This window comes from Vulpes vulpes, chromosome 3 (assembly GCF_048418805.1).
Source record: "Vulpes vulpes isolate BD-2025 chromosome 3, VulVul3, whole genome shotgun sequence".
Taxonomy (NCBI): Eukaryota; Metazoa; Chordata; class Mammalia; order Carnivora; family Canidae; genus Vulpes; species Vulpes vulpes.
The window spans coordinates 25725559-25797647 of NC_132782.1; the positions used below are offsets into that span (position 1 = coordinate 25725559).

A 72089-nucleotide genomic window follows, 5' to 3' on the forward strand; every position below is an offset into this window, starting at 1 on the left:
CACTGAGTATTGGCGCTGCCCAGCCCTGCGGCCACCAGTCACGGCGCTGAGGACTCCCTGAAATGTGGCCACTGTGACCGAGGAAGCGCGCTTGTACTTTTATTTGATTTTAGTTAATATAAATGATGACAAGTAGCTGGCGAGGGGCCATCGTATTAGCATCACCCAGAGAGTGGTTAAGTTGTGTTTTGTTATTCATAAGAAATTGTTCAGAAACCATCCTAATGATTTTCTCTATTAGGGACAGAGGTGAATCAGGTATGTTATACGGCTGAGTGTTAATTAAAACCGATGTTAAGCCGAAGCCGAGTCACAGCCGAATATTCACCAGCCTCCTAGCAACTTCGGGGCCATGACAATGAACCTGAAGTTCTACCATTTGTTATAAAAAAAAAAAAAGTGCCATGAAAATTTAGTGGTCACATTTCTCCTAGTACTGAATAGTATAGTGACTGTACTATCTGAGCCGCTCTAGGGCGTATTGATGATTCCAAAGGAGTGAGGATTGGATTGGGGTTGGTGGAGGGGCGGGCAAGATATTTTGGGGTAGGTGATTTTTCTTTATAATCTTTTTGTCCATTTCTTATTATACCTCATGTTAGTATTTAAATTTCTTTTTTTTTTTTAGTATTTAAATTTCTATAAACACTTATGGATCCAAAACCTATATGACATACTTTACAAAGTAACCTAGCAGATACGTTCTGTCTTAAAAATCAGGTTAATTATGATCTATTTTCCCCTCTATTTGAAAGTGTTTAATCATTGCTTCTGTGCATAATTATCCATTTTTATTGCTGCACTTCACTCTGACAGTTTGCTCTGCGTTCACATGTCCGTGTGTTTCCGCAGCGTGACCCAGCTCATGTATAACTGAGATCAGGGAATGATTCTGTCCTGGAGGTCACGCTGGTTCACATGTGATTTTTCCCAGCACGTTACTGTTTTGCTCCACTGTGTGACAGCAGCTGAATGCAAAATGCACCATGACGGCTGAACATCTCGGGCTGGGTTGCACGGCACCAGGTCTTCCACGCTCCCCCTCCTGGCTCCCTCCTGGCTCCCTCCTGGCTCCCTCCTGGCTGGGGGGTGTCTGTGGACAGTTCTCTCCACACTTGGCACCCTTTGCCCTCGTCTCCACAACTCAGTACCTCCGGCCCTTCCATAAGCTGCTTTAGTTGATTTTTTTATTTTCATGCAAGTGTTTTTCCAACACAAGATCCTATTTACACAGTAGTATTTCTTTAGTTATTAGTCACACAATTTTTTTTTAAACGTGCTGGTTTTTTTTATTAGGAATCTTATGACTTTTGTTAACACATCGTTATACAGTTTTATATGTTTTGAGGGGAAATTGAATATGATTTGAGTGGCTTGACCCTGATACTATTTTGCCCATAAACCCTATCATTTTTACTATGTGATTTTATAGATTTGAGTCGGCTTTTCTTTTTCTTTTGGAAACACACATGTTGCATTAAGGCAAAAACACCTGTACAACACTGACTCTTCAACTGAATGAGAGGACAGCAAGAGCAACAAGAACACAAACTCATAGAGTCCAGGCTGCATCTAGAATAACGACCCCATTGGAGAGTGAATATTCACACATATGAGCAACATACCAAGCAATATGCTTTGTTGCTTTGTTTGTATTACTGATTTTGCTAAGCCAATGATATAGGATGGTAACATCATGACAACCACTGACCCCATCCAGTCCTGGGATGTCAGAAATGACAGGGAAGGTAGTTACTTGATCTCCCAAAGATCGAGGCCAAAGACAAAGGAAAGTGTAGATTTTAGCTGAACACCTAGACCCAAGATAACATCCTATGTCTCTATTAGGGTGAAGAAATCTGTACTGGCCTCTAGAAACCATAACTATCATTTCTTTGAGATTTTTGGTATGTGTGTTCTTCGGGTCCTAAAAAAGCTGAAGTGTTTTTCAAAGAAAGCAATCATAAATTACATCTCTTAAAATACATGTGCATTAATCTGGGTTCTGTACTTTTAGCTGTGGGGTGTCTCACTGCCGGCGTAACTCCAGAGCGCTGCCCAGCACAGACAGGAAAGGCCAAGACACACTCACAGTCTGATGCAAAATGTTTTCCAGGTCAGCGTCCGCTGGCTTGGGTGCCAGTGGCCCCGCGTGCCTCCTGCAGGTCAGTGTTGGAGATTCTGTTCTGTGTTAGCCTGGGGCTACGAAGGCCAACTCTGGTGCCAGAGGATCTGAGGTCAAAGACAGGTTCCATTATGCCCTTGCTGTGCGACCTTGGGACATCACTTAGTAACTTCGCCTCAATTGTCTCATTTTAGAAGTAAGGATATCGTATGGGGTTCCTGGGAGGACTAAATGCAATATAGGTGAAGTAATCAGCTTAGTGCTTGGTATGTAGTAAGTGATTGAGGCCCGTCCGCCTTCATGGTGTTTTCTGAGTGCTTTTTTCCCCCTAAATTATAAGTGAAATCATGACAGTTCAATAGCTAATGGTGAAAGAAGCTCCCAGCTGAAAAAGCATAGGATGCTATCACCACTGGGGTCAGAACTAGGTACTCTGACACGGGCAAACTGATCAGAACTGGCTGGCTAACTTCTCGGGAGCAGAGCGTCTGGCCTTGCAGACAAGAGGATGTTATATTTTACTGAGCGAGGATTTCTGCCGAAGAGAACATAAGGAACGATGCAATTAATGCAGTAGACTAATGTCAAATATGCACTGGATATTGCCAGTGACTTTTGGTCTATCTCATGAACAAGCATTTTTTTCTTTTTTTCATAAGCTATTTTCTGTGCACACTCATGCAGTACACATAAAAGACATGGTGTCTATGGCCACATGCTGAGAGGCTGTGGACAGGATAGCCAGGAGCACAGGCTCTGGCTTCAGATTTTCTGGTTCTCCCATGAACCAGTAGGTTGCCAGATGCCCTGGCTTTTGGCTTTCTCATCTCTACCACAGAGATAATGATACCTAGCACAGGTTTGCGATGAGACCTACAGAATTCAATCAACATAAGATTCGTGTATAACAAGTATTTGATAGGTGAGAGCTATTAATTATTATAAACTTTCATTTATTTTGACCATTTAAAAACAGTCCACATTTTACAGAAAAGCAGACATTACCTATATGCAGAGACCCTCCTATGGGTGTCAGGTCACATGTTAAAAAATGAATGAAAAAGGCAATAAAGAAGGAGAAAAAAAAGACCAAGTTTCTATTTCCACTTTGTTGCAGGAGGCTCATTGGGAGGAACCTCTACCGCTCTTAAGGAGAGAAGGTATATAACTACTTTGGTTGAGACGAAGTGGAGGGAGAAGAATGTGCAAATGACCAGGGAGATAATGAATGAAACCAAAGGTGAGTAGGTTTCCTTCTCTGGAGAACAAAGATGGATAGTGTGGGAAGAAAAATGAGAAGCTAGATGGCGGGCTACCATCAGAACACTGTTAGTTGTAATAACACGAGCACTGGGATGCAAAAATCCTGAACTATCAGTGGCTTAATACAAAACAAGTATTTCTTGCTCGTGTCACAGTCCAGTGAGAAGCGATTCGTGGGTAGCAGCTCGGACAGCAGCTCGTCTAGCTGTGCTTTGGGATCCGAGCCCCTCCCAGCCGTGGCACTGCTTTCAACACACAGGTCCGATGGGTCACTCTGTGGGGACTTACGTTCCAGTATATAGGAAGAGGAAATCATCTGGAATTTTGGAGGTAGAAAGTTTCTATGGGCCAGGCCTGGAGGTGGGGCTTATTTCGCCCACATTCCACTAGACAGTGTTCAGTGCCATGGCCATACCTCCCTCTAACTGTACGCTCGGAAGGAAAGGACGTGGATTTTGTTTTTTTGGTTTTTTTTTAGGACGTGGCTTTTGAAACTCCCCTCGTCACAGCCCCTGCCTCAGATGCTTTAATGCAAAAGGACTGTTGCCATCTTTCTGAATACAAACCAATACAAATTCATAATCTAACTGGCAACGACATCAAAAAAACAGAATCGGTTGGTCCCTGGAAATTCAGGGGCAAATAAACTGAATCTATCTCCTTTCTACAAAATAAAAATGTATAGATTAATTTTTATACAGATTAAATATATCTCTTCCAGACAGCCCTTCCATGATGCTTTATAAGAACAAGGGGTAGTATTGAGTTCCTAATCCATGTGAGGCACTGTGCTAAGAGTTTTGCACATACTATCCATTTTATTTACCTTTATTGTATTACTGGGAAGTAGGAATTATTATTTTTTTATAGAGCAATAAACCGAATCCCAAGAAAGGTACTGATTTGCCCAAGATTATAAAGATAGGAAGTGGTGGGGTCGAGGTTCAAATAGGTTTCACTACCAGAATGGTCAGACCCTACTGCCCTCTGTGACCTCCGACCACTCCCCAGTTCAGAATTCCCTGCGTATACTCATTTGATGCTCCCCTATGGCTCTCTGCAAATTTTGGCGTGTATATTGATTTGCAAGCTGCATCAGTTAATCATTTCTGAGTAACAAACACTCCCCATATGCAGAGGCTTACAACAAGAACAACTTATTTCTTATGATTCTGTAGGGTGACTGGATGGTTCTTCTGCTCCACATGGTATTAGCTGGAGTCACTCAGGAAGCTGCACCCAGCTGGTGGTAGCTCTGGCAGCAGGGCCAAGAAGGCCTCTCTTGTACGCCTGGTGCCCCGGTGCTGTGCTGGCAGCCATTGTACCTCAGTTCTCCTTCATGTGGCCTCACTCTCCCTGGCTTTTCCTCCTCCAGAACCTCTCCACATGGCCTCATTCTACAAAAATGGCCTGGACTTCCTAACAGGATGGTAGATGTCTTCCAAAAGGGAGAGAGCAGAGGCTCTCAGTCATCTTAAGATCTAGCCTTGACCAGCCCAGCATCGTTTCCGCCACATTCTGTGGGTCCAAGGAGCCATGAGGCCACTCCAGATTAAAGGAGTGAGGAAAGAGACTTCACTAGTTGGTAGGATGAACAACAAGGAACTTGTGGCCATCTTTAATCCACCACACAGCATTCCTTGCGTGAGTATCTGGCACCATCACCCCAACTGAACTCCTAAAGGTAAGACATAGGTCTTCCTGGTTTTGCAATTCGTTTTCAGCACCTAAGGCTAATGGGTCTCAATAAAGTCAATTAAAAAAAAAAATAAATAAATAAATAAAGTCAATTAAACTACTGTGGAAAAACCATGACGTATACAATTTAGGTGGAAGAAAGAGAAATCTGGAATACACAACAGAACACAGACCCTCAGTACATCTTAGACTCCTCACTTGTGAAATCTGGGAGGAACTCTTTCCAACTACTTTTTTACCAGAGAAACTGTGGCAATGCACTGACATCTCTTTATAAGTGCTCTGCTTCTTTGCTCACCTAATCGCTCACCTACCTATATGAGCTGAAACATGGAGTCTTTCTCTTGATTTGAGTCTGAAAGTCATGAAAAATGGTACATTTGGAATTTAGGCCAAATGATGAAACACTGCCCAACGAATTAACAACTGTATAAGAAGATTCTGCTAAAATAAGAACTCTATCCATTTTCACTGGCTTTCTCTTAGAGAAAAATGAAATTTTCTAACATATACATTAAAAAGCATGGCTCTCACACTAGCATTTCGAAGCCTAAGTGGCTATAGGTCTCACCCTCGGCATTCAATGGGGCAGCACTCTGCACCTGTTCACTACTTCGAAGTGTTTTCTGCTAGGTATAGAGCATGCATGCATGCACAAACACACACTCCTATACTAGCCAACAAATAAGATGAAAAATAAAAGAAGACAAAATTGTACAAGCAAAAAAAAAAAATGAGACTAAGTATAAATCAGCTGTGAGGTGATCTTATCAGTAAGACACAGGATGGCTCTAGGGAAAGTGAGATAGTCCAGTTAGATTTGCCCTGCCTTTCTTTGTATTAGAGATCCTGAAACAAACACTCGTAGACGGTTTGCTGTGCTAAAAGCATCACCTCTTTCTTCCACTCAGGCCTCTTTCTTTGCCAAGATCCCTGTAAGTAGAAAAATGACAAAAATGCATGAGGGTTACATCCAAAAGCAAAGGCCTGGGGCATATTGTTGGAAAGATAAAGACTGTTCATTTGGGAGTTCTCTGTTCCTTTATTACCTGAGAAAAGATGGAGTAGTAATTGACATGTGGTTCTTGACAGATGTTGACAAGGGAAAAACATGTAACTGAGCCCCTTGGAGTTTTTGCAAAGGATGATTATGATGCTTGTCTCCATGTTCCACAACCTCAGGAGTGCAATCAAATCTCGCCCCTTACCCTAAGTGCCAAGCAGACATCCATGCAGATGTTATAGGACTATATCAGCAGCTGGCCGAAGAATAGAACTCTCTCGTCTCACATAAAGGGCACACACATAGAGACCACTGAACGTGGAGTGAGGGCTCTGCTACGTTCTGTTGTTAATCTCTCTTGAAATAGATTGATTGCCGTGGAGAAAGAATTCACCAAAAATTTTCCCTTTTAACTGTCAGGGCTTGCATGTGGGCATGCACCGTGACATTAAACAATTCATTGTTTTGCTCCGAAATTATATCCATATTTTATTTGATAAAAGAGTAGGATGATGGTAATATTAACAAATGTGTCATTAAATTGCACTGCGTAAGGATAACAATTAGATTTATAAAGGAAATGTTTTCTCCATATTTGCCAAACATCCAGATGAAAAGTTGAAAGATTGTCAGTTGTGCAGATGTTCCAAATATCCAGATGTTATGCAGAGAAGATATTTGGCAACAAATGAAACTTTCTTTTCATCCATATGTTCCATTCTAGTTCCATTTTATATAAAATTATAGAATAATGGAAATTACCAGCATATTTTAGTTTTTAAATATAAAAGCAGAGCAGAATGTAAGAATACGATTTTGTGGTTCCTTTTCAATGCCTGCAGTAGTAAACCGAGAATTCGGAGGATTTTAAGGAAAGGGAATTGTTCATGATTAACAAAATATCACATTGATCTGATTTCAGTACCTCTAATTCTTTTCTCACTTTATATTTCTCTGTACTTTGGTAGAATGGCTGAATAATAATTTGAGATTGTTTGTCTCTATTTCTCTCCCTACGTCTTCTAGTCGCTCCTTCCCATATTTACTCCACCAGCAGGCTCTGGGTGTCATTAGCAGACAGTGGATATGTATGAGAGTGAAAAGCACAAATAGCCCGAAGGCTTCCTAAACTTTTGGTTTCCCAAAGTTTGAGCTTCAAAGAAAGGAGTAGGTCAATATACAGAAAAGGAAGACGTGCACTCTTCCTTGCACACTTAAGTTTGTGGAATAACACAGATACTGAAGTTGAACGTGCACTTAGATATGCTGTCACGATTGTACCTGCCAGCTTGGGTGGGCTCCAGTGTGCTTCAGGAACAATCACGTACACAATCCCCTGGCAACAACAAAGGGTTCTTTCTATCTTACACTGTACGTCTGCCATGGGTCCTCCTTACTGGATATCCAAGTCGAAGGAGAGGCCCCTATCTGGAATATTGGCTGGCTGGCTTCCTTGCTTTCTTTCTTTTTCTTTTTTTTTTTTTTTTTTTAAGATTTTATTTATTTATTCACGAGAGACACACAGAGAGAGGCAGAGACACAGGCAGAGGGAGAAGCAGGCCCCCTGCAGGGAGCCCGATGTGGGACTCAATCCCAGGACCCCGGGATCACGACCTGAGCCAAAGGTAGACACTCAACACTGAGCCACCCAGGTGTCCCTAGAATATTGGTTTTTACCTCACTCTGACTTCTCACAATTATCATTTTAACCCTGTATTATGTGCTTCATTGTGCAGATTACTGGGTTAGATGTGTTGAAGTAGTTATTTGTTTAGGGTATTTTCCCTTTTGGAGATTATAAAATATGGAAGAAAACACTATTTCAGACAAATAGAAAACAGAATGAGAATAATCACAGTGCCCGACTCCAATGGGAGTCCATGCTAGTGGGCTCACGTACAGCTCCCATCACTGCCATGGTGGCCCCTCCATTCATGGACCCACATGTTGATTGATGGAGTGGCTGATGACAAGTGATGGTCTAATACCAACCAGACAGCTCATTATTTTATTCACGTGGTTGTTCAATGCCTCTTCCCTGGTAGGTATTTTCTGGTGACCATTAACATGTAATACGGAATTTTTATGCTTTTGCCCACTTTTATATGTCCATTCATGTGCCACTCCTCACACCTCCTTGCCTCTAATTTTATAGTCCTTTTCCTTGTAAGCCACTGACAATTGGCAGCAATCTAATGATCCATACCTTGGGCCACTTCCTCCTGTACCTTAAAAGAAGAGTAAGGTGCACTGGTTTCAGTTCTACCCATTGGGAAAATTTTTCTCCTCACTATCTCTTAAGGACCCTTGTCATTGTCCATTTTCAGCTTGCCCCGTCATATCAAACTATGCCATAATTTGGCCTCAGGCTAAATGGTTTCCTCAGTCCCCGGCCTATGTACAACATTTGCCCTAAATATGAAATAAGTCTTAAAAAGTTTTTTTCAAAATGATGTTGCTCATGCTGTACCATACAGGCTATGTATTTTCTGTTCTTATCCTCATCTTTTACGTTAGTTTGATGCCTCAACAACCAGAATCATATATTATAATCAATAAACAGGACAAACACATATCTTATTCCAAGATACCCAACTTGGAAGCATTCAGAATTATCTTATTTGCATGCACATTTACATTTTTATTAAATGCTTAAAAAAGTAAAAGTATACAAGCCCAATTCTTACTTGTATGAATATCTTTCTCACTGTTTTCCTACAAAATGCTTCCGTCCAGAAAAGCAGGTAACTGAAATATTCCCCAGTTAATAAAGGGACATCATTGTCATGTCTTTTATTATATAACAAATCATGACTGGAAAATTAACAATTTATGTGATTCAGAAATGTTTTTAAGAATTAGGGATGTTGGGCAGCCCAGGTGGCTCAGCGGTTTAGCGCCGCCTTCAGCCCAGGGCCTGATTCTGGAGATCCGGGATCGAGTCCCACGTCAGGCTCCCTGCATGGAGCCTGCTTCTCCCTCTGCCTGTGTCTCTGCCTCTCTCTCTCCCTCTCTGTGTCTCTCATGAATAAATAAATAAATAAAAATCTTTTAAAAAATAAATTAAAAAAAGAATTAGGGATGTCGGTGGTGCCTAGATGGCTCAGGGGGGTCAAACACCTGCTTTCAGCTCAGGTCATGATCTCAGGGTCCTGCGATGGAGCCCCTCATCAGACTTCCTGCTCAGCGAAAAGCCTGCTTCTCCCCCTCCCTCTGCCTGCCACTCTGCCTATTTATGCACTCACTCTCTTTCTGTCGATTAAATAAATAAAATCTTAAAAAAAAAATAGATATGTTGAAGCATGATAAAACAGTTACCTTAATATATTTCAAAGGCTACTATATGCATGTGCAATTAGACTTGTTCTGAGTTGTTTCAGCGTGCAGAAACAGGAAGTAGAAATTACAGGGAGGCAGATTTGGATTCAACAGAAATAAAACCTTTATAATAAAATTATACAATATTGGAAGAATGGGTTGTATCTACAGGTAGTGAGTGTTCAGTGGAAGGATACATGTTAATGTGTCTAACTAGGGGTGACTTGACTAAAGTTTAGGAATATTTTAGAATTTATGTGCTAGTTAAGGAGAAGTAGAAAGATCAACTCTGAAATAATCTAAGTAAAAAAGCACTGCACAATGAGAGGGACATAGGTTTAAACCACAACCTAATGGCAATGTCAACTTTGTTAAATTACATCATTTTATCCTCTATAAATAGGAATAATAAACTACTTACCCTCCAGGGTTTTGTGAAGCTCCAATATAATAAAAATATGTGTCAAATAAAATGTCTAGGACATGGCTGTGTTCAGTGAAATTTTTTATTATGCTCTGATTTTATATAGTCACACCTTCTGAAGCTGCCAACATTTGACCTTTTTTAATCTATAAAAATGGTAATATATGTGATTTAAACTGATATTATTAAGAAACCCAGATAGAATTACACCCTAACTCTTGAAAATTCTAGGATTCAGATTTAGGTTTGATATTTACAGATTAAAACATCCTTATTGCTTTATGTATATAAAAAAGCATAGCATGATGATTTAGATGGAGAAGTTTTTCTCTCTGGAAGATTTCATATTGTAATGATACAAAATGTACTTGAATAGATCTATCCATTTCATGAATAAAAATAAAAATTACATCTTTGTTTTGGTAGAAATTTTTTTTTAAGATTTTATTTTATTTATTCATGAGAGAGAGAGAGAGAGAGAGAGGCAGAGACACAGGCAGAGGGAGAAGCAGGCTCCAAGCAGGGAGCCTGATGTGGACTTGATCCCAGGACCCCGGGATCACACCCCGGGGTTAAGGCGGCTCTAAACCCCTGAGCCACCCCGGGGATCCCAGTTTTGGTGGAAATTGACAAACGGAATTTAAATCAAATACAGACAGGCAAAAGACCAAGAACAGAATAACGACCTTGAAAAAGAATAATGTGGGGAATCTTACATTGCCAAATACCTAGACTTCTAAAACATCAGTAACTCAGTAATCGTTTAGTACTTATCGCAGTTAAGAATAGATAAATAAAGCTACAACCACAACGACAAACGCATAGTATGGTGATTTAGAGAAGTCTCCTTTCTGGTTTTATGCAGTTCCAAATGATTAGCTCGACCTCTGATCTACGGCCTACACCTTGGGTGCAAACTTGCTAGATTGGATAGAATTCTAAAACTCATGCGACCTGGAAGCCCCCAACAGACACTTAGGGACAGGAAAGCAAGTATGAGTAGAGAAGTCATTTTATCTTCCATAGCCCGGCCAAATACTCTGAGAATCGAAGCAGATGACCGAGGAGAAACTAGGCGACTTTGTTAACCAATGCGGTTACTGTCCACTTACTCTCTGAAAACAGCCGAGAAGAAGGGTGGAATTCGTTGATGTTTCTGTAAATCAGAGAATCTCTGCAAATTGTAGCATAGTTTTAGCAACTGTTGGGGTTTAAAATTTAAATCATTCCAGCATAGTTTAGAATTGCAGTTTTCTAACATAAGTACTTTCTGCTACTGAAGTCACGTGGGTCCAGTACATGGGAGAGACATATGCATCGGTGTATTTTAAGGCACTCTATTTCCCGACATAAGTAAGTGTTTGGTACTTTAATTATAACTCATCAAGAAAGACCGTCTATTTACCTGTTGATCAAAATTTCTAAATTATGGAGGGAGGAAACATGTGAATGTCAGCTGTACTTAAAAGAAATAACAATAATTTACCTATGCAAGAAAATTACAGAGTACACATACTAAGCTATGGTGGATAGAGCATTACTCTAGTAAACCAATTGGATATATCAGTTATATGATTATTCTAGAACTTATATTTCCAACCACTCCTATTAAAACAAATAAACCCCAAAAAACCCACTGCCTCAATTCCTTGTGGAAAAAAAAAAACATAAGTAGTTAAAAGAAAACCCTTAATAAAAGTGATTAATAATCACTAATAGCTTATAGCTTAAATGATCATTTAAACTATATTCTATTACTTCAGGAGATATATCACTGTTATTGTACTGACTCCTTTATACTTGGAAAGAAAAAAGAAAAATGGCTTTGTTTTTACAGGACAAGTACTTAAGCACAGGTCTGAAAACTAGAAAGAGTTTCTGTCCCAGAAGACTGAGCAGATTAATCCTGAAGCACTTTTCTAAATTACCCCATAAATCAAAGCAAAGATTAGGATGAAGTTCTATGAATCAACATCAGGGTCATAGCCTAGGTCTAGAGGAGGGGGAAAAAATGCCAGGAAACCAGAAACAGTGAGCCAGTTGTCAGCCTAGGAACATGGCAGATGGTTAAAGTCAGAAGTCACGCAAGTAGCTTAAGAGCCAAGGTCCAAACCACAAGGCAGAAGTTAGGAGAGAAACACAACTGGGCGCCATCCCCCAAGCAGGGAACCGAAGCCAAGCAGAGGTGCCTGGTCACAGAACCCAAGGGCAGTTGCTGAAACAACAGAGCTTCCTTGTCTCCTGCCCTTTTAAGAAGGCAATAGAAGATAATTAATGTCTGTGCCTCTTTGGCTTATGATCAAATTAGAGGCAAGTATGGTCTGATTGAGAGTTTGCACCTGTCCAACAAGATCTGGAGACATTCGGATTCCCTGGAACGGGAGCGTGTAGGCGGGTCCGAAGAAATCAGACAGACTGAATGCTCTTGAACCAACTCACCTTGGCCGGGTCACTTTCCCTGCGTGATTTCCTTATTTTCAGGACAGGAGAAAGACAACCAGGAATTCGAATTGTTATGCATGGCAAGTGCTGACTTCTTTTAAATAACATTTCCTGTATTATGTCTAGTTAGTGGCATTAAGGACGGTGATCCAGTTCTCTCCTCGGGGAAGTAGACTAATGGGCCTGCTTACTCCTTTGATTCAAACCAATAAGAGAAACAACAGGTGAAGGGAAAAATGGTTTAAAAGGGCGGTTTTAATGCATGTCCGTATGACCCTAAAAACACACTTGCTTTTCCTTGGCCCCTCCCTCTTCCTGATTTTCTACTCCTAACTTTAGCGTTTGCAGAGAGAAGTCATGCCCACCCTTTGTTCTCCTGGGATCCTAAGGAGAGACAAGCCCCAGAGCTCCAGAGGGTGGGCTCCCAGCAGATCAACAAGTGGAACTTCTACATGCCCCCTGGGTGATGGTATTAAGCTAATGATCTTCTCTGACAGGAAGCTTCCCCCCCCCCATACGGTCTAAATTTTCCACTTCCTAACTCCTTTTATTGTTCACTCCCATGGTTATCACTTTGTGCACTGGAAAACAATACCATCCCCCTTATTAATTTTCTATTTTTAGACTTGGTTTAGTCAGTCTATATAGTCAGATGGTTTATATTTAGCTCCTCTCAAGTGGCTTCCATTAGTCACTAAAACTCGTCATTCCCTTAGTCATTTTGGTTGGTTGGGTGGTTGGTTGGTTGGTTGGTTGGTTTTCAAAATCATTGGCCTAAGAAATAAAACAACATTTCCAGGGATAGCTCATAAGGGTGGGATCAGATACTTTAGTCTATACTCTAAAAAGAGTCTACTTATTCTTCGGACACTAATCTAATTTTTCATTCTTTTTCAAGCCATTATGTCCTTTAGTCTTGTGTAGTTAGTTTTGAGTTCCTTGTATCCATGATACTTTCCTATCTGGGAGAAGAGTTTCTGGGCTCTGTTGTTATCCCTGAAACTTAGCACCATGCCTGGCACATTGCTGGAAATCAAGATACACTTGACAAATAAATGAGTAAATAAATGTTTTAAACCTTGCTGGTAAGAATTATTTCTGAAGGCAGTGGAAATTTCTGAGTTAATTTTTTTCTTGATTCATAAACTGCTTCTATTTTCTCCTGTTTTTCCTCCTTTAACACCTCCTAGTGTTTTTGCTTCAATTTATATGTTATTAGACTATTAGAGAAGAATTTCATCCTGTACAAGAATTTATGTGCATATTTTTGCATAATGTTTCTTGAGCCACATGCCTTGAAGTGATTCTTGCCATAGGATTTCTTGCCTGGTAAGTGACTTGGAAATCATCTAGTCTCATTCCAACACTTTATAGACGTGAAACCTGATACCTAGAGAAGATAACAGACTTCTCAGATTGCAGGAGATATGGTTATGATTCAAAAGCTTTGTACTATAATTTTTCCTTTTGTTCACACTTTATTCTTGTACTGAAAGATGCCCCCATGTTGTGTGTAATGGCCAACTTTCTCACATCACTCAAGTACACATTTTTCTCTTACATTTGGAAATGTAGCTCCTGTTTAATGGGCTAATCTCTACCTGGGACTCAAACTCTACAAATTGCAGACTCTCTGGGAACTCACTGCTGATTGCTGAGTTCTCCCAGAAGCCTGAAGCTTATAATTTCAGAGAGATTGAAGTTGACTTCTTAGAGTTTTGACACCCACTGTAGGTCCATAACCAGCATCCAGCTGAAGTTCTTACTGTGGTCTCTTTTCTGCACAAAACTATTTTCCTCGGTGCATTTGGCTTCTGCATGGAATTTTGAGGTTGGTCACATGGTGGCGCTGTAGCTAGCAGCTTTTCTTGTGTATTTTTCCATTGCCTTAGCTTTGTTTTTAAATTACAGATTTGAATATGTGCATCTTTTAAATTCAGCTGCAGGTGAAATGATTTAATGGCTCTTGACTTCTAGATTAATTTTAAACATTAGAAACATTGTAAAAACAGGCTCTTGCTAATAATGATCATTATCGTAATGGCTGGGGGCATAATCATTTACCAACATTAACCAAGTGATTAAAATCCGTCATGAGTTTAATTTGAAAAGATTTAAGTTCCTTTGCAATAAATGGCTAATGATATTAGCTTCATCTTTGTGAGGCCAAAATTTATCATTATATGACTTTGTATTTCCACTGCTTGATAGAAACCCACTCTTGTTAACACAGGTCATATTATACCTATTGTTTACCAAGCACATGGCGTTCCCTATATTGGTACTGAATTGGGCCATATGGTGCATCGCGTACAGGCAATCATCACTCTTTTATGGCCCTGCTATTTGATAATTTATTATTTCACAAGGCAAGTGACCTTAGCAGATGTTAAGATTAATTACCATGGTCAGTAAAACCTGTAGGGAAGGGTTTATGACTCATTTTTATTAAAACTAGATAGGATATTTGTAATACCTACATCATTTTTTTTAAGATTTTTTTTTAATTTTTATTTATTTATGATAGTCACACAGAGAGAGAGAGAGAGGCAGAGACACAGGGAGAGGGAGAAGCAGGCTCCATACACCAGGAGCCCGATGTGGGATTCGATCCCGGGTCTCCAGGATCGTGCCCTGGGCCAAAGGCAGGCGCTAAACCGCTGCGCCACCCAGGGATCCCCCTACATCATTTTTTGATACGATATTTTCCTAGCTTTGTAGTGATGCCTTTAAAAAGTGTCTAATCTAAAATTTTGCAGTAACTATTAAGAAATATTTTGTGTCTACTGACAAAAGAAAAAGAAAAAAAGAAAGGTTCAGTGTTAAATATGTTTCCAAAAAGAACCTGCCTCTGGACTTTAAGTTTACTCACCTCCTCATTTTTTCCTTTGATGAATCATGAACAAAATCTTGACGTTGAAGAGTATACTATCCAGAAGATACCCCACAAGGGTATCTTGAAGGATGATAATCTTCCACAACAACAACAACAAAAATTAGAGAAGGAAAAAAAGAAAACCAAAAAACCACAGCAAACAACAACTACCCTAAACAAACAAACTTTGGTAACATGGAAGGAAAAAAAAATACTTCTTAATGGTTATTATTTCATTTCCAGAAGTTTTCCCCAAAGGAAGCAACCAAGTAAATATCTCTCACTGATTAATATTAGAAATTAGCCTTCCCCAGGCTCACTGGAGGTGTTAGCAACCTCTTCCTCAAAACCCATCAATGTTGTTGCTATTTCTATTTTTCAAAGAGGTAGAGACCCAAGATGGAGAATTAACATGCCAGAGATTGTTAAGTGAGTGGGTTGAAGGCATGTCAATTGGCCAATAAAATGCTAATGTGAAAAGTAAATACTTGCTCTCTATTCAGTTTCTAAACTCCAGTTCTTTACAATGTTAGCCCATAAGTAGGCTAAGAGGGTTAGGGTAGGTAAGAAATTAAAACAAACAAACAAAAAAATCACTCTGTGATTAGGAAAATCAGACAGTTTAAAACTCATACATAGAATTTGCTACAGTATTTTAATGAAGGAAAAGTCACAAATTTTTAAATGGCAAGCTTTGATAGCTTTACTGACTTAAGCTATTCATTCATTCATTCATTCATTCATTCATTCATTCACTTATTTATTTAGAATAGCTGTGGAGCGCCTAACTCTAGAAAAGATGCTAGATGGTAGGCATCCTAGGAAGTTAGGATTGGCAGGATGGACACTAACGATTCACAGTACTACAATTCCTCCCCCAAATACTTGTGTTATCTCCCTAAATAACTCATCTTTTTGTTAAGATAAAGACAAAATACAGAACTTAGCATAGCATGTTAGAATGGAAGCAACCATAAGAGAGAATCTAGACAAGAAAAAATAGACTCAGAAATAAAATTACTTATCAAAGATCTCACAGCTAGACGGTAGCAAAAAAGAAATTGAATACAAGCTTTTTGGAGTTCATCCCACTGTACAGCTTCCCAAAGACCTCTTAAACATCCCCTTTTGTATACCGGGAGTAATTATAATCCACAAACTATATATAAGAAGTGTGTCCTGAGATTTTTTTTTTTTTTTGTATCTGAGAGGTAACATAATAGAATGTAATAGTGATTTATGTTTGCCTTAATGTCTCAATCTCAATACAAATATCCAGTGAAATTTTATATGACTTGAAGATATGAAAATTGTGCTGCCCGGGTTTTATGGAGCTTCAATGATGACTCTAATGCTTTTATGGACTGAAATTTTTTCCTTCTCAAATATAGAAAGGGAGACAATACATCCTTCTATAAGAACTAATGGCTAAAAATTTGTCCTGTAGTTACAGATTTATTATGCCCAATAAAATTTCTAAAAAGTGCCCTGGTTGTTGCTGCAGTTATTGGAAAATTCTTTGCTCTAGTTATTTAGCACCTTATGGCCAATAAAAGTGTGCAGGTCCCACATTTCTTTCCCTGCTTGTTAAGGTGTTTTTAATAATTATTTAAAATAACGTAAATATCCAAAACCAATTAAAACAGTATGTGAAGATGACACGAAATGGTAGAAAGACAAAATCCAGAATCTGTGCAGCAAAATGGAGGATCACGAACACCAACAGGTATCCAGCGGCCTGTCCATAAAAGCTTGTGTAATGGTCTGATCACTTATCTGCTTAATTTCCTGCCAGCCAGACATGATCACATCAATTTCCTTTACAAGCAGCTATTACCATTTTGAAGGAAAGAGAAGTCATTTTAAACTCTACACACACAAAGACCAGGAGTTCGTTGAGTCCTTCTATGCGGAAGGAAGAACATCACCTTCCATGTCTGGAAAGTTTAATTTTGAAGAGTTTGGAGCACTCCACATGGAGTGAGGTATCTCACAAAAGCCTTAAAAATGTCAGAAATTAAAACATGTTTTGTTTTATTTGGCATTTTATAGACAGAAACTTTGCCAAGGAAAGAGAATTTAAGAATTTTTTTTAAAATCCCCAAACAAAATGAAGGTCCACCCTTGTCTTCATAGCTATACTGCTTCCCTCCTCCAGGGGTAATAACAATTATATTGTTGTTTATTCACTCTTTTTTTTTTTTTTTTTTTGACAGTTCTTTGCTTTTCTTGCTCATTTTGCCACATTTCTAGAGAAATTATTTCACTTTGCCTGAATTTGAACTTTAGACAAATAGATTCACGTGTTCTCTTCTGTGATTTGCTTCCTTCACCCAGCATTCTGTTTCTAGGTTCACCCATGCTGACGCATGAAGTGTGAGTCTTGCCTTTGCGTCGTGGTATAATTTTCCATTACAATGGAAACTCCAGTGAAATTCATTTTCCACTCTGTGATTAGTGCATATTTAAGTTGCTTTCAGCATTTTGTTGTGGACAAGACTTCTGTAGAGCATTCTTATACATGTTTCCAGCTGCACATGTGCAATGGTTTTTCTAGGTTATACACCTAAGAATGAAATTGCTGGGCCAGAAGGTATTTTTTCCAAAGTAGTAGCAATTACCCACCCAGAAGCAATGGGTAAGAACTCTGCTGCTCCAAAATGATATTTTCCAACTTTCAAAAAATTTGGCCAAAGAGTGAAAAAAAAAAGGCATTTCCTTGTGGTTTTAATTTGCATGTCTTTGATTTCTAACAAAGTTACCTATTTTTTGCCCACTTTCCTACTGCATTATTCATATTTTTCTATTGATTGTAGATTTTCTTTAAACACTCTAAATTCTATTCCTCTGTGGGTTATGTGTTTATAAATATTTTCTGCCAGTTTGTGACATGTATTTTTCCTGGTTTAAATGGAAAACATTACAAATAGATGCTATTAACTTAAAATAGTCAAAATTTTCAGTCAGATGCTTTATAATTTGTCTTTCTTCTGTCATCTTTAGGAAATTTTTCCATAACTGAAATTTTAAAATAAATTCTATTTTTTTTAATTCTAAAGTTTTCACTTTTGCTTCTAAGTCCTCAATCCATTTGGAATTGATTTTTAAGTATGATGGAAGGAATGCATCCATTTTTAAATCCCTATGGAGATCTCTAACTAATCGGTACACTTTGTTCTACAACTTTGTATTTTTTTGATATTATCGGGAAAACATATGGGATGAGAAACTGAAAGAAATCTGATTTGTAGGACTAGCTCTTTCAATGAAAGGGAAATTTTGGAATTAGAGAAGCTGGATAAAGGAAATAAAATGTCTTTATTGAATCCTTTCCCCACTCACCTGTATTATTGCCAATTTGGTCATACATCCATCAGCTGTCCTTATATGTCTCAGTTGGTTTCTGGGTATTATACACTCTTGCATCTATTTATATTAAAAAGTATATATCGACTGTTTATCATATAACAGGTAGTGTTCGATACTCTGGGGACACAGCAGTGAACAGCAATAAGAAATCCCTGCCTTTGTGTAGTTCATATTATAGTGGGGAGACAGATGATAAAGAGATACTAGAGCAAACTGTATAGTATGTCAAAAGGTTCTAAGTCATGATGGGTAAATCTCTACTGAAAAAGAAAAGGAAATCAGAAGAGTGGTGGGGTGGGGAGAGAAGACATTGCTATTTTGTGTTAAGAGTCCCCCCTTACTAAGGTGGCGTTTAAACAGAAACCTAAAGGAGATGAGGTGAGGGAATGAGCTCTGTTGATACCCATTATATCAATGATAGGCCATTAGCTGTTGGCCTCTGTTCATTCTTGCATGAATACTACATTGTCTCAATGTCTATGGCTTTATAATAAATCTTAATGTTCACCCTGAGTCTTCTGTCTGTGAGTGTCTCTGGCACCGAGCTTCATCTGTTCCTAATAATATTCCCTTGTATATATGTAGTACATTTTTTTTGATCCATTCATCTGTTGATGGGCATTTGGGTTATTTCCAACGTTTGGCTATTGTAAGTAATGCTGCTATGAACATTGGTTCATAAATCTCAGTCCTTGCTCTCAGTTCTCTTGGGTACATAATTAACCCAATGCCATAAAGGTTTTCTTCTAAGAGTTTTTTTTTTTTTTTTTTTTAGTTCTAATGGTTAGATCTTTGAACCATTTTGTGTTAAGTTTTGTATATGATGTAAAGTGTAAATGATTTTCTTAAAAGAAAGCATTTTCTAACTCTTGCTAGTATATAAGTACAAAACAAGCATTTTTTTACTTTTTTCTATATTACAGATGGAAAGTGCAAAATCATAAGTATACAGCTCAACTAATTTTTACAAAGTGAACATATCTGTTTAATCAACACCCAGATCAAGAAACAAGTCATTTACTAAACACCTTAGAAGCACCCCCATCCTGTATCTTCTCCCAAACACTACTCACCCTAAGAGTAACCGATACCCTGATTTCATGTACGTATTGTGAAAGGATTCCAATATCCTCATTTCTAATGTCATGCATTAGATTTGCTGGTTTTGAAAGTCACAAAAATGAAATCATATTGTATGTACTCTTTATAATCTGACCTTTTTTTCCTCAAAAATGTAAGATTCATCCAAATTGTAGCTTGCAATTGTAGTTCATTCCTCCTAACTATACAATTTCTTTATATGAAGATACCACATTTTATATATCCATTTTACTGTCGAGAAGCATTTAAGTAGTTTCCAGTTTCCAGCTGTTGCTTATAAGTGTTCCTATGAGTTTTTACGAGCATTCCCTTTAGTGAACACATATACTCATTTCTGTAAGTACACACCTAGGAGTGGAATAACCACGTGGTAAGGTGTATATATATATATATATATATATATATAAGCAGCACTGCTACATATTGCCAAATGTTTTTCAAAGGTTTTACCTGGCACACTATTTTAATCCCTCTTAGAAGAATGAAAAGAATAGCTCTCTAGTGACGATTTCAGGATCTATAAGAATGGGAAGCTCATAAGGATGTGGTGTATTCCTGAGCAAGGAGCCTTCCTGATTCAACCTCAATCATACCTGCTCAGAGGATTAGATGATTAAAACTCTGCCAGTTTTGGTTATTGTTTTGGGGTTTTAGGTGGTGAACTATTGAAAAGATAAGTCAATTATAGAGAAGTGGTGAGATCTTTATGGAAATTCATGACCAGTTCTACAACTTTGTTGCTTTCATTTTTACATTAAATAGAAGTAAACTACTCACATACTGAACAAAAAGTTTGATGTTTGAGACATTTAGTTCTTTCAAGGCCAAACAAACCTTTATGGATGCAAAAGAAGATGGGAGAAGATTTCATAGACGATCCCTGCCTACATCTCCAGTCTTACCTCTCTCGAACTCTCCTGATGCCCCTTCTACTCCTGCTCTTCTGAACTGCTTTCATTTCCCCCAAAAGTGCTAAGTCGCTTCTGCTTCTATGCCTTTCTACAGATTACTCCACCTCTGCCTGGAATGTCCTGCCCTCTTCCTCCTCCACCTAACTTAAACACATAGTCCAGCTCTGGTTTCAGCCCCATCCTACTCAGGAAGCCATTCTTGAGGGAGGAGCCCTTTCTCTCCTCCTGAGATCCTGTTTTAGTCATTGTTCCAGTCTATGCTGTAAATGCCCATCTAGGCCTCTACATCCCCAGCTATGAATTAGCAACTTGAGGGCAAAGACTGTGTATTCTTTTTTTTTTTTTTTTTTTTTTATTCATAATAGTCCCAGAGAGAGAGAGAGGCAGAGACACAGGCAGAGGGAGAAGCAGGCTCCATGCACCGGGAGCCCGACGTGGGATTCGATCCCAGGTCTCCAGGATCGCGCCCTGGGCCAAAGGCAGGCGCTAAACCGCTGCGCCAGCCAGGGATCCCCAAAGACTGTGTATTCTTTATCATGGTGCTATGGACATCCAACTGACATTTTTTTGGATAGATGAATTTTAAGTCTTCAGACTTTTTATACACCCTGGGTACCTCCGTGATGACTGCCCATTGCCAAGTTAAGAAGACGTGTCCTGAAGCCTGGGGTCCTAGGTGCTTCGCACTCTTGGGAGTTACCTTCTTTCTGTGCTGGTCTCACCGGCACCTCTGCAGTTGTCATTCTTTGCAGCTTTCAGTATTTTCTGCCAACTTCTGATTACGTTACCATAGACGAGGAGGGTGGGGAGGGGGGACTATGCTCAGAGATCTAAGGGTTAAAATAAGAAGAAAGTCTTGTATTCAGAAACGTGTGCTTCTGGAAATCTCCCTACCTCTTTGACTCTCTGAAACCTATTTGAGGCAGATGTATAGGATGGAAGGCCTGTTCCTTAATAGGGGAAACTGTCATGGGTTATGTATGTTGTCTTACACACCCTATTGCTGATAAATCCAGACTGTCCCAAATTTAAATCGTGTGCATTATAGGACGACTATGATATAATAGCTTCCTTTTTCCTGGCAAGTTACACGGTAGGCTTTGGAGCTTCATTTTTAGCCTTTCTGCCTTATAAGGAGTGCAGAAACTATACTCCTTACCCCAAAAGAGGCAGCCATTTTTTGGCTTGTCCTGCCAGGCAACTAGGGTAGTTTGTATCATTTTTCTGTTTCTTCCTGACCAGAAGCTGGCATCTATATGCCTTCTTGGGTCTCCTTATTACTGCTGCAATGCTTTATTTCATCAGGACGTTGCAACTCTGATTTTTCTTGCTTCACCAAAGTGTGTGATTTGGTGGAACTGTATCAGCAATGACATCACCACCACATTCACTTTGGTGGTTGGCATCTTAAGTTATCAATGGAAGCATTGTGGAAAACCACACGGGGTCAAGGTCCGTCTTGTTCAGAAAGTTTGTACAGTACTTGGGCGGAGAATTCCCAAAGACCCAAAGCATGCTATGCTTTTCATAGCATGTAAAGAACCTCAAATATTATGTTCTTAAGTTCAGGACTACTATTAAACACTAGGCCCTACTCTTCTTTGGGGGTTGGGGTTGAGAAGGAATTGACACCAAAACAAAAATAAATGCTGGAATACGTTCTCTTCAATGGTGTGTTACATCAGATAGAAATATCTGAGAACTAATTGTCCTCAATCTTGGCAGGCCACTGAGTTTCAGATACACCTATTGAAATGATAGGAATGAAACAGCCCTGAGAGTCTTGGTGGTTGCTTTGATGCAGTGAAATGCAAGAAACAAATGTTTCTTGTACAGCTCTGCAAAGATAAGCTGAACATAGGACTTACCGACGAGGCTAACTTCCAAAATTGACCAGGGATCGTAATCCTTTAAGACGTCAGAGGCACCTGTGAGTGTCAACTTTGACAAATCAGTCTCGTTGTGTCTTTACCAAATCTTTGTGGAGAGGCGTTCCCCCACAGTTTTGCAAAATACCAGACAAGGGAACGGATTATGGGTGTATAAGGAGTTACCTGAAGGTTTACATGTGGAAGCTGATCAAGACCCAGCTGCTCTGACATATCTCCTTTATCACCTGCTGAAGAGAGCCTAGAGTTTCCAGCTTTTGAGACATTTGTTTGGGTTAAGATATAATCACCAAAAGGTTCCTACTGGAGGTTCCCCCTAGAGCATGTTGATAGAAAAAAGAAGGCCTCAGGCCTAGCCCTCTCACACCAAACTCATTAATAATCAGCATATCAATGTGCCGGCTTTGGTTTGGTTTGGCTTTATCTTTATGTGTAATTCATGGGCATCACTTGGCGTTTTGGGAACCAGAGAAGAAGAAACCAGAAACAGAACAGGTAAGACTGAGTTCGTTCACTGCTTAGACACTTGGTCCATTTCTCCTTGGGGCAGCACTGACCCTGAGAACAGTCTTGAAGGAGAAAGAAATGGGGCACCCCAGACGGGACACCCGGGACAGGAAGCAGGCGAGGATGGAGTTGCTGGGGAGGAGATGTAGAAGGCAGCTGAAATGGACGCTACGATGATTTGGGGAGAAGAATCTGCAGAGAGCACAATCCCACAGGCATAATGCTAACTTTGGCTTTTTTTTTTTTTCTATTGTTGCTGAAATGGCTTCTATGTCCCACTAACTTTAAGATAGAATCTTTTTTTTTTTTTTTTAAGCAAAAAGAGAGCATTGCGAGTGGGAGGTGGAGGGTGGGCAGAGGGAGAGGGAGAGAGTATCCTAAGCCCGACACAGGGCTTAATCTCACGACCCTGAGATCATGACAAGAGTCAGACACTTAAGGGACTGAGCCACCCAGGTGTCCCTAAGGTGAAATCCTTTTTTTTTTTTTTTCTCAGTTCAGGTTTAATAGAAACAACAAAAGATCAAAAGTGATGCCCTGCTACTGTACACATCAGTTGGCCTGCCCCATAGCACAGCTCAGGCCATTCTCTCCAGAGGAAGCAAGGCTGGCCTCCCCACCCCCTGCAGGAAAGGGCTGTCTTGTCCCATACCACATCTGCAGAGTCTAAAGCCTTGTTTTAAGCATGACAATTGTACAAAAAAAGATTCTGTTTTCATGGATGCCCACTACAGCCCGGCCCTGAAATGGCGAGGCGCTCACTTCTGCTTAGAGAAATATTCTTTGCTCTTCTGGACATCAGGCTTGATGGGATCACTGCCAGGCTTGCAGCCAGCTGGGCACACTTCCCCATGCTTGTCAGTGAACTGGAAGGCCTGAACCAGTCGCAGAGTCTCATCCACAGAGCAACCAACAGGAGGGTCATTTTCGGTGATCAGCCGAAGGATACCTTTATCATCAATGATAAGGAGGCCCCTGAACCAGACGTCTTCATCAGCCTCTAAGACTCCATAGTCCTGAGCAACGGTACGCCTGGGGTCTGATACCAAGGGAATGTTCATGGGTCCCAGTCCTCCTTGTTCCTTGGGTGTGTTGATCCAAGCCAGGTGACAGAAATGAGAACCCACAGAAGCACCGATCACTTGTCAGTTGAGTTTCTTAAATTCTTCTGCCCTTCACTGAAAGCAATGATCTCCGTGGGGCACACAAAGGTGAAGTCAAGAGGATAAAAGAAGGATACGGCGTATTTTCCTTTGTAATCAGATAGGCTGAGGTCTTTGAACTGGCCACCCGGCAGAACAGCCGTGGCTTTGAGGTTGGGAGCAGGATGCCCAATTCTGGCATTTCCTGAAGACATCCTGCTATGGGCAGCGCAGAAGAGACTAACCACCGATGACCAGTCAGGAAGAAGATGCCCCTAAGGAGAAATCCTATTAAGCGCCTTAGTATGCTGGATGGTGAGTCTTGTGGGAACAATGAAACTCATCATTTTTCCGAGGAAGCTTTTAGATGCCTTTGCCCCCGGCGTTTGGAAAACAAATGTTCTAATTTAGAATTTAGGCTCTAATCAAACTGTTGGTTACCAAAGTCACAGCTACGTTTAAGATAACGAAAGGTCTTTTCCCATCTCTCTATTTGACTCAAAGGTCGTGACCTAACCTGCAAGCCAGCGACGGAGGTGAGCCGTATGCCAGGACGGAATTCAAATGCAGAGTTCATTTGATGTCTATAAAGTGGGTTGCTGGAATTCTCTGAGACCTTAACGTATCTCTGGGTGGACGGATACTTTCGTACAGGCTTCCCAGGCAGGAAAACGTGTGGAGGCAAAAATGAGATGTTGCCATCAGAGCTCTTTATCTTGCTCTGCCTCCTTTCTAGATACAGGCCTAATCTGTGGAGCACAGTGTGGCTCATGTGTCGTTTGAAGGGGTTGCTTTTTCCGGAGAGGGAGATCAGTCTTTTTTTAATTTTTTTTTTTCTTGGACAAAAGCTATAGATTCTGTTTTTCTTGTCACATTTTGTTTTATTTTAACCTTTTACAAGTGGGTTTTACAATAGTCTCGATTAAATACATATAAGGAAAACAACACATCTAAGTCTGGGACTCCTATCTCTGTAATTCATAATTTTCCTTCTTTCAAATAAACATAGTCCCTTAAATAATCCAGTAGAGCTTAAAGAGCCTTAGCATGTCCATGTTATGCAGGGTTTGTAAAGGAGCCTTAAATATTCCTGGTAGTCTTTGTTTGTTTGGAGATTTTATTTACTTATTCATGAGAGACAGAGAGAGAGGGAGGCAGAGACACAGGCAGAGGGAGAAGCAGGTTCCCTGCAAGGAGAATGATGTGGGACTTGATCCTGGGACCCCAGGCTCATGCCCTGAGCCAAAGGCAGATGCTCAACTGCTGAGCCACCCAGGGGCCCCTCCTGGTAGTCTTTTTGTTTTCCACTATCAAATCAACCTCCCTGCAACAACAACAAAAAAATCCAAAAAGCTATAATCAATTCACTCTGGGGGAGGGAAAGCCAGAAACTCAAATAAGATATTTGTGGTTAAAAAATACCTGTCAAGGGACGCTGGGGTGGCTCAGCGGTTTAGCGCCTGCCTTCGGCCCAGGGTGTGATCCTGGGGTCCTGGGATTGAGTCCCGCATCGGGCTCCCCACATGGAGCCTGCTTCTCCCTCTGCCTGTGTCTCTGCCTCTCTCATGAATAAATAAATAAAACCTTTTTTTAAAAAAAAGTCAAATTTAATCATTTAAAGGGGGCAATCACAATTAATAAATGCAAATACCAATAAATAAATATAATAAATATAATATAACATATATAATATATATATAAATATATAAATATATATAAAATTTAAAATAGCAACTAATGTTTGTAATCTGTTAGATTCCTAATTCACCTTTCCTGAGTATCCAGGAATATTTTTGTCTGGTGTCATGGGGAAGAGGGAAGGACATAGAAGCAAGAATCAGGCCGTCACCTTGACTTCCTAAACACTGACTAGTGTTTTTCTCTAAGCTTCTACAAAAACCTGTGTATGTGATTTTAAAGTTGATGATCAACTTTATGATTTGACCCCGAGACAAGTGGGGAGCTTGGTCAGGGAAGGGCCACTTACCGCGACCTTTGGCTCAGAGCACAGCCGGTCCGTCCTCAAGGGTCTTAGGAGCCCGTGGGGAGCTGCTGCCCCAGGGGCCATCTCTGCCCCTCTCAGTGTCACTACCCCCCCCCCCCCCCGCCCAGGAACCAGGGAGACTCATGAATTCCCCAAGTCCAGGGTAGGGTGGGCAGGTCTCTTCCAACCCACTGCCATCCCTCACTATGTCAGAGACTTCAACAACCTCGCCCTGAAGGTCATAGTCTTGTCCCAGGCAGTCCCCCGGGTGCCCCTAGGCCACCGAGACCCCAAGACCCCGAGGACCAACACCCCCCTCCTCCACAGCCCCAGGTCACCCCATCATCCAGCGCAGACAGACAGGACGCGCCGGCCGAGCTTGCTTCAAAAGTACCACAGATCTCACCCGGAGAAGGGGTGCTGAGGGCGCGAGGGAGGGAGAGGGAAGGGAAAAGCTGGGGGAGGGGGGACTCGGGTCCGGCAAGAGTGGCAGTGGGCCGGCCGGCCGAGACAGTGCAGGACAGCAACCCCAGGCAGGGGGGCGGGGGGCAGGTGGGCAGGAGGGCAGGGGGCGGCTGAGAGAGTGCAGGATGGCAACCCCGGGCAGGGGGGCAGGGGGCAGGGGGGGCAGGTGGACGGGTGGGCAGGGGGGCGGGGGGCAGGAGGGTGGATGGTGGCCTTGGGGGTCACTGGGCATGGGGGCAGGTGGGCAGGGGGGCAGGGGGCAGGAGGGCAGGGGTCAGGGGTCAGGGGGATAGGTGGGCAGGTGGATGGGTGGGCAGGGGGGCAGGGGCCGGCCGAGACAGTGCAGGACGGCAACTCTAGGCAGGGGGGCAGGGGGCAGGTGGGCAGGAGGGCAGGGGGCAGGAGGGCAGGGGGCAGAGGTCAGGGGGATAGGTGGGCAGGGGGCAGGGGGCGGCTGAGAGAGTGCAGGATGGCAATTCTGGGCAGGGGGGCAGATGGGCAGGTGGGCAGGAGGGCAGGGGGGCAGGGGGGCATGGGGCAGGGGGTAGGTGGGCAGGGAGGCAGGTGGATAGGTGGGCAGGGGGTCAGGTGAGCAGGTGGATGGGTGGGCAGGGGGGCAGGGGGCGGCTGAGAGAGTGCAGGATGGCAACCCCGGGCAGGGGGGCAGGGGGCAGGGGTGGCAGGTGGACGGGTGGGCAGGGGGGCAGGGGAGCAGGGGGCTGCCGAGAGAGTGCAGGATGGCAACCCGGGGAAGGGGGGCAGGGGGGCGGGGGGGCAGGGGGTAGGGGGGGTGGATGGGGGCCTGGGGGGTCACGTGGGCATGGGGGCAGGTGGGCAGGGGGGCAGGGGGGGACAGGTGGGCAGGTAGGGACCGCGTTGCATCCCTAACGGCTATGGGTGAAAAGAGACAAAAAAACCCACCAATCTTTTCAGTCCCGTTTTTCTCACAAGCTGAGTATTTTTGCTTAGTACTGATTTTGCCTCATCTCGGGTGTGTTCAGACGTATTTGTCACCCAGATGTGTCCCAGAACTTCCTGCAATGAGATGAAGAACCACAGCCTCCGTTATGACAACCTCTTGCTCTGAGCTTCCACAGGAGGGTTTTTTTTTTTAATTTTTAAAAATATTTTATTTATTTACTCACTTATTCATGAGAGACACAGAGAGAGGCAGAGACACAGCAGAGGGAGACGCAGGCTCCACACAGGGAGCCTGATGCAGGACTCGATCCCGGGACCCAGGGATCATGACCTGAGCCCAAAGCAGATGCTTACCGACGGAGCCCCCCAGGCGCCCCCCACTGTAGTTTTAACAGACAGGTGAGGATATGTGTGGGTGTGTGGGTGGTAGACACATTTTTAACTGCCTGAGGGCCATACAATGGAGTGGGAACCATCAACTTCTCCCACAAAATATCCTGGGCCTGGACTTTAATAGCTCACAGTTGCTGAGCCCAATGAGCCGGGTTCTGTGTTCCCCTCCTCATAGAGGTGACCTCGTCCCGGCTTCAGACCCTACGTAAGACACAGATACTGACCGACCTCCGTCCTGCAGACCGGGAAACTGAGGCTCAGGGAAGTGCGGTAACATTTCCCAGCTGGTAAGTTCTGGAACCAGATTTCTGTATATTGAAATGCAGACGCAGTAAAGAGTAAGCACTTGATTGGTTTCTGTCGAGGCCCTAGCACAGCATCAAGGTGTATAGTTAATGAATGTTTGACAATTTTATAATCAAAGTGGCCATCTGTTCATTGTTAGGAAAGGTTTGGGGTTCTTCTTAATTACTTGGTGACCATGTTTGCTGACGCATTAACCTCTTAATGAAACCAGTGAATTTCCTGACCCTTCTCAAGCAGAGTATGCAGGGTCTCCTGGAAGTGCCTGGAGAATCAAAGAAGCAGTGTCGCCCCTCACAAGGGCCTCGGTCTAAAAGGGCCAATCGAGAGCCTTACTTACAGGCCCAGTTTACTGAACCCCTCCTTTTAATAACGTCTCTAATGTCATCATCCGAGGACAATTGAAAACCCCATTCTTCACTGTAGGGCTGTCCTCCTCCTCCCTGGCTCCGTGCAGCCCGGCCGGGCACGGTGCCCCCACTGACCTCCAGCCGCGCTTACTGCTGAGCTCATTCGATCATGAGCTGCCCATGATTCACCAGGCGGGAAGGGTTTGAATCCCATTTGGCAAAAATCTGCCGTGGTCCCTCACACCCAAGCCTAGGCATAGCGCTCACCACCCTGGAAACAATCCTGTGGGTGCTTTGAATCTACGATCGAAACAGCGTGTTTAATCTTTGCAGAGGAACAAGAGAGAGGGGATTTTTACGTGTCCTGGTGTTCGGCCTTAACAGACGACCAACGTCGCAGGGCCACGGTGAGGGCAGTATGCTGAGTGACGTAAGCCAACCACGCACAGACCAGGGCTGCCGTCACTAATTTGTGGAATTTCTAAGAAATCAAACTCATGGCAAGGGGGGGGGTAGAAACTGGCTGCCAGGGGGCGGAGGGGAGGAAGGGCAGGGGGGTGGGGAAAGAAAGGGGAGCTTGGTACAAGAGTAGAAACTTCCAGCTCTAAGATGGATACGTTCTGAGAATCTAAGGTAAAACACAGTGACTACCGTCGGTAGCACACGATTGTGTAATTGAAATTCGCTGAGAACTTAAATGCTCTGACACACGCAGAAAGATAGATGCTGAGGTGAAAGATCTGTACCTGGGATGGGGGGGGGGGTCCTGTCACAACGTGTGTGTGTATCCAATCACCACAATATACTCTTGAATATTTTACATTTTCTTTTTCAGTTAAACTTCAATCAAGCTGGGGGGGCGGGGGCGCGGGGGGGGCGGGGGAAGTACCACTATGTTAAAGTTGGACTTTTCACATCTGGACGTTTCCCTTCCGTCTGCAAACGGGATGACTTAATGGTCAGAACAGTGGATTGAGCAAGAGTGGATCGGGCTGTTAATCCCCACGAAGCAGATTGGTCAAGCCACTTTTCCTCTCTGGACCCAATCCCATTCATCTGCGGTAGCAAGGCTCTCATTCATTCACTCCAGCAACACGAATTTATCAAAGGCTTATTATGAGCCAAACCCTGTGCTGGATGTTGGGATATCAAGACCTTAAGAGACAGCCATTGCCATCCAGGAGCATACAGGTTAGTCAGGGGGGGAAGACGAGTGATCATAAGGCTGTAATTCTGGGTGGCAAGTGCAGCAATGGAAGCCTAGAGAGTGTTTTTTGGCAATACTAGGCAAGAAATCTAGCCCAGGCATGGGTGGGTGGGAATGTTCCAGCAAAGCACACTAGGGGAGATGAGTGAGAACCAACAGGGGTCCTGGCAGACTGAGCACAAGTCATCGAGATAAAGAGAGGTGGGAAGGAGCGGGTGGGAAAGAAGATGGAAGGGTTTTTTGGGAGGAACAGCGTACAGAGCCTGGGAATGAGAAGGGTATGTGCAGAGCTCAGAGAGCTCAGAATGGCTGGAGCTTTGCGGGTGTGCAAGTCGTAAATGATGGCCTGCGTGTGCGTGTGGGCTGGCTGGGGAGGGGGACGCTGGAGTGGCTCAAGGAAGTGGGGGGAGATGAACTGCAGAGCTAGCCAGGGAGCTGAGGGGGGTGAAGAACCCTGAACATCTTGACCCAGCAGCCGGGGGAACCAGCAGAGGGCTGACACAGTCACACGGGAACTTTGAAAGAACATTCTGGAGACAGTGTGGAGAACAGTTAGGGCAGCAAACCCTCGAGCAGGTTGGATAGGAGGCTTCTGCACTGATCTAAGCCTGTGGGCAATCGAATCTCCTCAAGGGCCTGTTAAAATACAGACTGTGGGGCCTCGGCCCCAGGGTTTCTGAACAAGGAGGTCTTGAGTATGACTTGAGACTGTGCATTTCTAGCAAGTTCCCAAGTGACGTTGATGCTGCTCGTCCAAAGACCACACTTTGGGAACCGCTGTTTGCGGCAATAGTCCTTGCTAATTGTAAAATTCTGAGGTTCTTCCTTCCTGAAAAGAAGTTTTTTTCTTTCATGAGTGGAGATTTTGCGAAACACACGCATTTGTATTCAAAAGCATTTTTCCTGGGATGCCTATGGGCCCACTGATAAATCAAATTCATCATCATTGTCCTTATTTGTTTCCATTTTGTTCCTTCTATTTTCTCAAGTTGAATTCTATTTGATACACCAGAGAAAAGTCCCATGGTACATCCAGTAATTTGCAACAGGATTAAAAAGCTGAAATGCCACTGCAGTTGACTAAAGCCTTTGTCTGTCTGAAATACAATAGACCAATTGAAGGCTGTAATATTTGGGCTCGGATTTTAGAAATGAAACCTTGTGGAAGAAAAAAGGTCTTATCTGCATTACATGGTTTAAAAAAACCCACCCCTCCTATTTTAAAGCTCGGAGCAGAAAAGGTTACAACTGCAAACTGCACACACACTCATAATCACAAATTCCTTTTCTTATCAAGTATCTGGAGAAAAAAAAACACTATACCATAGAGAAACAATGCCTCTTCAGAAGAAAAAATTAAAAAAAAAATTTTAAAAAGGAACTCTGTTACTTTAGAACAAGGCCTGCATGTCCCTAAGCCTCAGTATAATTGAAACGAAAAAAGTTCTGTGTTACATTTTTTCATCTAAAAGACAGTGAATTAGTAAAACCACCAGGCCGCTCCTACTTAATGGTGGACTGTTCATCCTGCAGAAATAGTTTGGCTGCACATTGAGTTTGTCAGAGTTGAAATATCTACCCATCTGCTAAGGAAGATATGTTTGCAGCCGCCTACATACTGATTAGCCGACACCATTCTATGTGAATTCTCTTTCTTTCATCGACTTAATACCTGAGGTGCAATATCACTAATTCTTTTATTTCTCAATATCAGCTGCTTTGTTTTGTTTTGTTTTTCCCAGAAAGTCTTGTCTCATTATGTCTGTCCAGAGTGGCCCACTTACATTGATTAATATCACAGTTTTGTTAAAAATGCAAGGATGCCCCCGTCCTACTGAAAAATGTTAATCACCTGAATCTTAATAGGCGGCTAAAGGCAGCCAGAATAACCCATGGAAGGGACTAATGAAGCTGATTCGATCAAGCCAGGCATTCTCTCTTTGCTCGGTGACTCTGTTGGTGAACTCACAATTGGTTTCACGAGAAAGGATTACAGCATCCCAAGCAGTAGGCCATAATTATAATTACAGGTGTGGCGCCGACTGCAAGGGCAGATGAGCTCATGAGGAACAAAGATTTGCTCTGCTGGGTAGTTTATCTTCAGGAAAGAACAAAGAACAGCAGCAAAAATGAGTTACCGTGTAAACAAATTGAGCAACCACTGACAGACAGCACAGTGTGTGTCCCTGAGCCAATCCAGACGCCACTCTGTTATGGTGGACCTCTCTCCCCCACCTCCGGCCTTTCCCTGCTGGAGGCGAGGTTTGCTTCCCTGTACTCTCTTGACCCCCAGTGGGTGGGCAGGGACCGACTAGGTAACAGTAACGAAGCTTTGTTCCCTCGTCTTTCACCACCTGCCCCCACTCCAGTCTATTTTGCAACTCCCACAAGAGGACAGCACAGCCATGACCTTGAGTGAGAATGTTAAGGCTTCGTTTCTGTATCAACTGGGAGGACAGGAAACCAATTTTTTCTTCTGGAATCGGACACTAAAGTGATAGGCACACATTTTATTTGTCTTTACAAGGTCCTCTTTGGGGCCAACAGTGAATTAGGCTGAGTTCTGGGCTAATTGGAGCAACATGCTTTACCTCTTGACTTCCAGATTTATATGAAAGCAATTTACAGGGCTAGCAGCCAAGTCTCTACTGGCAAAGTGAATCAGAGGAGTACTGCAATTATGCAAACGATTGAGAAAAGAAAAAAAAAAAAAAAAAAAGAGCTACCACAAGACCTTGTTTGCCTAATTTAGGTAGAGCAATTTTACCCTCTTTCCCTATTTTCTGTTCCCGAAGAGTGGCCAGCTGGAGTGAAGAACAATGTTGAGAGCCCTCAGGGAATAGGGTCTCAGTATGGCCTTTCAAGATCACCAAGTGGATGAAAGCTTTTTCAGGCAACCAAGGATTTAGCCTGGTATTTATAAGCTGACACAGGGCAAGTTTGCAGGGGGAAAGACCATAAAGGAAACTGAAAGAATGCCATTTTCAGAAGATTCTTTCATCTTTCCTCAACTATTTTTCTTGTAAGTGAATCAAAGTCTTAAACAACTTCACCTCGGAAATCTGGCTTCGGACAGGGAGCTTCCTAAGCTGGATGGTGACAGCTGATAAAAGGGTGGGATTGGGAGGCGGGGAGGGGGGATGTCATTTGTTAAAGTGATGGAATTGCCTAAGAAAACCATGGGCAGGGGCGCCTGAGTGGCTCAGCGGCTGCCTTCAGCTCAGGGCCTGATCCCAGCTCGTCACAGCATCATCCCCTCCAGCCCGAGGGGCTCCTTAGAGCCAGGTGTTCGGGGGCTACTAGAGATGACAGTGACCTCGGGCTCAATGACACCCACACGAAGCCGGGGCTGAGGCCTTGTCGCTGTGTCACGTAGGGCATAAGGCAGCAAATGGTTCCTTAAAACCTTCTTGGGAGGAGTCATGCATGAGTGGGACACTCGCCTAATGGACATCAGTTGGGACCGAATGGGTGGTAGGTAACAGGGACTGTGTCCGAAAGGGTTAGGATGCTCTTGCCCCACAGAAGGGCGGCCTGCCATTCAACCACGAGCACTAAAGGCCATAGTGAAGGCGATTTCATCTGCTGCATTTACTGCAAGTGCTTTGTTGGCCATGAGCAATCTGAGGCCAACATTGGTGAGAAGCGCACGCTCACAAGTTTGGACTTGGGAGGACAGCCATTGGAGAGTTGAAGGCCTAGCACTTTCCTTGATCTCTAGGTAAGTGTAGCCTACGGCTTAGCAACAGGGTGAAGAGAAGGGTTAATTCACAAAGCTATTCAGCTCCTGCCCACTTCTGAGATTCCCTTAAGGCTGAGGATTGCTCTGTACCTATTTATCATTTTTAATCTTATTTTTCCTTTTGCATCTTTGTACTTCCTCTTCCCTGGCCTGAGTGCCCTAGCACTTCATATCCAAGGTGAGACTAAAATAACCATTGTGGAAGTTACGAAACACAGTACCGTACTTCCAAAAAACACATTGGTGCTTTCATCTACAATAACTAAGGAGCCCTTACTATGTGCTCATTAAACACAGCACCATAAACATAAAATGAAATCTCCTTTATTAAGTGCCCTTAGTTACTGCTAATGGCTAAAGTGTCCAGTGTTTTCTCATTTCTTTCAACTCTGAGGTTGCATGCTATTATTATTCCACTTTACAGGGGGGGAAATGGAAGAAAGAATTAAGGTCACGGATGATAAGGGGTGGGGGGGGAGTTAATATCTGAATCTAGCCAGGTCTAGGTATTTGAGTTAGTTATGACTTTAGAAAATGTCCCTTCCAAAGGGTTTCATAGGTGACAACTTTGTTCATTTTCTTTTCAAACTCAACCCATTTTTCATCTCTTTCCCTTAATAATAATAATTTAAAAAAAGGTTCACCAAGTTCCTTGGATTCACCACAAAATATTTTAAACCAGAATTAGTCTTATTCTTCCAATCATAGCTAACACTACGGTCAGACCTTGTGTGAATAATGTTACTGCACCTTTTGGTGTGACACAAAGAATGTTATAATTATACTATTCATACAGATTGTCCAAGATACTGGATCTGCTACCTAAGGGACCAATCTGCACGTGACACTAGACTTTCAGAGGAAGCAACTATATACCACACTTGGAGAATGAGTCACCACTTAATGGGGAAGGGCAAGAATGAAAGTGCTTTTTTGTTGTCTTCACAACTAATTCCTCTCCTGATATTTCAAATGAAGCCAGGCCCACCAGAAGGAGGAAGAAGAGACACCTCTTAGAAATGGGCCGTGGGCTTTATGTCTGTAAGAGCTATCATGACGCCTTTACAGTTGGCTATCTCATTGATCACTAGGCTTTTAGCAGAGGGAAGAGACCTAAATATTTGTATTCAGGGGGTGAGATAATTAAGAAGTAATAGAGTTGAATAGCTTCTTTTAAGTTCTATGAGAAGGCAAAAAAAAAAAAAAAAAAAAAAAAAAAAAAAAAAACCAACCCAGAATGTCATTATCTATACCCTACAGCTTCCCCTCTATCATTAGTTTCTAGGCAGCAACATAAAAATGCCTTCCTGCCTGATTTTTGAAACCAGTAGGTTTTCTTACCCCTCTAGATACAGTGAAGTTTTTATGCTCAAAATTAAAGTCTCATAGTTCAAACAGACAATTAGAAGGCTGTGTTTCTTCAAGGCATCAACAAGCCTCTTGTATTAAAAATTGCATTACACAAACATTAAATAATTGGTGTGTTGAGAGGAACAACTGAAAGTCTCCTGAAAGTCCCGGTTTTTATTCTTGCAGCTCCTTTTATGTTTCAGTGTGGAAGGATATAGTAATATCTCTCAAATAATAAATTCTTTAAAAAGAAATCTTGCTGGTCTCCTCTAGCAGCAATAGGTGGTTGACAGCGAGAAGCCGTCAGGCACATCCCTAACAAGGCCTCAGGCTTTCCCTGCTTCCTAATCCCATAGCATCTGTCATGTTTTATTGGCTTCTCATTGGTTAGTCATTGCATGGTTTGGCACCATAGTGAAATTTCACCTTTTTAGAAATAATAGTGTGAACAAAGACCAGAAGTTTCTGTTGTGTTATTCAAGTGGCTCTGAGTGCTTAAGAAAAACAACTGCTATATATCCCACCAATTACATATTCTCTCCTATACTATTTCAGTCTAGTTCAATCTTTTGATATTGTATTCATGACTTAGATTTGAGGACTTTGGGGTGGGGGGAGAGGTGTCGCTGAAATAATGGGGGAATAAGGATGGGCCAGTAGCTGGAGAAGAGAGAGGACATGGGTGTTCATCAAAGTGGGAGCAGAGAACTGATTAGAATGATCTGGCAAGTCTGTAGCATGCTGTAGCTAGTTGTGTGTGTGTGTGTGTGTGCACATGTCATATGGCCTATTTTTTAACACACAGGCTGTAGGCACTGGTAGGTTTGTATGGACAATGCATTTAGTACAATAGAGGTCGTAATGAAAGTTAGGAATCCCAACTTCAGATTTTTTTAAAGCATAAAGTTGTTTTTTTTTTTTTTTTCAGGTAGTCAGTGGAAGATTTATTCTTTCCTCCACGTCAAAGAAACGACTGTCAAAAAAAAAAAAAAAGGACTGTCAAGAAAATGTTCAACTCTTATCTTCTCAAAGAAAACTTTTAAGAATAATAGTCCTTTGTTTTCTACTTCTCTCTGACTTTAGGCAAGAACGTACCTATTTCAATTCTGTAATTTAAAAATGTTTTACTTTAGCATCTACTATGTACCAAACAATTTATAATTAGATTCTGGAAACAGAGAAAAATGTCCCCTGATTTCCAAAAACTTCTCGTCCTCAGTATCGGAAAAGGTAGTTTGTTTCTAATATTGTTGATCATACTTAAAACTTAATCTTAAGTGTTATAAATGTCACAGTTAAATCTTTTGTTATCTCGGACATAGTTTATGGTTTCCTAGAAAAGAGTTATGTGAGGTCTGAAGAATCCACTGCTCCCGTTTCTTGTTTTGTCAATAGACAAAGACAGTTTTTGTATAATTATCTCTTCGTAGTTATTATTTATTGATTAGTTTTTTTTCCGGGCTATGAACAAAAACAAATGAGGCTTGTTATGAAACTCGGTGTTTTCATACCTGTGGTTTGAAACAGCGTAGCTCCAAAACTAGGCACGAGATGCTGCAGCATCCTTCCAGGACTTAGGAGCAGTGAAGATGAAATCCTCAGGAATGAATGAGCTTTTGAAACCTTTAACAAGTGTCCAATATTTCATTGCAGTCTCCTGGACCGCAGCTACCACGGCCAGCTCTGAAACTAGGGGCTCACGAAGGCAAGAAGGGAGTAGCCGGCCTCCGGCTCAACCTAGCTTTACTATCGGAGTTTAGGAAGCAACTCGAATGTTTCTCAGCAGGTTCACCTGGAGGCTTTCTGCAGTCACCTTGAGGACTTTGAGTAAAGAGAATTTGTTGATTTATATGTAAATTGTGATGTCCTGGAAATCCTACTTAATATCAGGTTATGGTTGGATTGGATGTCTGGATGGTAGTTGAGAGAGGACTTGGCAGTGGGAGCATTAGGAAGGAGACCAGGACACATGGTGAAATCCCCTAATATAACTGGATAGTTTAGGCAGATAAGGGAACTACAAACAGGTTCCTTGTTGATGTGTTGATACGTACAGGTGCGCATTTAGTCTGGGTCTTCCCTTGATCTGAACCTATCTCCGCTGCTCTGGATAGGATCTTCAAATCTTAGATCTTTCAAAACCCAAGGAAAGAACCAAGTTCTGCCGCTTTTTCTAGAAATCACCAGGAAAGCAACATTTCCAGCCTTATGTTACACTACGGTCTCTTCAGAGAATATTGCTCATTGCGTTTCGTCATGGAATGAATCTGAATCCATAGCTGAACACTATGGGGATTTTTCAAGCTTCTGGATGTTTTACCTTCCCCCCCCCCAAAAAAAAAAAATTAGGGCAGCTTATAAAAATATATCCAGTAAAATTTTTCTACTTCCAGGCTGTGTCCCAAGTGCAAGGAGTCTTTAGATTTATTTTTAAGTAATTGTGGAAAATGTATGAGATAACCCAAAGCAGCAGATTAGGAGCAAAATTAAATTTTATTTTCCATGCTGATTTTGCATCACGGTTGATGATCAAGACGAGTGTGCCACCTGAAACTGGGCAGAGTTACTGGGCTAGCCAAAGTCAGTACAACACACCCAGAGGTGTTGTCACAACGCCCTGGATTTCACCACCCCTGGGTGTTCACAGAGAAGGGATGACACTCCAAGGTATGCAGCCAAACAGTAATTGTTAGATGTCATCTTCTGCTGGGAAATAAGATAATTAAATAATCGCTTTCAAGCTACCACTTACAGAGACTAGGGCCTCTCTCTGGAAAATAATAACCCTTTAAGTGGACCAAGCCCATACTTTATAGCATATGACTTTTAGGATTCTGCAGTGTTTAGCCTGTGAGACTGTAGTTTGGATATATTTCAAAGAGGCACAGCCAACTTGGCATCACTCAGGGCCTGACCAGCCAACCAGGACCCCTTCAGAAGGTGATTTTCCAGTCTGAATTTTTCAGGGCCTTGTTATCCTCCTCCTATTTCCTTCTCCATTATGTTGCTTGCATTCATTACTTATTAGTGGTGCCAGCAGAAATGTTGGCTGAAAAGTCAGGAAAGGCACAATCAGTCCAAATTGAAGGCCGCTAGGCATATACATGAAAGATTTGGGGAGGGGAAAGAAATTATGGATTTAAATGAGTTCTCAAAATGCTTTCAGATTTTATTAATCTGTAGTATCTTTGAATCTTATTTATGAGAGAAAATACATCGTTCCATGTTCCTCTCAACCTATGAAAGTGCTCCAGTGAAACTCTTTTTTTTTTTTTTTTTTTTTTTACAACCAGAAGGCAAATACCCACTTTCCCCCTGTTTTCCTATAGCACCATCACTGATTTGCATGTCTCCAAGGGAGATCTTCTCTGCCTGTTTCCTTCCCACTGATTTCTCAGCCCTCCCCAGGGTCACCAAGTCTCACGAATTGCTGAATCCAGCGGAAGCTTTCAGTCCTACCTTGGTAAGCCTCTGCTACATTTGATTCTGTGGTTCATTCTTTACTTCTCGAAGCTCTCTTTTTGTACGATAGCCATGAAACTATATCCATCCAGCAACCTGTAACATTCTGACCATCCTCTTCCTCCCACACCAATATTGCCACAGCTATGGCTTATGTCCTTCAGAGGCTGCTCTTCTCATACTAGATACTTCACCTGAGTAAAACTGCCCATTTTGGTTAAACTGACATCTGTTTGCTAATGAGCTATGCATGTATATCCAGTCTCAGCTCTCAAGTTGCAGATTTCCACATCCAGGTTCCTGCTGCCCACTGTCACCTACATAGTTTACCGGCCTCTTGAACAGAACTGACCATGTTGACTTTTTGTCTTTCCTCTTCCTTGGCTCCTCTTAGAATATTCTCTTTCCTTCGGTGTCTGCACCAAACTGCCAAATACCCAAATTAAAAATCAAGAAGTTTACTTTGCATCCCTTGTCTAGACTAGATTTGTCTCCAAATGTGTCTGGAATAAATCCCCTTTCTTCATTCCTACTATCTTGACCTTAGTTTTAGTCCTTATCATCTTTTACTTGAACTGATGCAACAGCTTTCTAATTGTTTCCTCTCCCTCTCAGATCCACTCTCCACAATACTATCTGGAGGATCTATCTGATGGTTACGAGGGGAAGGAGCGTGGAGGGGGATGGGTAAAATACGTGACGGGGATTAAGGAAATGCACTTGTGATGAGCACTGGGTGATGTATGAAATCATTGAGTCGCTGTATTGTACATCTGAAACTAACATAATACTGTATGTTAACTACACTGGAATTAAAATAAAAACCTAATACAAAAAATAAAATAAAATAAAATGGAAATTTGACTTATGTTCTATGCATGAATCTTGTCAACCCTTCACAGGATAGCATATAAGATTCTTCTTCTTTTTTTAAGTCTCATTTATTTTAGAGAGGGAGAGAGAGAGATAAAGAGAGTGCAAGCCTGGTGGAAAGGAATGAAGGGAGAAGGGAGCAAATCTCAAGCAGAATCTGCACTGAATGCGGAGTCTGATGCAGAGCTGGATCTCATGACCCCAAGATCACAGCCCTAAGATAAGGACCCAAGCTGAAACCAAGAGTCAGATGCTTCACTGACTGTGCCCCCAGGTGCTCCTAGCATTTAAGATCCTTAACATGAAAATAAGATCTCTGCAAACTGCACGCCGCTGTTCTTTCTTAGCGCTCTCTGCCATACTCCAAGCTTCCATATCAATCTGTTTATTGTTCCCTGTACATGCTGTTTCTCACCTCTAAGACTCTTTTCGTGTGGTCCCCTATTCTTGGAATAGCTTTTCTTCCCTTCATTACCAATGGCTATCTCCTACTCAAACTTTAGAGCTCGAATCTCATGTTATATCTGCCAGGAATCCTTCACTGATACCTCCCAAGCAAGATTATGTACCCTTGCTTCGTGGTGCTATCATGCTATGTCCACAGATGTTACTGTGCTTTGCTGTTTTACAAAATTATTAACTTTTAATGTGTTTGTCTCCACCCCTAAAGTACAGACTCTAAAGTCAGACTGCTTCATCTTAGTGCATGTCGTATGGCTTCCATAGTGCCTTGTACATAATAGCCACTTAGCAAATGTTTGTTGACTGCATGGTCAAGTGTTGACTGGATATTGAGGTAGGCGTTACCCAAGACTCTTGGATACCAATATCTTTTGATTTATCATTGCTAGATCTCTTAGTTCTTTATGATTTCTTCCCAAGCACTATCTATTTAAGATTCCTCAACAATTACAGCTCTTAAAAAAGAAACTTTATAGTAATAGTTCTTACAAGTTTTATGTTTTCCTTCTCACATATTTAGTTCTTTCAAGACTTTATGTTATACTTTTATAGAAAGATATATTCTTTGCGGGCACCCTGGAAACTCTTTGTTTTTTGTTTTTTGTTTTTTTTTTTTTTTTAAAAGGAAAGCAAGCTCAACACACACACCTCTGGTTCATGGACACGCCAAGTTTCTTCTGGGATGATAAGTTGCCAAGCACCAAAGTACTCTAACTCGTCATCCCCAGTGAATGAGAGGAAGAGGTGGTGTGGAAAGAACATCCTGTTTTGCAGAACGTCAGAGACCAAAGTGCTGTCATCTCACGTTATTCTTTTTCTTATTTGTGCATCTCTCTCATCTTATGCCACCCCCCATACTGCATAGTTGACATCGGTCCTAAAGTCCATTTTATGCAAAGAAGCTAGAGCATGAGAAAAGCAAGGCACTTTAAGTGAATTCCTGGCCTCACAGCCTGAGAGGTAACAGCAGCATAGAGCAAAGCCCTAGGTCTCCCAAGCTCCATCTTCCGGTTCCTGGAGACCTTGGAATGGTGGGATGCTACTCCTGCTGACTCTTCATTAGCCCTCTCGTCTGAATTACTGCATTACCAGGGGCAACTTATTTCTATTTTTAGAAAGATACTTAGTTTGAAAACATCAACCAGTAGAACCAGGTAAGTTTTCATTAGCAACAATACTGACATTCTGCAAAAAGAAAGCTCTCCTAGCAACTTAAATGTCTACTATGTATTAAGTATGTAGCAATTCTTTGATAAATGTTCTTTTACTTAAGCTGTGAAGTAAGACTCCAAAGTAAGGTCCATCATCATCCCATTTTTAATATAAGGAAACCGAAGTTCAGAGGGCATAAATTACTTGCTTAAGGTTATGCAGTTGTTAAGTACCCAAACTCAGATGAAACAGAAATCTGTTTTTGTCTAAGCTTAAGTACTCTCAAATTCCTTGTCCTTTTTCTTGCCAAGATAAAGCTTGTTTAATTTGACTCTTATGGGCTTTTTGTACATTTTTAGCCTTAATAAGCTATATATTTAAAGTGCTGGATGTGTCATTTCAAATTCTGGAACGAACAGCACATTCATTACTAACAGAGTCTCAAATGCAAGAACTTGACCAATGTCAGCAATAATTAAATGTTAATATCTGGTATTTGTCTTAAGATAAGAAGCAACAACAGTATTTTTATTCACAAGGAAGGATAAGAAATACCTTTTGCTTTCATGGATCATAAAGCCTGTTTGTGTAAGTGAGTCCTTATGTTTGTGACAACAGTTCACCGAGTTGATAGCACTTATCTTTATGGCTCTTCAGTTGAACTTGATATTGATCTATGAAATGAAAGGATTGGAGGAGTACTAGCTTCATATTGCTTGTTTACTCATGAAACATGATTTTATCAAATACATGAAGAATATTACTTCAAGAAAAGATGTCACTGATCCTTAAGGTCATTTGAAAATTCTGATTTCAAATCTGCAGGATCCTTATCTCTTCAGAAACTCACTCAGAGGAACCGTGTCTTAAATTAGGAGACAAATATTGTTAACTGTGAACCCTAATCTGAAGGTTTCGAATCCTTCAACCATTCTAGTATAGGAGAACACACGCTTCATATAAAGTTGATTTTTTGTTCTTTTCTAATAAGGGCAGAGATGGTTTTACCATGGTTGAGAAAATGTTTTGACTTTTAGTCATTTTATTTTACTAAAAATATCTGGCTAAATCTCACCTTTGCCATTTTATCAAGCTCGTCAATGTATAGGAGCTTATCATCTAAAATAATAGATTAGGGATGCCTGAGTGGCTCAGCGGTTGAGCATCTACCTTTGGCCCAGGGTGTGATCCTGGGGTCCTGGGATCAAGTCCCACGTCAGGCTCCCTGCATCAAGCCTGCTTCTCCCTCTGCCTGTGTCTCTGCCTCTCTCTCTCTGTGTGTTTTTCATGAATAAATAAATAAATAAATAAATAAATAAATAAATAATCTTTTAAAATAAATAAATAAAATATTAGATTAAAATGTGATTAATTATACTTTCCTGCATATTATAATCTTTAAAAATTACAGTTAGAGAAGACGAGAAATGAACTTACATGTTTTTCTTTCTAAAAACAAAACAGATGTTCCACAAGTCAATGACTAAGGGAAGAAATACATAGATAGCAAAAATAATGCATTTATTCAAATTCATTTTTTGTTAACATATAAAAAAATAAAACAGATGTTTTTATTATGAGGCCATACGATAGACTCATAACTTTGTAGAATTATGTCAAGATTATATTTCAGATTGCAAAAAGAATATCATACTGGCATAATGCTTAGATTCAATCAAAGAAGTAGATAAAATTTGGGAGGGGATATATCTAATAGCAAGTTGTATAATTCAAGAACAACTTTTGAGTTGTCTTCAACCTAGTTGTGCTATATAAAAAGACAAAGGAGGCACTGAGAACTTAGCTGGGTTTCAAACCCATAAAGTTGGCTCTCAATAGCATGAGTCACTCAGAGATAAAGGCATCCAGTGATTTACTTGAATCATTCATTGCCAGCCTGGAAAAGATTTGGGAAATTAGCAGTGTCCTCACTTTTCTGATGGCATGGCAAAAGAAAGGCTAATTCATGAAAGGAGAAACCCCTTTCATTTGACATTGGATTTCCTCCTAGTTCAAACACAAATGGCATTACTAATAACAAAGCAACATGCTAGGAGGCTAGATGGAGATTGTGGCCTTTAAGAATAGGGCTACCATCTTTTGAGCATAATAACTCAAGGGTGACCTGGGATCAGACTATAAATGATCTCATTTGACGGACTATCCCCTCTTGTCTTAAGAAAAAAAAAAAAAGAGAACATCAATAAGACTTCATTAACTTCCCAGGCAGCTGTGCTTTGTTGAACTTGACAGTTTCCATTTTTACCCTGTGAATGATTTCTTGTCCTGGTTAGAATGTATGATTCAGGTACAAGCAGATTCTTTGTGGAGTCTTAGGATGATGAAGTATGCTTACATTACCCACCATCTTTTCTCTCTGAAGATGTTGACAGTCTGGCTCTCATCTGGCATAACAGAGGAACTGGGCCATGCAAAATTAACCACAAACTCATCATCGTGACACTAGATGGTATTTGCATCTCCTTCCCCCATGCTGGCATGGCTTCTTCTGAATTCAGGATAGGGGTCAATGCTCCTGAGAGTGGCAATCTGTGGTTCCCCCAGGCCTAGAGCGGGTCCCTTCTCCAGGACAGCAATGATACATATTGTATGCCGGGACCTCCTCAGAGATGGAATGAGAGAAGCAGGTACTAGTTCCTTAATTCTAAGAAATTGGTAAACCCAGACTTGAGAAAAGACCAGAAGTGATCATTTTTCTCTGACCTGAATGTATATATTTATCAGGATATATCTACAACAGCTGAGCTGCAGCCAGGCTCTTTGGCCTCTTTCGTTGGTTCCTTATTCCAAAAGTGCCAACCTGGTGTTGATAGCTGCCCTTGCCCTCCACGGTTGCTTCATGGCTGAAATGTGAATGTGCTTTACTGTGTGACTACAAGCAACTCTTCTTTCTATCTCCCGGTTGCCAACCTTCACAGCCTGGGCAGTAGTTGTTCTTTCTCCTCCTCCATGTTTCTGCTCGAGGAGTTGGTTTGGGGGGGGGGGGGGGGGGGATGATTCCATTTCGGGCCTTGGTTTCCCTCCCACCTGAAGTGTCTTTCTAACTGGCACAGTCTCCTGATACTTGGCTTGGAGGTAAACTCATTTTACAACTGGTTTCTGCTAGTCTGCTCATATAGTCCCTAGTTTAATAATAAACCTTTTTTGTTGTTGCTCTTAGCACAATTTGTAAATTACTTCCCAGAGCCGCCCTGACTAAATGTCTGTGACCTTATTGTCAAGAAAGTCTTGACAAGCAGAAGCTGCTGCCTGGGGGCTGGAATGTACTACTTCCTGTTCTTTCTCTCCAAGCTGAAGCATTCTATCCAAACAAAAACTGAACTTGGTGCACATGTGACCCAAAGTTAGCTTGAAATGAAACTCTCCAGACATGAAAACCTTTACACATTAACTCCTGGTTCCACTCCATCTACTTACACTGCCTAAGACCACAAAGAGGGCCTTTTAAAAAGAAACAAAATAAACAAAGGGATCGCTCAAACTATGGACTAAGACAAACAAGCAACCAACAGCCACAGATAGCATCGGATTAATTGCTGCTCATTTCTGATAAAATGGAAAAAACTAAGACGACGGCATAGTACTTTTTAAGTCAACCACCCTACAGCCCCGCTAAGACACTGCTCAATCTTAAGGTATTTCAGTGTAAAGGAAATCAGTACTTGGGCCCCAACCCAGAGTGTTTATGACCAGAAGGAGTAAAAGAATCCTACATCTTCACTACAAAAATACCATGACAACAGAATGGGCCTTCTGTTATAAAAGCCTGAGACTCTGCTTGATATTTTCCTTGTAGCCATGCTTCCAGTTTTTCTAGCAATAATTTGCTTAAGATACAATGTGAGCCCTAGCTCACACGTAGGGGGCACGTAGCCAGATATTAAACTGAAGACTTGCTTTCTTTTCTTTAGGAAATGAATGAACTATAAATCATAATCTAAATAGAGACAGGAAATCACCAGCCAATAACTAAGGTGGCTTCCTTTAAAAAAGCAAATGTCAGGGAAGACACCTCATTTTTCAAAGGGGAGATGCCACCCAGGAGAAGGATGACATTGGGAAGACAGAAGGAGTTAGAAAGGGGCCCCTGGGTGGCTCAGTCAGTTAAGTGTCTGACTCTTGATTTTAGCTCAGTTCATGATCTCAGGGCCATGGGATCAAGCCCTATATAGGGCCCCACACCCAGTGTGGAGAGTTGGCTTGAGGTTGTCTCTCTTGTTCATTGTCTGCTCCCCCCCCCCCATCAAATAAATAAATCTTTAAAAAAGGAAGGAAAGAAGGAAGGACTATAGATGCTAACTCTGGCTCTATGAGATGATAGTAAGTACCCAACAGATGGCTGCAGGTGTGAACTCAGGAGGCTGAGCCCCAAGCCATAGATCTTTTGTTCTTTGGCCAGGCAGGGCATGAAAACCCAGGACACATATGGAAGGGCTGCCTTTCCCCATGAGCCTCCACGGCAAGTCTCTGCTCTGGTTCTAGTGGTGGTCATTGGAACAATAGACCATGTCTCTGTCCTGTTCGGGGTCAGATTTTAAGGATGGTGATTCTGTGGCATGAGAAGCACTTTCTCTTTCTTAAGTCCATGTACCCCCTGGGGAGATGCCTGGCACCTAGCATTTATAAGACATCTCATCGCTCGTATGCAGAAAAGCCGTGTCCAGCAGAACTAGTACAATACAATCTTAATTTGTACTGCTTAACACCTGTGAGGTGACCAGGACTAAGAGCTGTAATTTACAGGCCTAGCTTGCTCAGCTGGAGGATTCTACTGGGATATCACCACATATCACTAGGGGGTTGAAAGTACTTCCTGTTCCTCATCCTGAATATTTGCTTGCATGGAGTAGGATACATGTCAGCCCCTGTGGGTTCTCAGAAGCTACAGATTTGCTCTCAGGTTGGATCTTTACTCACAGCTCTCCAAGGCTAGATTCCTAAGCCTTGGACCACTCCTGATTATCAGGACTTTGAGAGAGACCAAGCCAGGCAATATTCCCCTTTCCCTGATTCCACAATTCCCATAAATAATAAGGAATCCCTGGATATACAGTCAGGAAGAGATGGGAGTCTTAGATAAGGCACAGAAAAAAACTTGCAGGTGGAAGGCAGGTTGAGGACATCAGCTGTACACAGGGGCGATTAACTGAGGAGACCCTCAGCATGTAGACTTTTAGTGCCCAAAATGGGAAAGCCCTGGGTGAACCAAGATGAACTGGTCACCCTGTTGCATGTAAAACTGTGTAGGGAATCACCACATTTTCCATACATCCAGTAAAACTTTCATTTGGAACTTGAGGTTTTAACTCAAATAGATGCTGATAAACTCATGCTTGACCAATTATATAACAGCCATGTAGGGAGAATACAATCAATGTAAGAAATAAAATGTTCTCCGTCAGCACTTCTATATTGATGCAGGTCTACCAAGCTAACATTGTCCTCAAGTTGTACTTTAAAGTGAGATTCAACGCCTTTGACTAAGTAGTTCTATTAGAATGACTATAATGATTATAGCCAGGATTTGTATAGTGTTACACAACTTGGAAAAAAATTTAAATCCACTTTTTTGGAATTTACACCAATCTTGAGAATGCTACGTTTAGTTACATTTTGCTGATGCAAAAGTGAGAAGTTCATTAACTGGCAAAAGGCCACACAACTCATAAACAACAATAGAGTAGGACCTCAAATGTAGATTGGCTTGACTTCAATGCCTGCACTCTTAAATTCTTAAGCAACAATACCGGACAAAGGGAAGAACGTGTGGAAAGGCCCTGGGGTACACTAGAGAGAGCTTAACATCCGAAAGAACAAACAGATCAGTAGAATGTGGTGAAAGATGAAGCTATAGAGCTTTGTGGGATCTAGAAAGCAGCGTGCCATGAAGGCCTTGTTCAATACTTTGACCTCTAAAATTAGGGAATGGGATGATAGTGAAGCAGATGAATAGAATTATCAGACTTGCACTCAGAAAAGTTTCTGCTGATGCTTCATGAAAGGTTTATCTGGGGAGGTCAATTTGGAATTTCTTGAAGTTGTTCGAGCAGGCGAAGATGGTGGCTTGGACTAGGCTTGTGGCAGCGAAGGTGGAGAGAAGTGGATGGATTGGAGAGATATTTAAAAGGTAGAGTAGACTTAATTGGATGTGGGGAGTGAGGGGGAAGCAGATGTCAAGGATGACCTCAAACACACAAGGTTTCTGAGAGGGCCAGCAAGACAGCTATTACAATGATGATCTTTCAAAGGCATAACAACTCCACTGGGTAACTTAGTAAACTATAAATACAGCCCACTGTATACAGTGCTAAAGTATACAATGTCCACGAGTGGAAACTGAAAAACAAAAATGCCTTCTCCACTAGTTTAGGTCCTTCTCTGAACCTATTTTCAAAGGAGTAAGCTGAAAGTTCGCCGTTAGGACCAGTTAAGATCTTGAAACTAACTAGGCCTAGAGTTATTTACAGGGAATAAATTACGTGTTTTTTTAATTATCAGAATTTAAATATCCTGCCATTTACCAAACAATAAATTATTAAGCTTGGAGGAAAAAAAAATAAAACAGTTGGGAGAACAGAAACTGTAGAAAAGCAAAAAAAGTTTTGTCATCTTCACTGAAAACATTTTCTTACTTTGGCCAGTAGACGTGAATTAAGGAGTGAATATGTTTCTATCTATACTTTTTTTAATTTTGAAATTTATCCCTCTCCTAACCCCTTATAGTAAGCTGAATAACATCCCCAAAGATTCATTCCCACTCCCCTCAGAATTCAATCTTATTTGTAAACAGGGTCTTTCTAGATGTAATTAATTAAGAATCTGAAGATAAAATTGTTGTGGATTTAACGTGGATTTTAATCCAATGACTAATATTCTTATGAAGGTAGACACTACAGAGACAAGGAGAAGACCATGTGAAGACAGAGGCAGAGATTCATTACTCAGGCTCAAGCCAAAGAATGCCTGTGGCCCCCAGAAACTGGAAGAAGCAAGAAAGGTTTCCACCCTAAAGCCTTCAAAGGGAGCATGGTTCCGCTGACACCTTGGTTTCAGGTGTCTAAACCTCTAGAATTCTAGGAGAATAAATTTCTATTGTTTTAAGTAACCAAGTTTGTGGTCATTTGTTATGGCAGACCCAGGAAACTAATACACCCAGTAAATAAATGTTGAACAAATGTTTTGCTATTGTCTGTGTTTTGGTCCAACCCTGTTCCCTGGTTTCTGGCAGAGGCAACAAGGCCTATATGATACACTTTTCGGGAGAAAACACTGGTAGAGAGATTTGCATGGGAACATGAATTCAGAATTAGACATGTTGAGTTTCAATTGTCTGTGCCTTATCTAAGTAGAGGCGTTCAACTGTCAATTGGATATGTTGTTCTGGACTGCAGCACCTTGGTCCAGGAGAGTTGTATGTCAGGAGTTGTCTGTGCATGAGTGGTAAATAACCCATAGAGTGGTTCTAGTTGCGTAGGAAGGAAGTGTTGTAAAAGAGAAAGGAGGAACACTTTAAACAGTTCCCCAAGAAGGTCTATCATTGCAACATGGGTAGAAGATGAAGAGATACTAAAGGAGACTGAGAGGGAACAGTAGGGAAGAGAGAGAAAAGTCAAGAGAGAAAGGTGAGGGGACGCCTGGGTGGCTCAACAGTTGAGCATCTGCCTTTAGCTCAGGGCATGACCCTGGGGTCTAGGGATCGAGTCTTACATTGGGTTTCTGCAGGGAGCCTGCATCTCCCTCTGCCTCTCTCTGCCTCTCTCTGTGTGTCTCTCATGGATAAATAAATAAAATCTTTTTAAAAAAGAAGAGAGGAAGGTGGAATTTTAGCAGGGGAGGAGATGAGATGACCTGCTCATGTTGAATGCTGAGATGTCAAACATGACACAGACTGAACATGGCCATTGGCATTAGCAACACGAAGGTCCCTGGTGGCCACAGCAAAGAGTGGTTCCAGCAGACTGGGATTCAGATTGGAGAAGCTTGAGAAATATATACACATTTAAATATTTAATCTATTTTCTAAAAGGAAGAAAGTGAATGGGAAACAAGGAAATCAAGGAAGCAAGGTTCACAAAGCTTGGCTGTGAAGGAGAGTAGGTAAGGGAATGCTGTGTGTGTGTGTGTGTGTGTGTGTGTGTGAAGATGGAAAGGAGTTGGGCATGTTTAAATCCTGTTGAAAGGGAAATATGAGGGGGAATCATCTGAAGGGAATGATTTTGAGAATACAGTAGTAGGGAGAGAGGTGAAATCATCAATAGCACAAAGTTCCACAGAAGGGGACTGCAGGTGGGATTCATAGGACACAAGGAAGGAGGTGGCCTCAGGGAAGAGGGACCCACGTGACAGGTGGGAGTAGCTGTCAAGTAGAGATTTTGTGAAGGGAAGTTCAGGCCATGAGTTCCCATCTAATGCATGTCCTTTTTCCAGAAAGTTAAAAGGCCATGCCTTAGATTTTCTCTAGTTCATATCCAAACTACTCCATACTGAGGTCCTCTTCAATGCCTACAATTAACCCAAATAGGTGATATTTTAGGATTATGGTTTCTCTAAAATTTCAGACCGCACAGCTCCGTATTTGACTAAAATGTCAGTACATTGTACTGTTCTTATGAAAAAGTCTTGGGATGCCTGGGTGGCTCAATGGATGAGCGTCTTCCTTTGGCTCAGGATGTGATCCCGGATTCCTGGGTCCAAGTCCCATATCCGGCTCCCTGAAGGGAGCCTGCTTCTCCCTCTGCCTCTGTCTCTGTGTCTCTCATGAATACATAAATAAAATCTTTAAAATAATGAAAAGTCTTATAGTTATTTGTGATTATTAGTATCTCCAGAAAAATAGTACATATATCTATAGAAATATATTTTGCTACTTTACTGAGAGAAACAAGTCATCATACTTTCTTAAAGAAAAACTATGGCATATTCATGAAAAAAACAATTGCTTTGGGGACCTCCTAATGGAAGTGAACTTGTAGAAATGTAAGCAGTCATAACTGCTGTTTTATGATTACCCTCAAAGTAAATTGAGTAAATCTTGGAAGGTGGGTTGCACATAAGATTACACAGTATACATCAAGTAGATAGGTGTGGAGAAGTGAGTTGGTAGGAGGGTAGGCCGTGATACAACTTAATATCTTTCTACTATTCCTGTTACCAGGCACACGATAAGCTGAATTTAGCAACTGGCTACCAATTTACTCTTTGAGTTTTCTGACCCCTGGCATGTGAAAATTCTGATATCATGCTTGAGCAACACTGAAGACTAAACCACATACTACTTTAAAAATGTGTGTGGTCTGTGCATATCCCTTTTTTTTTAATGAGCTATTTTTCTTCTGAACTAATCCTTTTAGTGCCTTATTAAATTCCTTATGGCATAGTCACCCTCAGGAATGGTACAAAGTAGAGAGCACCACCCCCCCATTTTCTTTGACATAGCAATTATTGCCTGATAATGATGTGGTACAAATAGCAGCATACTTGGAAATCAAGACTGAGCTACTAATTATTGTTCATTCATTATTTAATCTAGTACATTTGTTTTGTTGCCATACGTATTAGCCTTCTGACCTATGGTTAATAAGCCATTCTATTCAAGCTTCTTACTGCTGGAGATAGGAGAATGGGTTACATCAGTGAAGTTAAGTAAATTTTTCCATACTTTATTTCTTGTTTTATAAATCACAGCAAGTAGCATAATTCATTTCAGTAATGTATTTATAGGGCAATTATATTTCTCTATGTGTAATGGTAATAAAGATTTTCTGCTAAAATTCAAGTACCATTCATTTAAAAATATTCTAGATTTCATCAGTCTTCTGATGATGACAAAATTACTTTCACTTACCTTTTGAAAAGTAATACTCCATCTGTATATAGATATTTTTTTAGTTCCTGAATTTTTAGCTAAGGACTTATAATTCAGTTTCTACACTGTCATTTAGAGAATGTTGGGTTGCACTCTTGAAACATGGAAGTTAAGGGGCACCTGGGTGGCTCAGTGGTTGAGCATCTGCCTTTGGCTCAGGTCATGACCCCAGGGTCCTGGGATTGAGTCCCACATCGGGCTCCCTGCAGGGAGCCTGCTTCTCCCTCTGCCTGTGTCTCTGCCTCTCTCTCTGTGTCTCTCACGAATAAATAAATAAAATATTAAAAAAGACAAAAGTCATGGAGCTTAAAAAATGGTGATGCAGAAAACATTATACATTTTGAGGATTGACAAATTGGCTTCTTATAGGCCCTTAAAATAGTTGTGGAAACAAACAAAGCCCCCAAAGACAAAAATAAGAATTTAGAAAACAAGGGTTTAGGGTTCCATACAACTCACTGCAAGAACTTTGCCAAGTCACTGAATGCCTCTGAGCTTCTGTCTTCCTGACTATACAATGAGAATATCGGACCAGATATTCCTTCTAGTGGCCTCGCTAGCTCTGATGTTCCCAGGACAACCACACCTTATGGATGAGGGAATAAGAACTATAAATAATGATTCGCTTCTTTCAGAAAAAAAAAAAGCATGCCCACTAAATTAACATATTATAAAGTAAGGAAGGAGCAGAGTACGATGAAGAGGACATGGAGTGAGTCAGACTGGCGTCCAGATCTTAGCTTCCCCACTAATGTCTCTAAGCAGTTCATGGAAGGCTTTCTGAGAAGTTTCATGACTTAAAAAATGGGAGTGAGTGACCATTCCTCCCTGACGTGATGATGACAGTGAATAACCAAGTAGATGTACAGAGCTTAGCATAGTGACAGGCACAGGAAGTACTCAACACAGCCTAGTCATTATTTGTGTTGTTTCTATCACAGACAACTGCTATGAGCAAAAAGGCATCCTATACAATTTGGGTGCTCAATAGGTAGCACCTATTCTTTAATATAAACAGAAGTCTAGAGGCATAAAACTAGTTACACGGCATGAGAAAAGAGGCATTAAAGATGGCCAGGAAAATTCCCAAATCACGAGAAAGAGACACGGAGTTTCTTGGTAAGGTCAGTAATTCCACACTGGGGAAGTGGGCTGATGTTGACTCAAAGTAGAAATCCATTGTGGTCAGCATTTTAAAAAATTCATTGCTTTAGCAAATTAGGTAAAAAGAATCAGAAAGAAATAAAAACAACTCCTAAAGCCAGGAAGTCAATTCACTCAATGGCCAAAACCAGAGAAGGGGGAGACCAATGGAGGAAAATCAATGAAGCCAGAATTCTCCCTTGTTTTCCTCAATATATTTTCACACAGAAGAGCACTGAACTTGTAATCCAACTGCTCACTCTGCTGTACCGTAGGAGATGTGATCATGAATGAGCTGCTTGGCCCCTTAGGGTCTGGTTTTCCCTACCCGGGGAATGCACTGTAATGAAGAATTATGCAGTGTGACCTGCCCCTTTGTCATCTAACTCAAAGAATACACCCTCTTATTTCTAAATTATAACTTTATGGTTGAACCTTCCAATGTCAGATCCGCTTGAAGTGAGACCTTTTCAGTGTCTACCCTGGCTATGTCTAAGAGTTACTCAGAGATCTTATGACCTCTGGCGCAATTCTTTGAGTTTCTGTTCTGAGATATATAGATATAGATATAGATATAGATATAGATATAGATATAGATAGATATAGATATAATATATAGATATATATTTTTTCCAGTTTACTGTTTATTTGGCTTAATTCTATTTTTTCCAGTCCACTGTTGATTTGGCTTAATCTTAGGAGGTAATCATTTGGGAAAACTACCCTCTACTGACATTCTTGTTCTTAAAACTAGGCAAGGGGTCTGCTCTGACTTTCTTCCAGCCATGTTCCACTCTATGCGGTAAGGCTTCCCCTGGGCCTACCTGCACCCTTCTAGTTTATGCTCTGGGTACCCAGCACTCCAGATTCATCTCTCCAGAGAGACTTTAGGCTTCAAACTTGGGCCCTTAATTCTGAAGCTACAGCATGTGAACGTCTATACCCTATATAGGCTCAAGAGGTAGTTAAGGTAGCCATTTGCTGCGCAAATGTGTATGTGGCTTGGGATATCCATGCCTGGGTGAATAAGGCCCCTCCTTATATGGGACAGAGCCAGCATGGGAAGAAAAGGAAGGTTTGTGGGCAAAAGACAGAAAAGGGGGAAGAGAATTTTAAATTTGAACTGACCTTTCAGGCCATGAAGAAGATAAATTTGGCAAGGTAAGAGGATGAGACATATTCTAGACAATTGGGTACTTTGATCCATTATGTTTAAATATTTGAACATGCATGTACATGTCTCCTCTGTACTCCTACCCAGGCCTGTGGATGCTGTGGTAGGCCTGTCTGAGGGAGGTGATCACCACTGATAACTTCTTTTCAGCTCTAGGGAAGGCTCTGTCCCTGCTAATTCCTCTTAGCACCAGTGATACAAGTCTATGATTTTAGTAAGATTTCACTGAAGAACGAAATAACTGAAGTCTAATGCAGAGTAACCAACAGTTATACTTAGCAATGATTACTTTTAGGACCTGCAAACCCAGCTGCACTGCAGAGTCCCTGACTAAGCTCCCATAGTGTCTGGTATTGTGGAGACCAGCTTAATTCCACCAATGAGACTCTCTCAATATCTCCAAACTCTAGCCTAAGCTCAAGTATTTATTGTTGTTATTCTTGTTCTTGTTTTAAATGAAGCCAGACTTGCTTTACTGAAACCAGAATGATTGATAGTAATACTATCTGCTTTCTTGAGATAAGATCCCACCTACCTATCCCACCCCCACTGTGTGTAATTTGACCACAGTGACCTGGAAGAGATCATCACAATTGTTCTATTTCTCAAAACCCTAATTGCTCTGCCTTAACTAGCACATATTTGTGCTACTAATAGATCAGCCTAGGCAACAGAGTATAAGCCTCAAGTCAATTCTCCATCATAGCCTCACCTGTAATAGGAGGAGGAGGGGGTGGAGAAAGTGTGAGACTTGCAAGTCCCTCCTGTCACAGCCTGGCCTCAGTCCCAGAATCCTGTGAATAACTATCTAGACAAATATATATACATACAAATTTCCCAAGAACAAGATATCCTTGTTTTTAAGGCAGTCTAAATCAAGACTGGGGGGAGGGGATTCCTCTACCCTCCAGGGGGCAAAGTCTTGCTGATATTTCCAATTGTAGAATTCTAAAAAAATTCAATGTATCAGTTTGAAGTAGCAGCACTTGGGGCAAATTTTTATAATCCAGGACTTTCTGAAAATATGGGTCTTCATCTATATCTGTATCTGTAATCTGAAATTTAAAAGGCTCACCAAAGTGAATTCTCTCAGAACAAAATGACGTATGAGGTATAAACTACGTGCTACTTCTCCCTGCTTGGCAATTTTCAACTTTCAAAATTATTAGAATCAAATCTCTGACTCACATTATTGTGTTTGCTACTAAACATATTGGTATTTATTACTAAAATGAATAATAAGATCTGGCCTATCTATATCAGGGACTGTTGAGACCATTGAAAGGAAAAAGTATTGTATGTTAGGGTAACATGGTGGCGTCTCTAAACACCAGGAAGTAGGAGCAGCTCAGTGACATTACAGTTAGCTACTGTATTTGCTGGTTTCAAAGGTGGATTGCAAACCATAAAATGATAATCCAAAGGTTAGGTAATTCTATTACCTTTCCTTTCCTACTGAGGCTAGCTGTCCTGGGGAACATATTTGAATTCAATTCAATGCTTTATTCAGCGTCTTCTATACACAAGCCAGTATGATAGGCTTTGAAACTCAGATTACACTACCTTGGCTCAGAGCAACATTTTCAGTTCAACTGCTTGGCTGTATTTGTACCCACTCTAGCAAACCTGTAGGAGCTCTGCTGCTGCTGTTGCTGCCGAAGACCAAGGATTTCTTTTTTTCTTCTCTGTTTTCCTTTTTCATTATTTTACATGACCAGGGAAAATGTTAAGATCTGCCTTCTTCTAACAAGTGAATCACTTTGTTTTCTCAGCATGAACACTAGGTGTAAGACACAACCATAATGGTAAAAACCTGATTGCAGAATTAGTGGATCTGCTTTCAAAGTCTTTTGCAGCATCAGTGGATCTGCTTTCAATCAGACTAACAGTACCTATCTCATAGGAGTGCTGTGAGGATTAAGGGGGATAATGAATAGAAAGCCTTCAGCATAGTAGACTCAAATGTTAATCATTCAAGAATAGTAATTATATTATTTCTGAACTAAAGAGGATACAGATTGTAAATTAAGACCCCCTAATGCCAAGTATAGAATTCTTCTAAAAGGAGTAAACTACACATTGGTAATATGGTTTATAGTAAGAGACAGGGAGGAGCTCTGTTATCTAGGATCCCACCTATATAAGAATGTATCTGGGAGAGGGAAAGTAAGTGGAAAATGAAGCAGTGTGGCTAAATTAGGTGTCACAAAGTATGTATATACCCTGTACAAAAAATGGGCACATGATAGATCATGAGCGATTGACAGCAGACTATTATAATAATATTCTACGATGGTAGTCATGATTTTTCTCCTGTAGATCTATTACTGATCTTTCACAGGGAGGGTTATATTATCCATGTTCATGTACGATGGGCAAAACTACTCCAACTTGGTCCTACTTTAGAAGTTACATTCTAGAAGTTCACTCCTGCAGTCAGCATGAGGGGACACACACACACACACACACACACAGATACAGATTTCAAGACCACACAGGCACAGCAGCCATTCCCAGACAATCACTGACTCCCTACCCATGTCAGTAGAGAACACTGAAGGAAAGTAAACTCCTTCCTGATAAGACAGCTTTTAAAGTCTAAAATTGAGCAGTTGTAGACTGATAGAGAATGTCCTGGAAAACAGAAATAGAGGTCTTGAAAGAAGGAAGAAATGTGAGCCAATATGCATAAGTAGCTTAGAACAATTCTGCAAATGTGGTACGTCTTTAACGAAAGTTAGCTTTTGTTATGTATTTATTATCATTCCAGGAAAAGAACTTAAACTCACAAAAGAATATCCATGGAACATAGACAGTTTAAAGAATGTGTGGAACAATTTAGAAACCTAGAATTTAGATCCAAGGAGCATCTAAGGATGTTTTGTTTATTTAAAAGAATCAATTCCTTAGTAGATAAAGGAACTCAATCCTATTGAAGACCTTTGTAGTTTTGTTTTTGTTTTTGAAGACCTTTTGTAGTTGATCTTATGTTTAAGTAAACTCTCTGGTAATCTGTCATTTCATAAAGTTTCAATATAAAACCTTTCTAGGTATTATTACACCTGATGATATCTGGACATACTCTAGCTGTTCAAGCTCCTAGGGCCCACCCAGAGTGGGCAGATGGGGTAAGCATGCCACCTCACATAAACCTGCCTTAAGAAGCTTGTTAGGGCATGCTAATAGTACAGTCATATATTTCACTCAAAGATCTTCTAAGCCCTTATTCAAAGCCCATCTAGTTCTTTTTTCTAAATCAACAATATACATTTATTGAATTTCAAATACCTACAAGGCCAAGAATACGTGTGTGCCCAGCAGAGTAACTTTATACTCATAAATGAAATGGCAAATGTGTTGTGGGGAGCAATGGAATGCCTTCAGGCCTCTGAACTAAGTAAGACCTCTGGTTCGAGATCTGGGTGAGATTGAAAAATCATTACAGTTGCCCACTAGAGACAATTTTACTTTTTGAATATTGAATGTGTAATCCTTAAGTTTGTAGTCACTCCCTTTAAGAAGGAAACACTGCTTTCCTGTGTGCTAACACTTGACTCACCTGAACTTTTGAAAGCATTCATATACATTCTCTGCTAGTACACTGATTTTGAAGACTTTTTATATAAAGGTTAATGACTCATAGGGCAATCTGTGTGACTTAAACACAATGGTAACCTGTGTAGGTGGTTACCGTGTGTCACATACTGTGCCTGTCCTGTATATTTTTTCTGATTAGTCATACATCCTGCAGCAGTTAAGGATGTCTGTGGGAAGAAAAATGAATTGCACTAGGACTGCTCTTAGTCTGACCTATGGTGAACTTGAATGAGTAAAATACTCCCTGGAGAGAAAATTGCTCACTGTATAAGGTAGGTTTGTTCATTTCTTTCAAGGCAACAGGATACATGTAGTAGCAAAGAAAAGGGTTTGTCAAATATATCCTGAGATCCTTTGGTGGTTAGTTGTTTTTCAGACTCAATTTCTTAGTATCTAAGATCTGTCCCTTAGAAAGAGTAGTCCAAAAGCTGAAACTGATCAACAGCTTAAATTCTGTTCATGATGTCTTCCTGGTGAAGGGATGAAAGGGAATTTAACGTAGATTTTAGTAAGCAATCTAGGATAATTTTTAGATAAACTATAAGGCCATCGACTTGAATTTAATTTGACCTGAAAAAACTTAATTACTCTTAGACAAAGCAAGTTCTTTCTAATTAGAGCTGATGTGAAAAAAAAATTAAAACATAGCAAATTAACAAAGGAAAGTGATCTCTAGATAATAAAAGCCAGGAAAATTACATGTACTTAAAGGAGTGGTCTGGAAAGAGTACTAATAACTAAACAAAGGAAATTTGGTGTGGTAATGGTAGGAGGAAAGGTGGCCAAAGAAAAGAATACTGTGTTAATGAGCCTCTGGGTCAGCATCTGAGACTGTAAAAGGAAGCAAAGAATAAAACCTGAGTGTTAGAAGAAACTCTCTGGTATCTACAATCATCCCATTATACGCAGATGAGGAAAAAGGCCTCATATATCAGAGTGACTTGTCCAAAGACACAAAACGTGACAATGTATTGCTGTTGAAGATGTAGAAAAACAAGCTCTTATTGACTGCTGGTAGAAGTGCAGAATGGTTTAGCCATTTCAGAAGGCAGTTTCTTACAAGGCTAAACATAATCTTACCATAGGATCCAGCAATTTTGGTCCTATTTAGCCAGTTGATTAAAAAATGTACATCCACCAAAAAAATGCATGTGAATATGTAGAACAGCTTTATTCATGACCACCCAAAACTGGAAGAAACCAAGATATTCTTTAATAGGCAAATGCATAAACAAATTGTGATACATCCATACAATAGAATGCTATTCAATAATAAAAAGAAATGATCTATAAAGAAACAATAAGACAGGGATTAATCTTAAATACTTATTGTCATGCCAAAGAAGTCAGTATGAAAGACTAATTACTTTAAGATTCCAATTATGACATTTTGGAAAAGGCAGACCCATAGAGACAGTTAAAAAGATCAGTGATTGCCAGAGGTTAAGGGGGGAGAAGGAGATCACTGAACAGGTGATGCACAGGGATATTTTAGGATGACGAAACTCTTCTGTATGATACTATAATAGGTTCATATCACCATACAATTGTCAAAATCACAAAAATGTACAGTATAGAAAGCGAACCCTAATGTATGCCAATTAAAGAAAATCATTTAGGGGGTCAGAGGATCCCAGGATGGAATGTGCAATGTGACAAAATAACGTAATCGTATTACAAATGTGTAAAACCCAACAATTGCGACAATCTCGCTATAGGGGGGTGAGGGAAAAAGTTACTGTCCTATGTGCTTTGGAAATGAGTGAGGTCTATAAGACTTTCAAAAAGCAAAGAAATCTGTATATAAGCACTATACGCTGGTTGACGAAGTTATTTCTCACAGGGGTACATATTAACAATTTTGATACCATTATAGTTGAACAATGAAGTAAGTGGATAATGAATAATTGAACCCAGATTTCTCACTGTTGAAAGAAGAGATTACAGACAAGCAAGAGGAAGGGGCTAGAATAATCTGTGTAGTAATAGATTAGAGATATCAGCATGAACTCACATTTAGTGTAATAGAGCTGCAGATGGCCTTATATATAAATATTTATAGAGATACATGGGCTATTATTTACTGAGAGATGTCTCCTTACTCATTCAGCTGAGAGGGCCTAGAAGCAAAGACACTCCAGGCTGGACATCGAGTACCCAGACCTTGGTTTCTCATACCATTCACCAATGAAAGGAATGAGAGCTTCTTGGAGAAATGTCTGACTCCAGGACTAAAAATATACAAGATAAGGCTAGGACATCTTGCAGTGCCAGAAAGTAAGGAAGTGCCCAGAAAACAAAACAAAGCACAATGATATAGGTACATCAAAGGGACATGAAAGCTGGTTGAAAAAGTTCCCAGTAGTAAAAATTAGAACAATTTAAGCAAAATAAATAAATAAATAAATAAATTAGTGTTGGATTATAATCCTAACTATAAAAGAAATATCCACAAATTCATACTGATACAAATAAATGGTTGAATAAATAAACAAATGAAGGAGATAGAGCAAAAAAGAGCAAAACTCCCCTTATGTGGGCTATGCAGAGGGACCTCCTTCCAGTGTATGTGATAGAAAGGTAGGGCAGAGGAGAGTAGCTTCATAGTGGAGACACCTGACAAATGCCATCTCAGCGAGGTGATGTTAACAGTGATTTCAACATACTGTCATGTTGACAGCATATACTCTCTCTCTCTCTCTTTTTTTTTTTTTTAAGATTTACTTATTTATTTGAGATGGAAACAAAGTGCAAGTGAAGGGGGGGCAGAGGGAAAGAGTCTCCAGCAGACTCCCTGTGGACCTCAGAGTCCTTTGTGGGGCTCCATCCCAGGACTCTGAGATCATGACCTGAGCCAAAACCAGAGTCAGATGCTTCACTGACTGAGCCACCCAGGCGCCCCAATAGCATTCACTCTTGATATATGTGATGAAAATAGCATTTTGCCTCAATAGTCTTCTTTCCAAAAAAACAGAAACTCAGTCTAATCATGAAAAAAAAAAATCAGTCAGTTTCCAATTGAGGGACATTCTACAAAATTCCTGACCAGTACTCCTCAAAACTATACATGTTTTCAAAAACAAGTCTGAGAAACTATCATAATCAAGATGAGGCTAAAGAGATGGAATGACTGAAATACTGTATCTTGTGTGACAGATTCCTGAAACAGAAAAAAAGGCATTAGGTAAAAACCAAAGAAATCTGTAATAATGTATGAACTTAATAAAAGTTAATAAAAATGTGTTAATATTGGTCCATTAATTATAACAAATGAGCCACACTAATGTTAGATGTTAATAGCAGGGGAAAGTGGCTTGCGGAAACTCCCTGTATCATCTTTGCAATATTTCTTTAAAATTGTTCTAAAAGAAATTCAAAAGTTTATGTTAAAAATGTGTTGAGGGGATCCCTGGGTGGCTCAGCGGTTTAGCTCCTGCCTTCGGCCCAGGGCACGATCCTGGAGTCCCGGGATCAATTCCCATGTTGGGCTCCCTGCATGGAGCCTGCTTCTCCCTGTGCCTGTGTCTCTGCCTCTCTCTCTCTCTCTCTCTATGTCTATCATGAATAAATAAATAAATAAATCTTTAAAAAAATAAAAATTAAAAAAAAATGTGTTGAGCAGAGTTTCAGAATGGAGTGAATTTCATACGTTTTTCAGTAGAGATAATGGGGTATACGCTCCACAATGCCCAGAATCATAGGACTGACCATCTTGATCTTGCCAAAGGTTTTTAAGTAATTTTTTAGGGGTAGAAGGGTAGACATTGTTTAAATAGAAACACACTACTTTTTCTTTTTAAAATGTAATTGTGAAATACTATTTAACTTTTAGAAGATATTTATTAAAATGTATTATATTTTTTAATGCACACCTTAAATTGTTCCAGGTTTCCACTTCACATTGATAACCAGCTTGCAACCAGGGAGCAGTTTAAAGCAGAGAAATCTTGATGCTTTCTAAAATGCTAAATACTAAAGATAGGAGAGAAATTCTATCTTTAGTATTTTTCCAAACTAAAACTTTCTGAAATGCATACGTTTTTAATATATTTAGTTGTTCACAGTCAGGTAATCCAGTTTTTAAATTCTTCATTCTTTATGCTTCTCTTCCCCTCATCCTTTCAGCCAGTCTCTCATTAGATGGAAAAGGATTATTTTTATAGGGGGAAAAGAAAAAAATACAGAATATGAAAATGTTGTCCAGATGTGCTTTTTGGATTATCTGTAGACTTGATTTCTGAATGTCTCCTACTTACTGCAGTATCAACTCAGCCATATTATATATTTCCAGATGTCCAGAATGGAGAAAAATAAAGATCATGGCAGAAAGCAGTCCTGGCAAGTAGACAGCATGGCCAGGGGTCTCCTGTCCTGTGTTTCATTCTGACTGAGTCACAGATCTGCTTGTGGCCTTGGGTTTGAAGGTATCTCCAAAGATCGGCCTTCACTGTGTGCTCAGAACCAAGGCTGACTTCTACTGTGACCTGGTCAGGAGATTGCTGGTATCTAATAAAATACTTTATCACCTTAGAAGAGGATGAATCACCAATACATTTCCTCACAAACCTAGATCTTGCTTAGAGGCTTTGGCCCCAAACACCCCATTTATAAGATCTTACAAGAGAGTGAGGATCAGTGGCAAAGCCTTGGGCCATTTAATGAATTTACAATGCCTTTGAGAGCAAGAGAAACAAAGAGGTTTTTACAAAAGTTGGCCAATCTGTAGCAGCAGTTCTGGCCAAAGTCCAGGAGACCTCAACTAGAAGGCACACATACTGATTATCCTCAAGTTTCAATACTCTCAATCAATAAGCAACAGAATTCCCGCTAAAGGTACAACACAACACAATTATCTTTTATTTTCTGTTTTCTCTCTGTATTTTTGCATGCCTATCCCATATGTCAGTCTTCCAAATACACTATTTTTCAAAAAATTGTACTAGCCTGTTCACATATCACTTTTTCAACATCCTATTAGGCCACTAATCGCACTCTGATGCCATTGGCAAGTCTACGTGCGCACGTGTGTTGTGGGTTGAGAGGGAACAGTTTATTTTATGCATCAATAAAAAATAAAGACTCTTATTATTTTGTTGACAGAATTTCAGACCTTTGGGTTAAAGGCAGGGGTAGTTGCTAGGGGAAGGAGCCTATTTCCATCTGAAATGACAGACCTAATAAGACAGGAAAAGTTATTGTGAAGAGGACTTTGTATAGCCAGATACCCAATGGGGCCCACAGAGAAGACTGACTACTTCCCATCTATCAAGAGCCTGAGCTGAGAAAGGCAGCAAGTGGTTTTACTTATGGAAAGCATCTCCATGATAGCTGGAGATCTGGATGTGAGAGAGTAAGGGTAGTGGGGGGATTACAAAGTGTGCATAGTCATGCCTCTGCTTTATGATTCTTGGTTTGACATCGCTGTGTTATTTGAAAGGGAGAGGAAAATTTGGAAGAGTAAGAAATAGAACAGGATACCTATATTAGTTTGCTGGGGCTGCCATAACAAACAAGATGGCTTAGAATAAAAGAAAGTTATTGTCTCACAATTGTGGCAGCCAGAAGGCTGAAATCAAGGTGTCAATACGGCCATGCTTCCCTCTGAAGACCTTAGGGAAGGATCTGGTCTCAGCCTCCCTCCTAGCTTCTGGTAGTTTTTGGCTTATGAACTCTGACCTTCACATGCTTTTCCCTTGTGTGTGTGTGTCCAGATTTCCCCCTTGTATAAGGGCACCAGTCATATCAGATTGGGGGCTCACCCTAATCTAGGGATGATCTCATCTCAGTGAATTAATCTGCAAAACTTGATTTCCAAATAAGGTCACCTTCTGGGTATTAGGGATTAGGATTCCAATATATGAATTGGAAGGGGGCACAATCCAATTCATAACAACATGAAACTGTACACAGGGAGGGGCCTGACAATTAAAAGATGGCTGTTCTTACAGTTGAGGGGTCTCTGTGCTAAGAGCCTTCCCTCTTTGATATGTGACCTTCTGGCCCAGGATATGCTGAAATCATAATAGTGCCATGGATTTGGACTGCGTTAATTGTAAATATTTTTATTTATTATTATTTTTAAAGATTTTACTTATTTATTCATGAGAGACACAGAGAGAGAGGGAGAGGCAGAGACACAGGTAGAGGAAGAAGCAGGCTCCCTGCAGAGAACCTGACACAGGACCCAATCCCGGGACTCCAGAATCATGCCCTGAGCCAAAGGCAGATAGATGCTCAACTGCTGAGCCACCCAAGCGCCCCAGTTGTGAATATTTTAATAAGCAAATTGCCTTTTTAGAAATAACTCCTTTATTTATCAAAATGCCCATCTTCTTACTTCAATGTGTGTTTTTTTTGTGTGTACTTCCAAAATTGCTTCCTGAATAATTCTCCATCATGATTTTCCCTCTAACCCGGTGAATCTTTGAGAAGGGTTCACTGGAAGAGACTAGGCATACGGTAATTTTATAACCAGCGAATGTGTTTTGAATTGATTATTCTTATTTTTCTTTGATGCTTTAATCCTTGCTGAATCTCTGCATTTCTTAAAACTTGTGTAAAAATAATTTCAGTTGCTTGGTGTAAGAATATTTCAGAATTAATCCTGCATTGAATGAGAGGTTCAAGAGCTCCTACCACATCTACCATTCTCCAAATCTCTGATTATATACAAGTCTTAGTAGTACCAAGTTATTTTTATTCTGAAAAATGAATTCATCAAATGTTTCCCTAGTGAACATTTTTATTGTTAATTAACAATAGAATGTAGCACACAATAAAGGAAAAGTGAGGGCTGGGCAAAAGGGCAACTGTTACTTTTTTAAGAAAATACAACCTGAATAGGAAGTGAATATGCTTTTTAATTTTTTTAACCTCCCAAGAAATCCAGAATTCTACATTTTACCTCACTGACAAAAAGAATCCGAGAACCTTGATATTTTCCAGATCACAGAACAGATGCAGCGCTAATTCTGAGCCTTAGACATTTGGCATAGTTGAGGTTTTATGACAAGGCATTCTGGCAGGAGAAAGAAGACCCTAATTAGCAAAGTATCCTTGTTAAACTTTAAAGTACTGTCCTTTGTATCCCATGAGATTTTTTAATAGATGCACATCATTTGTTTACATCATTTCAGTTCTTTGACTTGATGTATTTCCAACACAGGCTTCCAGGCCTTACTTACTTACCCCCCAAATGAGCCTAGTGGAGAAGAAACACAACATTGTGGAAAGTATTTTGTTCTCTGAAAATCTCTTCTGTCTCCTTTTCCATAAGAAACGACTTAGTATTTAAGGTTTCCTTTTCAATAATATACACGGAAGCATTGCCCATTGATGCTACATTTCCCATTGGCAGTTCTGAACATGGGACAGCTGTGTGAAAGGAGATGGTTTTTGACAATGTGGCCAAGACTTCCCCTTTTCTGGGTTTTGCACCATTGAGAGGCCAAGGGTCATACAAAGAGAAGAGAGAAATGAGGTATAGTAAGGTCTGGAGAGGGCATATGATGTCCGGTCTGACCCTAGCTGCCCAAAGCCTGGAGGGACCTTACTTAGGTGATCTGCTCCATTGAGGTCCAAGGCAGCACTGGCATTGGACTGCTTTAGGTATAGTCTTTGTTCAAAGACAGAGAGATGAGAGCCTGAATTTTGCCAGAGCATTTTCCCAGAGTGTTCCCTTTACATTTTTAGATGAGATAACTGGAGTTCCAAGTCAACTTGAATCATGCGTATCAGAGGGAAAGCAAGGATTTGGTAGCTCCTAGGAGTTTCACTGTTATACCAGGGGAGCTGCCAAGCTCTGGGCGCTCACATTTGGTGATCAGTGTGAGTACTCTTTCCTCACGTTCCCAAATTGCTCAGGAAGGCCTGAGTTGTAGGCCACCGGAAAACAGTTGGCCAAAAATACTAATTTCCTTTCAGCTATTTGTCCTCTCAGAACCTAGGATTTCTGAAGTCACTAAAATTTCACACACTGGAAACTATTATATGTATTCTTATTTTTGTTTCTCTTCACATTATGGGAATAAGAAAGCACATATGTTTGGAGGTTTTTATCTCAATAGCATTTGTTGCTTAGACCCCATCTGTTGTAACAGCAAAGAACATAGACAGAAGAAGAAAATATCAAGAAAGAGAACAATTGATATTATTAGATATTAGCCTTTATTGAGTGTTTCCTCTGCACTACACATTGAGTAAAGCACTGTGCATGTATTATTTCAGTTAGCGTTTACAATAGCCTGAGGAAGTGATTTGGAGAGGTTGAGGTATCTGCTGGGTCACAATTCTTTAGTGGTGGAATGGGATTCAGACCTAGAACTGTCTGATTACAGAGTCCAGTTCTTAACAACTGTGCCATATTGGCTGCCATGCTTTGCCTCCTCTGTTCAGTTTACAATGGAGACAGAAGCATGGGAGGAAAATGGATGGTTACAAATCAACAAGACTAAAAAGCGATTAGAATGTGTATACTGTTACTTTGGCTGTAAATTGCTATTTTCTAGAGTCCTAGGTTGTGACGTGACAGCTCACTAATTACTAACATTGCTAAATCAAGCCGGGAAAATTGGCTTTCGCTAAATCAAAGTGTGGGAGAAAGACCTTACGCTGGTTTCTGGCTCAAGACTCACCTTGAAATATGTAACCTCAACCCACTGGTCAACTTCCTTACTGTGTATTTCCCATCTGACGGCCCCAGGATTCTTACACAGAATGGACTGTTTGATTAACATCTGCCCACTGGCTGTAGGTTTGGTGCTTATGTCCTGCCATAAAGTATCCACAACTGAATTTCTATCCTGAAGTCTGAGATCATGAAAACACGAGTTGGTACTGAAATCAGGCAGTGAACTCTGATACAATATGGCTATAGGAACAACAACGAAACTACAATTTGGGAACTAAATGCTGATTGGCCACTATATCATAAGTAGAAAATGAAACTTGGGTACCCTGAAATTAGACCTCTGTATTCCCTTAAAAAAATAATTTTAAAAATATTTGTTTGTTTGCTTATTTATTTATTTATTTATTTATTTATTTATTTATTATTTTTAAAGAGGGAGAGAGAGGGGGAAGGGAGAAAGAGGAAGAGGTTAGAGAGAGAATCTTAAGCAGGCTCCACATTCAGTGCAGAGCCCCATGTGGGGCTCCATCCCATGACCCTGAGATCATGACCTGAACCAAAATCAAAAGTCCAACACACTTAGCCACTGAGCCACCCAGGTGCCCCTACAGTAATTTTCTTTTTAAAGATTTATTTGTTTATTTATGAGAGACACAGAGAAAGGCAGAGACACAGGCAGAGGGAGAAGCAGGCTCCCCACAGGGAACCCGATGTGGGACTCGATCCCAGGACCCCAGGATCACTCCCTGAGCCTAAGGCAGACACTCAACCACTGAGCCACCTAGGCATCCCCTCTAAAGTAATTTTTATATGTGCTTTTCAGCAGTGCTTTGCATCTTTCATTAAATAGTAGCATAAGTATATATAAATATAAATGAAAATAAAAATATAAATTGCATTCCATTACCCAAAGACAAACACTGAAACAGGTCTATTATCATCTAATTTTTTTCTAGCTTTACTAGAGAAGGGTGCATGTGTGTATTTCACATAACAAAATATATGGTTAATAAATTAAAAATAATATTCAATTAAGTTCTGAGAGTTATTTCTAAGGGGAATTTTTGGATGAACAATTACAGTGTTATCCTCATAATGAGATATAGATTTCATAATAACATTATTGATTGTGGTTCTAAATGCCACCATAAGAGTAATTTGGCACCAACTCCACATTACCGAAAGAATACTGATGTGGTCAGTTTAGTCAGGTGTGGTTTGTTCCTTAGCGCTTCTCTGATGTGGTATTTTGCCTGTTGATGGTAAAAACAATACTAACTGCTGACATTTACTGAGTGCTTAGTTTTGTTAGGAAAAGACTCTAAATTGCTCTTCCTTTATTAACTCATTTAACACTCAAAAGAATACAATTCTCTACATGTTACAGAGGAGGAAATTAGAGTAATTTTCCCTTGATCAAACAGTCAATAAGTACTGGAATCAGGATATAGACCCAGCCAGTCTGGGTTCAAAGTTGTTAAGTTTTACTATTAGTCTTAGAGAAGGCAATCTTACATTCCTATTATACTATGATTTCCTTTTCTGAATTTTTCCTTTTAATTTATCATTAGTCAACTCAGTATACTTCCAAGCAATCTTTTTTAAAAAGTAGATTGGTATATACTTACAAGTCTATGTGTAATGTTTAATATAGTTTTGACTGCAGGTGACAGAAAAATGTCCCTCAAACTGGCTGAGACCACTAGTCTCAAACTCTAGCCTGCATTGGAAATCATCCCAGGGGCCTCTTAAAACACAGATTGCTGAACTTTACTCCAAGTCTCTGGTTGCAGGGGTCTGACATGGGGCTCTAGAATTTGCATTTCTAATAAGTTCCCAGGTGAGGCTGCTACTTCTGGGTTAGGACCATACTTTGAGAAAATTCATTGACTGTAGAAGTCAAGATTCAGGTCTTAGGCTGGCTTAACCCAATTTCTCCAACTCCATTTCTCTGCATCTTTCTTAGGTGTTAACTCCTCTGGGTCCCTGCCTAATCTTCAAACAGTAACAAGGTGACTGCAGCCATTTTAACCCTTGAATCTGCATGTAACAATATCCAAGAAAAAAGAATTCTACTCTTTGAGCGATTTTTTTATAAGAACAAGGAAATTCCTTTACCAAAGTCCACAGGAAATGTCATTGGGTCTTCACCTCAATTAGATCACTTCTTTATTCTTGAACAAATTTTACTGGTCAGGGAGCACTATTTGCTGTTGGGCCTAGGATCGTGTTCCTGAACCAATCACAGTCAAGAACCAAGGCCTGCCTCTAAGATCAGTCAGTAACTACCCTGGACCGCAAGAATTGTAGTTTTTAAATAGAGGAAGAAAACTTTGCTATTTTACCTTTTCTATTGTTTTAGTTCAAAATATATTTTGAAAAAAAGACAAAGAAAAGTTTGCTTTCAAGAAAAATCTTCAGAATCTATCTTTGGAAAATTGTAGACCATAAAATTTTGCCTTCCTAGGTTAACTTCAAAGCTAATATTTTAAGTTTACATATTTATAACAATATAACAATATTTAAAAGTATAGAACAAGTGTATATATTTCTAAACAGCACCTTTAATACAATATGGAACAAGTTTTCCTAAATAAAATTGGTAGCTGTCTATATCCAAAGACTCATTGTAGTTACGAAGAGGGTGTCATTAATTTATAGGGTATGTGAGATATGCCCAAAACTATATTTTGCATATATTATCTAATTTTATCTACTTGGCAACCCTAATAGTTAGGTAACACTATTATCTGTTTTGCAGATAAGGGTTATACAGTACTTATACTACAACATTATATAATAATACACATTATCTACTCTAACTTAAATGAATATAATGATGCATTTTTCTTGATAACTGTATAATACATATCCCTGTATAATATATATTTCTCATTTGTTTTAAAAATTACCTCTCTGAAGTGCTATCAAGAACAATAACGAAAGTTAAGGGAGATATGCTGATTTATGCAGTTGTTTGCATACCAAATTTGTTTAGTTAAATTTAGTTGCATATTTAAGTATTTGTTATGCATAAGACATTATGTATAAAAAAAATACACATAGTATATCCATAAAAGAGAGAGGGAAGAAGGGAAAAGAGATAATATCCATAAAGCTTTTAATATAATGCCTGGCTCCTGCTTATCTTAAATGCCCCCATAATAATGTTAGCTGTTATTGGTATTTTTATTTAATTCAATATAACATATTTATTAGGAACTATACGTGTGAAGCACTGTTCAAGGAAATGAGTACATATTCATAAATACAAACATTAAACACCGTATATTAAACACTAGCCCCTTTAGCATAGGCTGTTCTTAATATACTCATTACAGAGGCAATTTCTCAAGCAAATTAGTCATGTAGCTTGTTTCTTGATAACAGCACAGGGAGTTAAGACTGCCAAAATCAACAGTGTATTTCAAAGGCTTCCAGGTTCTCTGTAACAAAGGCTGAGTAAGCCATGACTCACAATCAGGAAACTTCTATTTGAGGGACTTGTTATCTCTCTTCATATCTGGGGTGTGGGAAAGACTGGTAGCAGTGGGCAGCACGCAGGGGAGGAGTTCCGTTCTGTTTCCAGTGCCACAAAGCCAGTGAGAAGCACATAGTGAAAGTTCTCCTGCTGTAGCTTTTTTTCTTATTTGACCCCCAGGATGTGTAGACAGTGGTCTAAAAACATACTCAGAACAATGGAACTGCTAGAATTTGTAATCAAGTCTGTGATTAAATCAATCACACCTCATTGCCCAGATGTAAACTCGACTGTCCAGCATCTAGTCACCTTGGAGTGCTTGCTGCTTCTGTCTGTGTGTTTTATTTATTTATGGGGGTAAGGAGGTAGTGTATTTTTAAGGCTCAACTTTCATCCTGCAATAATGTAAATGAAAGAAGAGGGTTTTCCAATTGCCCAGAAAGGATTTAAGTTGTGGCTGTCATGTATTTGTGGTGTGGCCTAGAGCAATGCCTTAATATTTCTCCATCATAAATTTCCTGTCTTTTAAAAGAGTAATATTGTCTACCTAGTGGATTTATTACAAAAAAGAATAAATTAGATTGCAAATGAAAAAGAGAGTCATTTTGAGAGTAGTAGTCTCTCAAAAAAAAGACAAAGAAACCCTATTGAGTTGGTATTATACTAACTGTCCATATTCAAGATAATCATATACTTTATACTCTAAGGACCTTTTTTCAGAGTGAAGGGGTCATTATTAATAATTAGCCCACGATATCAGGGCAAACAAAGACTGTCTTGAGCAAATCTGAAGGTATAATCACTTTAATTATAATCATGTTACTTTATTGATAGAGCTAAAGGGAGGAGTCAGATCTCCTTATCTCTTGATATAACTTTGCAATCATTTATGTATTTTATTGTTGTTGGCACGAAAGGCCCAAGGTTCCTCATGGATACTTCATAGTTATTTATCGTTGGTTCACAAAAACAACCTAGTTTGTAGTAAGTGATACAGAAGAGAAAAGAAAGTGTATGACCCAGTTTTCTTCCCCTGTTTTATCCACTTTTCCCCCTCGACTGAAGAAAACCTAGATCTGCTTGCCCAAGTAGCCACTGAAATGCTTAGAACCCACAAGAATAGGACTCACCCACCCCAACACAGAAATATCCCTGGAATTGGTGAGTGAAAAGTAGAAAGGAGACCTTTCAAAATTTTGTCTTGGAATCCTACAATTTAAATTTGTCATAATCTGGAAAGCATCTCCTCCTCCTCCTTTCTGTCTCTATTTAATCTAAAATACATTTTGATGATCTATTTGATGGCATTCAAGACACTGACTAAATTTGATGGCAAGGGAATGTGGTTATACATCCTGCTTTAAATTCCTATTTGATAGGGAACAAATAACCTTACTATTCACCTAAGGAAAGACTTTTTAAACTGAGGATAAAAAGGAAAAATGAAAATTTTAAATACTTCTACATTTTATAAAATTTCAATTCTTAAACATAGAAGGCATAGAGTGTGTAAAGTACATGTATGAAAAATCTGACATTGCCTTTTTTTTTTATTTTGAAGACTAATCCTGAACTATCTCAACTTGGTTGTTAAATCTTGACTAATCAACTAAGGCAGGTACTTCAAGCCCTGATTCAAAAAATTTTCTAGACTCTACCAACTATATATTGGGCAGGAGGTGTGGAAGAGGTTAACTCCAGACTGGCAAATTTCCTGTTCACAAAAGTGCACCTGGGAAGATCTTTTGTTTGTTCACTTATTTATTCATAAGAATTTATCATGTTCTTTGTAAGTACCTTGCTTAAAGCCAGATGCTGGAGATTCAAGCATGGTGTCATCCCAGCCTTGAAGTCCAGCGAGGCAGACAGTATTGCTATCAATAATTACTATAAAATGAAACCCAGTACTAATGATAAAGGGAAGCTCAAGGCACTGTGGGAAACTATAGTGCTCCAGGGAACAGAGAAGTGTCTCTCAGTATGTGATTTGTTAAGCTGAGTAGGATGAGTATGATTAACCATTTTATAATGGAAATGATGTCCAAGGCAGAAGGGATAATGTGTGAGAGATGGGAAGAGAGAGCTTGGTGTAAGGATCTAATAATAGGCTATTAGGTCTAGAATAAAGATACTCGATCAATATGCTGGAGAGGTGAGGAGAGTCCAAATTATAGAGGCTTTGTATATTATATTATATTAGGAGTTCAAACTTTATCCAGTAGGTAAATGGGAAGCCATTGAGAGGCTTTATGCAGAAGGCTAACATGATCAGATAGGGATTTTATATAAATGATTCTGACTGCAAGAGACCATTTAGAGAATTATACAATGGTCGAGATCAAAATTAACAGCAATTTCTACAAAGATGGTGTCAGTGGAAATGGAGACATTTAGGAAGGAATATTAACAAGATTTGGTGATTTACTGGACATGGACAGTGAAGTAAAAAATGCCCAGGTTTTGGCTTAGAAACCTGACTGGATAGTGATGCCCTTAAATGTATGTACAAAGAATATTCAAGGAGAAGCAGGTTTGCAGGGTGGTGATAGTACATTCCATTTTGGACAAGTTGAGTTTGAAATATCCTTGACATATTCAAGTAGAGATGTCAAACACAAAGTTGATCTCGTAAGTTAGAAGCTCAGAGAGCATGTTGAACCATATTTCGAGATTTGGGGTTCATTAGCATACAAATGGCCTTTGAAGCTCTGGGAGTAGATGAGACATCATGGAGAAAGTGGGTAGAATGAAAGAAGAGGAGGCTCAAAAAGAGACTCCTTTCATTATATCAACTTGTAAAAGAGGAAGAGGACTGCTTTTGCATTTCTCTGGCAAGAAAATGAGGTTTCAAAAGGCTCCAGGAAACAGGCAGCATATGACCCACAAGTGATGATAAGATAAAGTGTCTGATATTATGTTCTGGGTTAGAGTGTCAGTCCATATCTAAATATAGTTTTAAAGCCAGATTCCAACTCAAGAAAATATCTCTTGAGCTCCTCTGGATGTGAGGAAGAGTCATAGCCTATCTCACTAATGTTATTACAGTTTCTTTGCTTTTCCTTCCCTTCTTTGGTAATGCTCTATCCAGGACATGCTTCCCTGGTAACATGCCAGGCATAAGCAGCTTGAAGACTACCCTCATTTTACCCTTAGATAATATTCTCACTCATATTATAGAAAAAGGAAGTTTTATGATAGGGGTAGTTGGAAAACAAAGTATCTGCTTACTCTAGCCATGAACTATAATTAGAAAGGCCCAAAATACCATAAGTAGTAGTCATTCAACACTCATTTTTCTCAAGAATCTCATAAAACTTAATTAAGGAATGCAAAGGTTCAGATAAAAATTTTAAAATGTACACTGACAATGAAATAGATGCTCTTATTTTCTTCCCTGTGTTTCTAGTCTGCATCACATCCACTTACACATGCTGTCTCTTCATTCTAA

General features: G+C 40.4%; 1 pseudogene; it reads right to left on the reverse strand.

Annotated features, from left to right (window-relative positions):
* Positions 1-23672: 23672 nt before the first annotated feature.
* Positions 23673-24294, reverse strand: LOC112923711 (peroxiredoxin-1 pseudogene; annotated as a pseudogene).
* Positions 24295-72089: the final 47795 nt, after the last annotated feature.